The sequence below is a fragment of the Salvelinus alpinus genome, chromosome 13 (genome assembly GCF_045679555.1).
Source record: "Salvelinus alpinus chromosome 13, SLU_Salpinus.1, whole genome shotgun sequence".
NCBI classification, from domain to species: Eukaryota; Metazoa; Chordata; class Actinopteri; order Salmoniformes; family Salmonidae; genus Salvelinus; species Salvelinus alpinus.
The window spans coordinates 53,110,778-53,176,669 of NC_092098.1; the positions used below are offsets into that span (position 1 = coordinate 53,110,778).

General features: G+C 48.3%; 1 protein-coding gene across 2 annotated transcripts; it reads left to right on the top strand.

Annotated features, from left to right (window-relative positions):
- The first annotated feature begins 7,589 nt into the window (after positions 1-7,589).
- Positions 7,590-25,114, top strand: smyd4 (SET and MYND domain containing 4). Of its 2 annotated transcripts, none has more exons than XM_071339811.1 (10): positions 7,590-7,923; positions 8,655-8,799; positions 14,309-14,398; positions 15,161-16,406; positions 17,689-17,967; positions 19,040-19,206; positions 23,359-23,506; positions 23,862-23,978; positions 24,061-24,184; positions 24,407-25,114. In XM_071339811.1, the coding sequence occupies exons 1-10, from the start codon at positions 7,790-7,792 to the stop codon at positions 24,534-24,536; spliced, it is 2,580 nt and encodes an 859-aa protein (XP_071195912.1). In that variant the 5' UTR covers positions 7,590-7,789; the 3' UTR covers positions 24,537-25,114. The 2 variants fall into 2 exon arrangements, with proteins under 2 accessions (XP_071195912.1, XP_071195914.1); XM_071339813.1 differs by having other exon boundaries at positions 7,591-7,923; positions 23,362-23,506.
- Positions 25,115-65,892: the final 40,778 nt, after the last annotated feature.

A 65,892-nucleotide genomic window follows, 5' to 3' on the forward strand; every position in this document is an offset into this window, starting at 1 on the left:
AAACCTGAGTAACCAGACCTGAGTAACCAGACCTGAGTAACCAGACCTGAGTAACCAGACCTGAGTAACCAGACCTGAGTAACCAGACCTGAGTAACGCAGACCTGAGTAACCAGACCTGAGTAACCAGACCTGAGTAACCAGACCTGAGTAACCAGACCTGAGTAACCAGACCTGAGTAACCAAACCTGAGTAAGTTTGTCAAAAAAAAACAGAAGGCTACTCTAGGGCCCGACATCAGCATCATTGTACGAGATGCCCTCATGCAGCCTGTCAGGAAAAGTGCAGTCACTTTGCAAAACACTTCAAAAAAAGTAATGTATATACATGATATAGTAGATGCTCCCGAGTGGCACAGCGGTCAAAGGCACTACATCTCGGTGCCAGAGGCGTCACTACAGACACTGGTTCTGAATCCAGGCTGTATCACAACCGGCCGTGATTGGGAGTCCCATAGGGCGGCGCACAATTGGCCCAGTGTCTGGCTGGGTTTGGCCGGGGTTTGGCCGTCATTGTAAATACGAATTTGTTCTTAACTGACTTGACTAGTTAAATAAAGGTTCAATTAAAAATAAAATAAATAAAAATAGTAACTGTTGCTAGTCGACTTTTTAACACCAGACTAAACGTGTATCTCTTTCTCTACTATTGAGGAGATTTTCCGATAGTTTGTTGTTTGTGATGGTACTCTGGGTCCATCCCGTGCCAACAGTCAATTAATGGTAGATGACCTTCTGACCCCATGCTTGCCTGGGGACCCGGCTGCCATGGCAACAAGCTGCTGGAGTCCATCATCTACATGGTGAGAAACACATTCAGAGCACAGACAGACTCACTGTGTTCACTAACATGCACCTTCACAGACAGACTCACTGTGTTCACTAACATGCACCTTCACAGACAGACTCACTGTGTTCACTAACATTCACATTCACAGACAGACTCACTGTGTTCACTAACATACACCTTCACAGACAGACTCACTATGTTCACTAACATACACCTTCACAGACAGACTCACTGTGTTCACCTTCACCACTCACATTCACAGACAGACTCACTGTGTTCACTAACATGCACATTCACCACTCACCTTCACAGACAGACTCACTGTGTTCACTAACATTCACATTCACAGACAGACTCACTGTGTTCACTAGCATACACCTTCACCACTCACATTCACAGACAGACTCACTGTGTTCACTAACATTCACCTTCACAGACAGACTCACTGTGTTCACTAACATTCACCTTCACAGACAGACTCACTGTGTTCACTAACATTCACCTTCACAGACAGACTCACTGTGTTCACTAACATTCACCTTCACATACAGACTCACTATGTTCACCTTCACCACTCACATTCACAGACAGACTCACTGTGTTCACTAACATGCACATTCACAGACAGACTCACTGTGTTCACTAACATTCACCTTCACAGACAGACTCACTATGTTCACTAACATGCACATTCACAGACAGACTCACTATGTTCACTAACCTACACCTTCACAGACAGACTCACTGTGTTCACTAACATGCACCTTCACAGACAGACTCACTGTGTTCACTAACATGCACATTCACAGACAGACTCACTGTGTTCACTAACATGCACATTCACAGACAGACTCACTATGTTCACTAACATACACCTTCACAGACAGACTCACTATGTCCACCTTCACCACTCACATTCACAGACAGACTCACTATGTTCACTAACATTCACGTTCACCACTCACATTCACAGACAGACTCACTATGTTCACTAACATGCACATTCACAGACAGACTCACTATGTTCACTAACATTCACCTTCACAGACAGACTCACTATGTTCACTAACATTCACCTTCACCACTCACATTCACACACAGACTCACTATGTTCACTAATGTTTACCTTCACCACTCACATTCACAGACAGACTCACTATGTTCACTAACATGCACATTCACAGACAGACTCACTATGTTCACTAACATTCACCTTCACACACAGACTCACTATGTTCACTAACAATCACCTTCACCACTCACATTCACACACAGACTCACTATGTTCACTGATGTTTACCTTCACCACTCACATTCACAGACAGACTCACTATGTTCACTAACATGCACATTCACAGACAGACTCACTATGTTCACTAACATTCACCTTCACAGACAGACTCACTATGTTCACCTTCACCACTCACATTCACAGACAGACTCACTATGTTCACTAACATTCACGTTCACCACTCACATTCACAGACAGACTCACTATGTTCACTAACATGCACATTCACAGACAGACTCACTATGTTCACTAACAATCACCTTCACAGACAGACTCACTATGTTCACTAACAATTCACCTTCACCACTCACATTCACACACAGACTCACTATGTTCACTAATGTTTACCTTCACCACTCACATTCACAGACAGACTCACTATGTTCACTAACATGCACATTCACAGACAGACTCACTATGTTCACTAACATTCACCTTCACAGACAGACTCACTATGTTCACCTTCACCACTCACATTCACAGACAGACTCACTATGTTCACTAACATTCACCTTCACCACTCACATTCACAGACAGGCTCACTATATTCACTAACATTCACATTCACAAACAGACTCACTATGTTCACTAACATTCACCTTCACCACTCACATTCACAGACAGACTCACTATGTTCACTACATTCACATTCACAGACACTCACTATGATCACTAACATTGACCTTCACAGACAGACTCACTATGTTCACTAACATTCACCTTCACCACTCACATTCACAGACAGACTCACTATGTTCACTAACCTGCACATTCACAGACAGACTCACTATGTTCACTAACATGCACATTCACAGACAGACTCACTATGTTCACTAACGTTCACCTTCACCACTCACATTCACAGACAGACTCACTATGTTCACTAACCTGCACATTCACAGACAGACTCACTATGTTCACTAACATTCACAGACAGACTCACTATGTTCACTAACATTCACCTTCACCACTCACATTCACAGACAGACTCATTATGTTCACTAACATTCACATTCACATACAGATTCACTATGTTCACTAACATTCACCTTCACCACTCACATTCACAGACATACTCACTATGTTCACTAACATTCTGGAACATTCTGTTTCAACATTCACATCCATGCACAATGTTGTGTGGTGGTTGAAGGGTTACATTTCAGCATTTTTCTCTGTATTTCTCTGTATTTTCTATGTATTTTCTCTGTATTTCTCTGTATTTTCTCTGTTTTTCTCTGCATTTCTCTGTATATTCTCTGTATTTCTCTGCATTTTCTTTGTATTTTCTCAGTATTTCTCTGTATATTCTCTGTATTTCTCTGTATATTCTCTAAATTATCTCTGTATTTTCTATGTATATTCTCTGTATTTTTCTGTAAAAGAGCCTTCCCGTATCTGGATTTGAACATTGAAAACAATAGTTCCACGACAGAGACTATCATATTGTTCCAATACTGTAAGGAGCCCTTTGAAGTGATAGTTTGACAGTCAGATTAAAACATCATGACTGGATGTGTTTACGCCACAATACAAGTTAAATGATATCTCTTTATGACTCGGCACACAGAAAAGCTTTTGAATTCATATGGACACTAAATATAATTATATAATTAAGCGCCACGTGCGGCACTGCCCATTAGGCAGCCGAGGGCAGTATTATCCCGAGCTACACTGACCAAGACGCACCTCCAACAACACATTACATTATTCTACCCAAAGACAATGATCATTTCTTTCACCCACTGGCATTGATAGCTACTTGGGTGAGCGCTGAAGCCACACCACTACAGATCTGCCATTTCATAATCGGATTACTTATTTTCACTGCAGTATTAAAGCGTAACATTGAGCGTATGAACTATGGGCTATTATGTATATGCTTCTAGTTTACGCTATAGGCTACATCTTGAGCGTCTCTGTCTAATTGTTCTGATGCGCAATTAAGCACTTGGCCTGTTCCGCTGCCACAGCTATTCCTTTTCAAATCTTGTCCAGTCCCAAGAAAAGCCAGACTACAAAAACTTGTTGGACACTTATTTTTGATTTATTTTCTTTAGTCTACTAACAGCTTATTTGCTTGTTGAATGTAAAATAGGTTACAGCATTAACGGGCCGGGAGTTGGAAAAGAGAAACCCATATTTTCCTTTATTAAACATATCTTGTCACTGAGCTGCATCCCGACAAAATAGACCTACACCATATGAGTGTCCAACTCAGTGTTTAATTTGAGCCGAACAGGATCCGGTACCTCTCCGTTTTTGGGACTGTTTTGTTACGGAACCTATTTGACCGGATCCGGTAACTCTCGTGTCATGAAAAAATAATTGTCACTTTTTGCAATGTAAAAATATATATAATTAAAAGCGATCAATGTTTATTCGAGTTGCCTCTTGCCCCAACAAAAAAAAGTAATGTGAAAAAGTTGATTTTCAGCCCGGGCTTAATATTCTAAGAGTTGATACCGGGCCGGCCCGGGGTTATGGTTTGCGCCACATAGTAACCTACTGTATGTGAGACCAATGGGTGGCTGTGGCCGTGGCTGTGGGAAGCGAGCCTGTATTTGTATTTCCAGCAATATTAAGGCAATTACAACATTTGAAAAACATTACAATACATTCACAACAGATTTCACAACACATGAAGTGTGTGACCTCAGGCCCCTACTCTACTACCACATATCTACAACACAAAATCAATTTGTACGTGTGTGTATAGTGCATAGATTATCGTGCGTTTGCATGCATGTGTCTATGCCTATGTTTGTGTTGCTTCACAGTCCCCGCTGTTCCATAATGTATATTTGTATCTGTTTTTTAAAATCTGATTCTACTGCTGCATCAGTTACCTGATGTGGAATAGAGTTCCATGTAGTCATGGCTCTACGTAGTAACTGTGCGCCTCCCATAGTCTGTTCTGGACTTGGGGACTGTGCAGAAACCTCTGGTGGCATGTCTTGTGGGGTATGCATGGGTGTCTGACCTGTCTGACAGTAGTTCAAACAGACAGCTATCTCTCTTACATAACTAGAATGAAATGTACTTCATATGATCTCTCTCTCTCTCCGTCTCTGCTCTGATAGACATCAGCCTGCAACTCTCATCTCTCCAGCGTTGCACTTCATTTATTTCCTTATAGAATCATAGCCGTGCGAAGTGTGATGGAACTGCACCACCATTGATGAATTGAAATACATTTGCCAACGTTATATAATTACTGCTGTCTGTTCAGAAAGAAATTAAATCATCCAAAACAGCCTACTACACCACGAGAAGGCCTATAATTTAGCGACAGAGGATCAATAGCTACTTTTTTTTTGTAAATAGCCTAGCTGTGGATTGTAGCCCAATAACAAGGAACAGCCTTCAGTCGGGAACGCGCGGCAAATCTGTGAGTGAACAAACAGCATGCAGACAAAACAGGCCTTTTTGCAATTGTTTTTTATTTTTCCCCCTCCTCATTCGTTCCGGTACCTCAGAATTCCCTCACCACCTTCTTGTGTTCACTATTTATTGTTATTATTTATTTATTTATTCCCGATTTACACATTTAGTACTGGTCTTACTAATGTACCGTTCTGGACCTTTTAAACTGCCCCCAACACACGCATCCAACATATTACTAATTTACAAAAAACATTATCAAAATGTTTCTCTCTAAACAAGTGGATTATTTATCTTAAGGCTTTCCTACTTGTATATAAAAAAAATATATATATAACCTCCTTGGAATATATCTACAACTTTTTCTTTTTTTTCATAAAATTTGTTAAACTAATCACAAAATGGTTAAATTGAAATATCTCCAAAAGTTGTGATGACAGAGAAAAACAATTGTTCAGCAAGAACAGTGACAGCCAGGGAAAGTGTTGGGGAAATAATCTGGTGACATCTTGTGGTCTTTATGTGAATTACGGGCAGTTACCTCCTACTACCCCCCTACTATATTTTTGAATCTTTTATTATTGTATTCTGCATTGTTGAGGAGGGCCCAGAAATATGCATTTCACTGTTAGCCTACACCTGTTGTTTACGAAGCATGTGACAATTACAATTGGATTTGATTTCATCAATAGTGGAGCTTTGTTTAAATAGCCTGGAGGAAAGCACTAAAGACCTGCCATTTCATAATCTGGTTAGTTATTTTTCTTGCACTTTGACAGGTGAATATTTATCTAATGAATGTCCTAATATCTAGCTAATACTGTATTTATCTAATGAATGTCCTAATATCTAGCAAATACTGTATTTATCTAATGAATGCCCTAATATCTAGCTAATACTGTATTTATCTAATGAATGTCCTAATATCTAGCTAATACTGTATTTATCTAATGAATGTCCTAATATCTAGCAAATACTGTATTTATCTAATGAATGCCCTAATATCTAGCTAATACTGTATTTATCTAATGAATATCCTAATATCTAGCTAACGCTGTATTTATCTAATGAATGTCCTAATATCTAGCACATACAGTATTTATCTTCTTACTTCTGCTTCACATCACTAGTCTCTCTTCCAGCTGTCCCGTTCCCAACAGGCTATAGGGTAAGCAAGCCTCTCAGCAATATTCCTCAAGCCTCTCCCAAATAGGCCATTCCTCTTCTCATAAAAAAAGAATCCCTGGAAAAGCTATAGGCTACAAAATCTATAGCACATTCATTTTGATAATTGGTTTTATACTATGCCCAATGGCCTATTAGGGGGAAATAATCAGTCTTGCTCTTGCTAATTGCAGAATGTAAAACAGGCCTACAGCATAGAGAATTAATGTGTGGTGAAATGAAGACCCAACTGAGCACAGTGAAAAAGAAGATCGAAAGAAATTGACAACCATTAGAAGACATTTTAGCAATGAGGCAATACGTTTAGGCCTAAAAGATGAGCGGGCTAAACAGTGTTAGTTGTTCAATTGTAACATTTAAATAATAGTTACTATAGTATTTTTTAAATAGGCCTAAATGTACATTGAAGTATTATTTGCAGTTGTCACTATGACAATGAACACACCCTGAATCGTCTGAACCAGAATCTGTGTGTTAGAGACGTCAGAATATGAAATCGCGCTTGAGCCAATGTAATGCATAGTTCGGACATGTCGAACATATCTTTAGTGTTCAACATTAAGTCTCCCTCCATGTCAATGAGTAGAGTGGGCAGCAGCTACGCAATTTAAAACAATAACAACACAGATGCGAATCAAATCAAATCAAGTTTATTTTATATAGCCCTTCGTACATCAGCTAATATCTCGAAGTGCTGTACAGAAACCCAGCCTAAAACCCCAAACAGCAAGCAATGCAGGTGTAGAAGAAATCTCCGTATCAATAATCTCAGTTAATTTCTGTTTTATGAGATTTCATTATATAACTTTGTGGCTGTGATAACTAGTGGAAACCGATTCGGATCCGTTAATGTCGCTGATTTCATGGAACTTTTGTTCGTTTTCCAGTATTGCTGTGCGTGGCGCGGCGGCGTGCAGAATCCAGGAGAGGCCTTTCAATTTCGGTGACGTCGTCACATCGCGACTTCCGGATTCTCGTTGACTGGAGTAAAAGAGAAACTGCGCGCTGATTTTGAGCCTCAACTACCAATTTACATTGAGATCTAGGAGTCTATAACCAAAATGGTTACGCAGTTTCTGAAAATACCACCGAAGCGCACATGAGTTTCTCTCCAGCAACAGTGTAACGTTAGTTTCACAGAATGGACCTGCCGTGTGTCGAGTGGCAAAAGCATGTTGAACAGAAGTGGAGCCGACTCACTCTTGATGAGAAGAAATGCTTCTCGTCCCTGTTGGACATAGATGAGGTCTTTGATTTTGGCCTGTCTCAAATAATGTGAGTAGCCTATACATGCACGTCTCTCTAGCATACAGTATGTCATTGGCTAGCACAATAACACTCTAAGCGGCATTCTACTTCCTTCCAGGCCATGGCTTTAGGCATTTAGGCAGCAGGTTAGGGGAATTCATTTAGGCAGCAGGTTAAGGGAATTAATTTAGGCAGCAGGTTAAGGGAATTCATTTAGGCAGCAGGTTAGGGGAATTCATTTAGGCAGCAGGTTAGGGGAATTCATTTAGGCAGCAGGTTAGGGGAATTCATTTAGGCAGCAGGTTAGGGGAATTCATTTAGGTAGCAGGTTAGGAGAACTTGCGCAGCAGGTTAATAGAATTAGGTTAAAGTTAGGAAAGGGTTGACTGCATGGTTTGTTGAATCCCTTCTCGCTATGGCCCTTCTCTCTAAGTGTTCAGCCATTAACATTGCCCAGGACTACCACACGTGAACTACAATCCTGTCGCTGTGTTTTTAGCTTTTAGAAACGTCAATAATCATCGTCACAATGTGGCTTTTGAAACATGTGGCCCTTTAATCAGTGACAAAGAATCCTTCAAATAAAAAAAGTACACTTACTGTAGCAGCACAGGAGGCTGCTGAGGGGAGGATGGTTCATAATAGTGACTGGAATGGAGTGACTGGAATGGAGTGACTGGAATGGAGTGACTGGAATGGTATCAAATACGTGGAAACATGAGGTCAACGACCTCTTTTTCATTTACTGTGTCTTTCAGCCAAGAGGACGTTGACTTTCTGTCGGGCATTTCTAAGGACTATCCTATTCAGAAGGACCTTGAGCGAGCTGCCAGATGCCGGAAGGAGGGCAACTCCAGCTTTAAAGCCAGGGACTACACTGCTGCTGTCCTGCACTACTCACAGGTAACGTGTGTGTATTCTCATCAACAATAGCGAGGCTATATACAGGGGGTACCAGTACAGAGTCAATGTGGAGACTATATACAGGGTGTTACGGTACAGAGTCAATGTGGAGGCTATATACAGGGGATACCGGTACAGAGTCAATGTGGAGACTATATACAGGGTGTTACGGTACAGAGTCAATGTGGAGGCTATATACAGGGGATACCGGTACAGAGTCAATGTGGAGGCTATATACAGGGGGTACCGGTACAGAGTCAATGTGGAGGCTATATACAGGGTGTTACGGTACAGAGTCAATGTGGAGGCTATATACAGGGGGTACCGGTACAGAGTCAATGTGGAGGCTATATACAGGGGGTACCGGTACAGAGTCAATGTGGAGGCTATATACAGGGGGTACCGGTACAGAGTCAATGTGGAGGCTATATACAGGGGGTACCGGTACAGAGTCAATGTGGAGGCTATATACAGGGGGTACCGGTACAGAGTCAATGTGGAGGCTATATACAGGGTGTTACGGTACAGAGTCAATGTGGAGGATATATACAGGGGGTACCGGTACAGAGTCAATGTGGAGGCTATATACAGGGGGTACCGGTACAGAGTCAATGTGGAGGATATATACAGGGGGTACCGGTACAGAGTCAATGTGGAGGTTATATACAGGGGGTACCGGTACAATGTGGAGGATATATACAGGGGGTACCGGTACAGAGTCAATGTGGAGGCTATATACAGGGGGTACCGGTACAGAGTCAATGTGGAGGCTATATACAGGGGGTACCGGTACAGAGTCAATGTGGAGGCTATATACAGGGGGTACCGGTACAGAGTCAATGTGGAGGATATATACAGGGGGGTACCGGTACAGAGTCAATGTGGAGGCTATATACAGGGGGTACCGGTACAGAGTCAATGTGGAGGATATATACAGGGGGTACCGGTACAGAGTCAATGTGGAGGCTATATACAGGGGGTACCGGTACAGAGTCAATGTGGAGGCTATATACAAGGGATGCCGGTACAGAGTCAATGTGGAGGCTATATACAGGGGGTACCAGTACAGAGTCAATGTGGAGGCTATATACAGGGGGTACCAGTACAGAGTCAATGTGGAGGCTATATACAGGGGGGTACCAGTACAGAGTCAATGTGGAGGCTATATACAGGGGGGGTACCAGTACAGAGTCAATGTGGAGGCTATATACAGGGGGTACCAGTACAGAGTCAATGTGGAGGCTATATACAGGGGGGTAGCAGTACAGAGTCAATGTGGAGGCTATATACAGGGGGTACCAGTACAGAGTCAATGTGGAGGCTATATACAGGGGGTACCAGTACAGAGTCAATGTGTAGGCTATATACAGGGGGTACCGGTACAGAGTCAATGTGGAGGCTATATACAGGGGGTTCCAGTACAGAGTCTGTGGAGGCTATATACAGGGGGTATCGGTACAGAGTCAATGTGGAGGCTATATACAGAGGGTACCGGTACAGAGTCAATGTGGAGGCTATATACAGGGGGTACCGGTACAGAGTCAATGTGGAGGCTATATACAGGGTGTTACGGTACAGAGTCAATGTGGAGGCTATATACAGGGTGTTACGGTACAGAGTCAATGTGGAGGCTATATACAGGGGGTACCAGTACAGAGTCAATGTGGAGGCTATATACAGGGGGGTACCAGTACAGAGTCAATGTGGAGGCTATATACAGGGGGGGTACCAGTACAGAGTCAATGTGGAGGCTATATACAGGGGGTACCAGTACAGAGTCAATGTGGAGGCTATATACAGGGGGGTAGCAGTACAGAGTCAATGTGGAGGCTATATACAGGGGGTACCAGTACAGAGTCAATGTGGAGGCTATATACAGGGGGTACCAGTACAGAGTCAATGTGTAGGCTATATACAGGGGGTACCGGTACAGAGTCAATGTGGAGGCTATATACAGGGGGTTCCAGTACAGAGTCTGTGGAGGCTATATACAGGGGGTATCGGTACAGAGTCAATGTGGAGGCTATATACAGAGGGTACCGGTACAGAGTCAATGTGGAGGCTATATACAGGGGGTACCGGTACAGAGTCAATGTGGAGGCTATATACAGGGTGTTACGGTACAGAGTCAATGTGGAGGCTATATACAGGGTGTTACGGTACAGAGTCAATGTGGAGGCTATATACAGGGGGTACCAGTACAGAGTCAATGTGGAGGCTATATACAGGGGGGTACCAGTACAGAGTCAATGTGGAGGCTATATACAGGGGGTACCGGTACAGAGTCAATGTGGAGGCTATATACAGGGGGTACCGGTACAGAGTCAATGTGGAGGCTATATACAGGGGGTTCCAGTACAGAGTCAATGTGGAGGCTATATACAGGGTGTTACGGTACAGAGTCAATGTGGAGGCTATATACAGGGTGTTACAGTACAGAGTCAATGTGGAGGCTATGTACAGGGTGTTACGGTACAGAGTCAATGTGGAGGCTATATACAGGGGATACCGGTACAGAGTCAATGTGGAGGCTATATACAGGGGGTACCAGTACAGATTCAATGTAGAGGCTATATACAGGGGGTACCGGTACAGAGTCAATGTGGAGGCTATATACAGTAGGGTACCGGTACAGAGTCATTGTGTGGGGGCACTGGTTAGTCGAGGTAATTGAGGTAATATGTACATGTATATAGAGTTATTAAAGTGACTATGCATAGATGATAATAACAGAGTAGCAGTGGTGTAAAAGGGGGGACAATGCAAATAGTCTGGTTATCACTACCGTTCAAAAGTTTGGGGTCACTTAGAAATGTTCTTGTTTTTGACACCAGTCTCAACGTCAACAGTGAAGAGGCGACTCCGGAATGATGGCCTTCTAGGCAGAGTTGCAAAGAAAAAGCCGTATCTCAGACTGGCAAATAAAAAGAAAAGATTTAAGATGGGCAAAAGAACACAGACACTGGACAGAGGAAGTCTGCCTAGAAGGCCAGCATCCCGGAGTCACCTCTTCACTGTTGACGTTGAAACTGGTGTTTTGCGGGTACTATTTAATAAAGATACCAGTTGAGGACTTGTGAGGCGTCTGTTTCTCAAACTAGACACTCTAATGTACTTGTCCTCTCGCTCTGTTGTGCACCGGGGCCTCCTACTCTTTCTATTCTGGTTAGAGACAGTTTGCGCTGTTCTGTGAAGGGAGTAGTACACAGCGTTGTACGAGATCTTCAGTTTCTTGGCAATTTCTCAAATGGAATAGCCTTAATTTCTCAGAACAAGAACAGACTGACAAGTTTCAGAAGAAAGTTCTTTGTTTCTGGCCATGTTGAGCCTGTAGTCGAACCCACAAATGCTGATGCTCCAGATACTCAACTAGTCTAAAGGTCAGTTTTATTGCTTCTTTAATCAGAACAACAGTTTCCAGCTGTGCTAACATAATTGCAAAAGGGTTTTCTAATGATCAATTAGCCTTTTAAAATGATAAACTTGGATTAGCTAACACAACGTGCCATTGGAACACAGAAGTGATGGTTGCTGATAATGGGCCTCTGTACGCCTATGTAGATATTCCATAAAAAAACAGCCGTTTCCAGTTTCAATAGTCATATACAACATTAACAATGTCTACACTGTATTTATGATCAATTTGATGTTATTTTAATGAGGGGAAAAAATTGCTTTTCTTTCAAAAACAACTAAATTTCGAGTGACCCCAAACCTTTGAACGGTAGTATATATATACACTGCTCCAAAAAATAAAGGGAACACTAAAATAACACATCCTAGATCTGAATGAATGAAATATTCTTATTAAATACTTTTTTCTTTACATAGTTGAATGTGCTGACAACAAAATCACACAAAAATTATCAATGGAAATCAAATTTATCAACCCATGGAGGTCTGGATTTGGAGTCACACTCAAAATTAAAGTGGAAAACCACACTACAGGCTGATCCAACTTTGATGTAATGTCCTTAAAACAAGTCAAAATGAGGCTCAGTAGTGTGTGTGGCCTCCACTTGCCTGTATGACCTCCCTACAACGCCTGGGCATGCTCCTGATGAGGTGGCGGATGGTCTCCTGAGGGATCTCCTCCCAGACCTGGACTAAAGCATCCGCCAACTCCTGGACAGTCTGTGGTGCAACGTGGCGTTGGTGGATGGAGCGAGACATGATTTCCCAGATGTGCTCAATTGGATTCAGGTCTGGGGAACGGGCGGGCCAGTCCATAGCATCAATGCCTTCCTCTTGCAGGAACTGCTGACACTCCAGCCACATGAGGTCTAGCATTGTCTTGCATTAGGAGGAACCCAGGGCCAACCGCACCAGCATATGGTCTCACAAGGGGTCTGAGGATCTCATCTCGGTACCTAATGGCAGTCAGGCTACCTCTGGCGAGCACATGGAGGGCTGTGCGGCCCCCCAAAGAAATATCACCCCACACCATGACTGACCCACCGCCAAACCGGTCATGCTGGAGGATGTTGCAGGCAGCAGAACGTTCTCCACGGCGTCTCCAGACTGTCACGTCTGTCACATGTGCGTGTGAACCTGCTTTCATCTGTGAAGAGCACAGGGCGCCAGTGGCGAATTTGCCAATCTTGGTGTTCTCTGGCAAATGCCAAACGTCCTGCACGGTGTTGGGCTGTAAGCACAACCCCCACCTGTGGACGTCGGGCCCTCATACCACCCTCATGGAGTCTGTTTCTGGCCGTTTGAGCAGACACATGCACATTTGTGGCCTGCTAGAGGTCATTTTGCAGGGCTCTGGCAGTGCTCCACCTGCTCCTCCTTGCACAAAGGCGGAGGTAGCGGTCCTGCTGCTGGGTTGTTGCCATCCTACGGCCTCCTCCACGTCTCCTGATGTACTGGCCTGTCTCCTGGTAGCGCCTCCATGCTCTGGACACTACGCTGACAGACACAGCAAACCTTCTTGCCACAGCTCGCATTGATGTGCCATCCTGGATGAGCTGCACTACCTGAGCCACTTGTGTGGGTTGTAGACTCCGTCTCATGCTACCACTAGAGTGAAAGCACCGCCAGCATTCAAAAGTGACCAAAACATCAGCCAGGAAGCATAGGAACTGAGAAGTGGTCTGTGGTCACCACCTGCAGAACCACTCCTTTATTGGGGGTGTCTTGCTAATTGCCTATAATTTCCACCTTTTGTCTATTCCATTTGCACAACAGCATGTGAAATTTATTGTCAATCAGTGTTGCTTCCTAAGTGGACAGTTTGATTTCACAGAAGTGTGATTGACTTGGAGTTACATTGTGTTGTTTAAGTGTTCCCTTTATTTTTTTGAGCAGTGTATTTATATATTTATTTATCCCAAAATATTTGGGGGATTGGAAATGATGCAGACAATTACATTAATGGAAGCTACAATCTATCTGCACTATTAAAGCTGATCTAACCCCTAAAATAAAAAAATAAAAAATGCTCTCTCTCCCTTCCTCTCTCCCTGTGTCTCTCTCCTCCTCCCTGTCTCCCCCTTCTCTCCTGCAGGGTGTGTGTCATGCGTCTCTGAGCTCAGAGCAGCTCTCTCTGTGCTATGCCAACCGTTCTGCAGCACTATTCCACCTCCAACACTACAGGGTGAGTGACACATGGTGAACATGACTACTTCTCAGTGTCTTACGTCCTGTCTTCTCAGTAGTGTGTCTTACGTCCTGTCTTCTCAGTAGTTTATGTCTTACGTCCAGTCTTCTCAGTAGTTTTTGTCTTACGTCCAGTCTTCTCAGTAGTTTATGTCTTACGTCCAGTCTTCTCAGTAGTTTTTGTCTTACGTCCAGTCTTCTCAGTAGTTTATGTCTTACGTCCTGTCTTCTCAGTAGTGTTTGTCTTACGTCCAGTCTTCTCAGTAGTTTGTCTTACGTCCAGTCTTCTCAGTAGTTTATGTCTTACGTCCAGTCTTCTCAGTAGTTTATGTCTTACGTCTAGTCTTCTCAGTAGTTTATGTCTTACATCCAGTCTTCTCAGTAGTTTATGTCTTACGTCCAGTCTTCTCAGTAGTTTGTGTCTTACGTCCTGTCTTCTCAGTAGTTTGTCTTACGTCCTGTCTTCTCAGTAGTTTATATCTTACGTCCAGTCTTCTCAGTAGTTTGTCTTACGTCTAGTCTTCTCAGTAGTTTATATCTTACGTCCAGTCTTCTCAGTAGTTTATGTCTTACGTCCAGTCTTCTCAGTAGTTTATGTCTTACGTCCAGTCTTCTCAGTAGTTTGTCATCTTCAGGATTTCACTGCTTACCTTTCCATTTCACATATTGTTTTAAGAGGTGTGCGTGCCCTCGTTCTTGCGTGTGAACGTGTAAATATTGTTTGACTTCAGAGTTTCTCCGATGTATTTCTTCTCCTCAGGAGTGCCTCGAGGACATCGACAGAGCCCTGAACCACGGCTACCCAAGTCACCTGAAGCACAAACTACAGGACAGACAGGCACAGTGCCTCAACCACTTCCCCAACGGGACAGAGGGGTTAAACACCATCAAGCAGGGGGCAGGGCACCAGGCAGAGGGGTTAAACACCACCAAGCACGGGGCAGGGCACCAGGCAGAGGGGTTAAACACCACCAAGCAGGGGGCAGGGCACCAGGCAGAGGGGTTAAACACTGCCAAGCAGGGGGCAGAGCACCAGGCAGAGGGTGTGTGTAGCAGGACCAACTCAACAAAGCCCAACCCAAAGTCCCCAAACTCACAACAGCAGAATGGGATTTCTCCTGTGTCGTGTCTCCCACCTGGTTTGTCCGTGTGCTTCAGCCCTGAAAAAGGGCGACACCTGGTGGCCACCAAGGGAATCGCGGCCGGCGAGGTGATATTGGAGGACAGGGCTTACAGCTGTGTGCTTATACCCGGGATGGTGGGAGAGAGAAGAGAGGAGACGGAGGAAGCAGGAAGAGTGTTTGGGACCGAGGTGAGGCGCTGTCATCAGTGTTTGGGGGAGACGGTGAGCCCTGTGCCATGTGAGGGGTGCAGCTACGCTCGCTACTGCTCAGAGGGGTGTCGGCGGGGCGCGTGGGAGCGGCATCATCGCTGGGAGTGTCCAATCGGAGCCGAGCTGTGTACTGCGGGAGTGATGTCACAGCTGGCGCTGAGGGTGGCGTTAAAGGCGGGGGTGAAGGAGGTACTGAAGGCACGGCAACCAATCAGAGACGCGGATAATGATTCTAAACTAATCGGCGAGAAGATTAGCTCCAAGAATTCCAGTTCTAAGCCAATCACAGAAAAGATCCGCCCAAAGAAGAAGAATTCTGGGTCCAGTGACGCTGAGCCGGAGATCAACGACCCCTCTGATTATTACCATGGTGATTCCTACCTGAGCGTCTACCACCTGCTGCCTCACCTGAATGGCCACGCCCCCAGCCTGCGCTTCTTGTGCTCTGTCACCATAGCAACGCTCTACCTGCGGCTGCGCCAGGCGGGACCTCCACCTGTGTCCTGGGAGAGGGGAGGAGCCTCAGAAAGCAGGAAGTGCAGTAACCAATCGCAGGCCCCCGAGGAGGGAGAGGGCTGGACTCCGGAGCTAAGCCTGCTGGGAAGTGTAGTTCTGAGGCACATGTTGCAGCTGAGATGTAATGCCCAGGCAGTGAGCCTGCTCAGAGACACAGGTGAGTGTGTTAGATCAGTCAGAGAAGATGAGGTGAACTGAGAGGGCTGACTCCACCCCAACATCTGTCCTCACAAGAATAAAGTGTGAAGCTGACCAACTGGAGATATTATGTTTGTATGGAGGTCAATGAGAGGGTGTTGAATTGGGTCAACATAGAATTTAATTGCTAAGTGAGGCTAACACTGTGCCCAAACCGGGTGCGCTATCATGCTCAAATTGATTATGTCCCCCCCCCCACACCAAACGCGATCACGACACGCAGGTTAAAATATCAAAACAAATTCTGAACCAAATTTTGGGACAGGTCGAAAAACATTAAACATTTATGGCAATTTAGCTAGCTAGCTTGCAATTGCTAGCTTTTTTTGCAGTTGCTAGCTAATTTGTCCTGGGATATAAACGTTGTTATTTTACCTTAAATGCACAAGTTCTTCTTCTCCGACAATTAATTCACACATAAAACGGTCAACCGAATCGTTTCTAGTCATCTCTCCTCCTTCCAGGCTTTTTCTTCTTTGTACTTTATATGGCGATTGGCATCTAACTTTCCTAATAACCGACCTCCGTTCATCTTTCAATCACCCACGTGGGTATAACCAATGAGGAGATGGCACGTGGGTACCTGCTTCTATAAACCAATGAGGAGATGGGAGAGGCAGGACTTGCTCAGTGTCACAAATAGAACTGACTTCTATTTTAGCGCTTGGCAACGCAGCGCGAGCAAGTGTGGGTGAAATAATTGAATGACATGTTTATTTTGCAACGCTGGCGCCCGCGACGTGACCGGGTGTGGTCAGTGTTGTTATGTGATCTCATTAATAGAAGTTTGGTCATGTATAGGTTGTTACGAATATACTGATATAAGTGCCATCCCCGTGGCAACTTTGAGAAAAACATGTTTTTCTCAGAGTTGTGCTGCTGTACACATGCGCATCTGCTCTCTCATTGGCTAGAATGTTCCCGCCTGTTCCCGCCTTCTGCCTTTTTCATGGACATTCTATTTCCATTGTTGGAGCACACAGTACAATATCTTGTCAATATAATGGAAAGTCTTTGGATCAGTTTAAAGTCTTTATCGTACTTTAGTTAGGTGGATGTGTTCTACACGGGCCCCTATTCTCTATATCGCACACTTTATTTATTGCAAAGGCCCATGGGACTCAACGTAAGTGCGTTATGTAGGGTTTAGGGTGGCATTTTGGAGGTAGACCTACTCCGTAAACACAGAGAAAGACCATTTCCTGTCTGACCTTAGAATGACCTTCCCATGACCTTTACAGGTGATTTTACTGCGGTGCAGTCCACACAGGAAGTGCGCATTGCCACGGCAATATTCCCCACACTGAGTATCCTGAACCACTCCTGCTGCCCCAACACAAGTCTCAACTTCAGGACCTCTCACCTGGTCTCACCTCAACCAGACCTAGTCTCTACTGATGAACTGGGTTCTACTGGTCCTGAGGCCTGTTCTGCTCCTGTCTCCATATCCGCTGGAGTAGCTGTCTCTATCAGAGCGTCCAGAGACATCTGTCCTGGACAGGAAGTCCTGCACTGTTACGGTGAAGAAGAGACCCGTCTGTCTCCCTCCTATCTGTCTGTCTCCCTCCTATCTGTCGGTCTCTCTCTCTCTGTCTCTCTGTCCCTCTCTCTCTCTTCCGTCTGTCTCCCTCCTATCTGTCGGTCTCTGTCTCTCTGTCCCTCTCTCTCTTCCGTCTGTCTCCCTCCTATCTGTCGGTCTCTGTCTCCCTCCTATCTGTCGGTCTCTCTGTCCCTCTCTCTCTCTTCCGTCTGTCTCCCTCCTATCTGTCGGTCTCTGTCTCCCTCCTATCTGTCGGTCTCTGTCTCTCTGTCCCTCTCTCTCTCTGTCCCTCTCTCTCTCTGTCCCTCTCTCTCTCTGTACATCTCTTCCGTCTGTCTCCCTCCTATCTGTCGGTCTCTGTCCCTCTCTCTCTCTGTCCCTCTCTCTCTCTGTCCCTCTCTCTCTCTGTCCCTCTCTCTCTCTGTCCCTCTCTCTCTCTGTCCCTCTCTCTCTCTGTCCCTCTCTCTCTCTGTCCCTCTCTCTCTCTGTACGTCTCTCTTCCGTCTGTCTCCCTCCTATCTGTCGGTCTCTCTCTCTCTGTCCCTCTCTCTCTGTACGTCTCTCTTCTGTCTGTCTTTCTTTCTGTCTGACAAGTCTTTCGTCATCAGTTTCTTTTCCTCTGTCTGTGTTTCCTGTTTCAGTTTCTGAAACTCATTTTCAATGTTTATACTCCTAAACATTATACACCTTGTGGTTGTACTCCCTCTCCCCCATCTCCCCCCTCTACCCATCACTTCCCTACACCCCCCCATCTCCCCAACCCCCCCCCTCTCCCCATCTCCCTCTCTCCCCCCCATCTCCCTCTCTCCCCCCCCATCTCCCTCTCTCCCCCCCATCTCCCTCTCTCCCCCCCCATCTCCCTCTCTCCCCCCCATCTCCCTCTCTCCCCCCCATCTCCCTCTCTCCCCCCCATCTCCCTCTCTCCCCCCCCCATCTCCCTCTCTCCCCCCCCATCTCCCTCTCTCCCCCCCATCTCCCTCTCTCCCCCCCATCTCCCTCTCTCCCCCCCATCTCCCTCACCCCTTTCCCCTCTCCCCTCCTCCCCCTCTCAGGTCCTCACAGCAGCAGGATGGTGTTGTGTGAGCGTCGGCGCCTCCTACAGGAGCAGTACCACTTCCTGTGTATCTGTCAGGCCTGCAGTCTGGAGCAGGGGGAGGGGCCAGAGGGCAGAGGGCCAGACACACATCAGCAGTGTGGGAAGTGCGAGGGACCTGTAAAGGTGTGTGTTTCTCATCTTTTATAAACATACATTTATCCATCTTCTTCTCAGTAAATGTTTCTATTTTGTCAAACGTTTTAACTGACCTCTTCTGTTTTATTTGGACTAGTAATTCATCCCCTAAATCTAGTCAGAGTAGATGGAACTATCCAACCTCCTCTCCCCCCCATCTCCCCAACCTCTCCCCCACCCACCCCCCCCCCCCATCTCCCCAACCTCTCCCCCCCCATCTCCCCAACCTCTCCCCCCCCCATCTCCCCTACCTCTCCCCCCCATCTCCCCTACCTCTCCCCCCCCCCCATCTCCCCTACCTCTCCCCTACCTCTCCCCCCCCATCTCCCCTACCTCTCCCCCCCATCTCCCCAACCTCTCCCCCCCCCATCTCCCCTACCTCTCCCCCCCATCTCCCCTACCTCTCCCCCCCCCATCTCCCCTACCTCTCCCCCCCCATCTCCCCTACCTCTCCCCCCCATCTCCACTACCTCTCCCCCCCATCTCCCCTACCTCTCCCCCCCCATCTCCCCAACCTCCCCCCCCCATCTCCCCAATCCCCAACCTCTCCCCATCTCCCCAACCTCTCCCCATCCATCTCCCCAACCTCTCCCCCCCATCTCCCCAACCTCTCCCCCCCCATCTCCCCAACCTCTCACCATCTCCCCAACCTCTCCCCCCCCCCCCATCTCCCCAACCTCTCCCCCCCCATCTCCCCTACCTCTCCCCCCCATCTCCCCTACCTCTCCCCCCCCCATCTCCCCTACCTCTCCCCCCCATCTCCCCTACCTCTCCCCCCATCTCCCCTACCTCTCCCCCCATCTCCCCTACCTCCCCCCCCCATCTCCCCTGCCTCTCCCCCCCATCTCCCCTACCTCTCCCCCCCATCTCCCCTACCTCTCCCCCCCATCTCCCCTACCTCTCCCCCCCATCTCCCCTACCTCTCCCCCCCATCTCCCCAACCTCTCCCCCCCCCATCTCCCCTACCTCTCCCCCCCCCATCTCCCCTACCTCTCCCCCCCCCATCTCCCCTACCTCTCCCCCCCATCTCCCCTACCTCTCCCCCCCATCTCCCCTACCTCTCCCCCCCCCCATCTCCCCAACCTCCCCCCCCCATCTCCCCAATCCCCAACCTCTCCCCATCTCCCCAACCTCTCCCCATCTCCCCAACCTCTCCCCCCCATCTCCCCAACCTCTCCCCCCCCATCTCCCCAACCTCTCACTCCCATCTCCCCAACCTCTCTCCCCCCCCATCTCCCCAACCTCCCCCCCCCCCATCTCCCCAACCTCTCACCATCTCCCCAACCCCCCCCCCCCATCTCCCCAACCTCTCTCCATCTCCCCAACCTCTCTCTCTCCCCCCCATCTCCCCTACCTCTCACCATCTCCCCAACCCCCCCCCCCCATCTCCCCAACCTCTCTCCATCTCCCCAACCTCTCTCTCTCCCCCCCATCTCCCCTACCTCTCCCCCCCATCTCCCCTACCTCTCCCCCCCATCTCCCCTACCTCTCCCCCCCCCATCTCCCCAACCTCCCCCCCCATCTCCCCAATCCCCAACCTCTCCCCATCTCCCCAACCTCTCCCCATCCACCTCCCCAACCTCTCACTCCCATCTCCCCAACCTCTCACTCCCATCTCCCCAACCTCTCCCCCCCATCTCCCCTACCTCTCCCCTACCTCTCCCCCCCCCATCTCCCCTACCTCTCCCCCCCATCTCCCCAACCTCTCCCCCCCCATCTCCCCTACCTCTCCCCCCATCTCCCCTACCTCTCCCCCCCCCATCTCCCCTACCTCTCCCCCCCATCTCCCCTACCTCTCCCCCCCATCTCCACTACCTCTCCCCCCCATCTCCCCTACCTCTCCCCCCCCCATCTCCCCAACCTCCCCCCCCCCATCTCCCCAATCCCCAACCTCTCCCCAACCTCTCCCCATCCATCTCCCCAACCTCTCCCCCCCATCTCCCCAACCTCTCCCCCCCATCTCCCCAACCTCTCCCCCCCCATCTCCCCAACCTCTCACTCCCATCTCCCCAACCTCTCTCCCCCCCCCATCTCCCCAACCTCCCCCCCCCCCATCTCCCCAACCTCTCTCCATCTCCCCAACCCCCCCCCCATCTCCCCAACCCCCCCCCCCATCTCCCCAACCTCTCACCATCTCCCCAACCTCTCTCCCCCCCCCCATCTCCCCAACCTCTCCCCCCCCCATCTCCCCTACCTCTCCCCCCCATCTCCCCTACCTCTCCCCCCCCCATCTCCCCTACCTCTCCCCCCCATCTCCCCTACCTCTCCCCCCATCTCCCCTACCTCTCCCCCTATCTCCCCTACCTCTCCCCCCATCTCCCCTACCTCCCCCCCCCCATCTCCCCTGCCTCTCCCCCCCATCTCCCCTACCTCTCCCCCCCATCTCCCCTACCTCTCCCCCCCATCTCCCCAACCTCTCCCCCCCCCATCTCCCCTACCTCTCCCCCCCATCTCCCCTACCTCTCCCCCCCCCATCTCCCCTACCTCTCCCCCCCATCTCCCCTACCTCTCCCCCCCCCCATCTCCCCTACCTCTCCCCCCCCATCTCCCCAACCTCCCCCCCCCATCTCCCCAATCCCCAACCTCTCCCCATCTCCCCAACCTCTCCCCATCCATCTCCCCAACCTCTCCCCCCCATCTCCCCAACCTCTCCCCCCCCATCTCCCCAACCTCTCACTCCCATCTCCCCAACCTCTCTCCCCCCCCATCTCCCCAACCTCCCCCCCCCCCATCTCCCCAACCTCTCACCATCTCCCCAACCCCCCCCCCCATCTCCCCAACCTCTCTCCATCTCCCCAACCTCTCTCTCTCCCCCCCATCTCCCCTACCTCTCCCCCTCATCTCCCCTACCTCTCCCCCCCATCTCCCCTACCTCTCCCCCCCCCATCTCCCCAACCTCCCCCCCCATCTCCCCAATCCCCAACCTCTCCCCATCTCCCCAACCTCTCCCCATCCACCTCCCCAACCTCTCACTCCCATCTCCCCAACCTCTCACTCCCATCTCCCCAACCTCTCCCCCCCATCTCCCCAACCTCTCCCCCCCATCTCCCCAACCTCTCCCCCCCATCTCCCCAACCTCTCCCCCCCCCATCTCCCCAACCTCTCCCCCCCCATCTCCCCAACCTCTCCCCCCCCATCTCCCCAACCTCCCCCCCCATCTCCCCAACCTCTCACCATCTCCCCAACCTCTCTCCCCCCCCCATCTCCCCAACCCCTCTCCCCCCCCATCTCCCCAACCTCTCACCATCTCCCCAACCCCCCCCCCCCCCCCATCTCCCCAACCTCTCTCCATCACCCCAACCTCTCTCTCCCCCCCCCATCTCCCCAACCCCCCCCCCCATCTCCCCAACCTCCCCCCCCATCTCCCCAACCTCTCTCTCCCTCTCCCCAACCTCTCTCTCCCTCTCCCCAACCTCTCACCATCTCCCCAACCTCTCTCCCCCCCCACCTCCCAACCTCTCTCCCCCCCACCTCCCAACCTCTCACCATCTCCCCAACCTCTCTCCCCCCCCCATCTCCCCAACCTCTCCCCCCCCCCATCTCCCCAACCTCTCACCATCTCCCCAACCTCTCTCCCCCCCCCCCCCCATCTCCCCAACCCTTCCCCCCCCCCATCTCCCCAACCCTCCCCCCATCTCCCCAACCTCTCTCCCCCCCCTCCCATCTCCCCAACCTCTCACTATCTCCCCATCTCTCCCCCCCCATCTCCCCAACCTCTCACCATCTCCCCATCACTTCCAGAGTAGATGAAACTATCCAAACCAAACTATCCCATTCATCATCAATCATTCAACACTGTGTCTGTGTCTCTCTCTGTGTGTCTGTCTGTCTGTGTGTCTGTCTCTCTCTCTGTCTGTCTGTGTGTCTCTCTCTCTCTGTGTGTCTGTCTGTGTGTGTGTGTCTCTCTCTGTGTGTCTGTCTGTCTGTGTGTCTCTCTCTCTCTCTGTCTGTCTGTGTGTCTCTCTCTCTCTGTGTGTCTGTCTGTGTGTGTGTGTCTCTCTCTGTGTGTCTGTCTGTCTGTGTGTCTCTCTCTCTCTCTCTCTCTCTGTGTGTGTGTCTCTCTCTCTCTGTGTCTGTCTCTCTGTCTCTCTGTTTCTCTGTCTCTCTGTCTCTGTCTGTCTGTCTGTCTGTCTGTCTCAGCAGTGCAGCGTGGACGGTGCAGGGGGGTTCGTGTGTGTGCGGTCGTCTTGCGGTCATCGTGTGTCACGCTCTGAACTGGACCTCAGACTGCAGGAGGTCAGGGTTCAGCTGGAGCAGGCAGTGGACCTCCTGGAGACAGACAGACCAGGTGTGTGTACCTGTGGTATGATATGAAATATGACTGGCTGTGATTGGAGATGATGGTCATGTCATTTTCTGTGTGAAATGTGTTATGTTCTCCCCATGAGATCAATGTTGTTTCTGTGAGGAACAAGGTGGGAAACTCTTACTGCCCTCCTAACCTCACCTTCTCTCTCTCTCCCACCCTCCCTCTCCCCCCACCCTCCCTCCTCACCTCACCTCTCTCTCCCTTCTATCACTCCCTCCCTCCCCTTCTCTGTCCCCCCCCACCTTTCCCTCCTTCTCCCCCCCACCCTCCCTCCTTCTCCATCCCACCCTCCCTCCCTCCTTCTCCCTCCTCCCCTCCTCCTCACTCGCTCTAGACCAGTCTGTCAGGTTGTTACAGAGAGCAGTGTCTCAGGCTTGTGTCTTCCTGAAAGAGACTCATCCTCTACAGGGACAACTGGCTGATGCCATGGCCCGAGCATATTCCACTATGGGTGAGGAGGACAGTGGTGTGTGTGTGTGTGTACCTGCGCTCTCGTCATTCTTGTAGTGACTGTGTTCTGTGTCTCTGTGTAGGTGAGTGGCGAGGGGCAGCGTCTCAGTTGGAGCGTAGTGTTGTAGCCATCCGTTCCCAGTATGGAGAGGACAGTATAGAACTGGGACATCAGCTCTTTAAACTGGCACAGCTGCACTTCAATGGGTGAGAACAACTCCCACTGAGGACCGAGGCAGGAGAGAGCCAATCATATACAGCTATATGTCTCTGGCTCCGCCTCACCATCTCTCTTCCCCCTTATTGCTCTTCTCTTCCCCCCCTCCACCATCTCTCTCTGCCCTTTTCCCCTCTTTCCACCTCTCCATCCCCACTCTAACCTCTTCCTCTGTCTACCTCTCTACCCTCCTCTCCCTCTCCCTCTCTCAGGGGTTTCCCAGGTCCAGCGCTCTCTGTGATCTCCAGGGCCAGAAGACTCCTGTCCCTCCACTGTGGACCCCACTGTCCTGAGGTACAGGAACTGCAGGGCATGGAGGACTGTCTACAGGGGGTGTTGTAAGACAGACATGCAGGGAGAGCTGTGTGTGTGAGAGAAACACGAGACTGTAGCAGTGTTGTAGTACTCGAGACCGGTCTCTTTGAGCGTCTCAGTCTTGTCTCTGTTACAGGATACATTTGTCCTCTGTCTTGACTCGGTGTCAGACAGAGAGGACTCTTCATTTCTTCCTGAGACCAGCCAAGACCAGCGGAGTAAATTTTTTTTTTATCAGCTTCCATTTAATAAGTGCATAAAACCGCCAAATATATCCACTCCTTTCTTGAAACATTTAATATGTGAAACGCCTTTAAATCTGTTCTAGACACAGTGGTGCACCTGTTGAACCTGAGCCTTCAACCCTTTGCTGCAGTCCATGATCAAAACGTGCCCTCTTTGGCCTCTTGGGTGGAATGTTATTAATATTATTCCTAATTAATTAAGTTTATAAAAAAATTTACAAAATTCCGGTGTTTTGTCTGGGGGGTTTCTGTGATTGTATATAAGGTTGAATATCGGGATGCAATTTTTATTTCTGCTCTTTTGTTTTCAACAATTGTTATTTCAACTTTATATCTGACATGGTAGAGGTATCGTTTAAATTTTTTTTTTAAATATACGCCACTAAGCATGTGTGTGTGAGGTGTATACTTTTGTTTCAAAGTAGATTTGTTTAAGACTACCAATCAATACTCTGTGATCCTGATTTAGCCCACTGCAGTAAAACGGTTAACTTCCTGTTGAAAGTTATTCTTAAAGAGGGAGAAGCTAACAAATTAGCAACAACATCCTCTTTCGATAACACCTGCTGCTGCAAACTAGCCTACAACAAAAGATCGCTAGCTAGTCCTTCGGGAAAACGACTGCTCGCTATTGCAGTGACCTGTTGACCTTTTGAGAAGGTAGAAGTTTACATACGTTTTTTTTTTGTAAAAACATTACACGTCAAAATGTGATTGGTTGAGTCCACTGTCACTCTAAAATGTTGCCCCTAATACAGTTGATTGGCAGATGCCTTCTATCAAGCTTCTAATTGACTCGGTCTAAGCCCCCCCCCCCGGTTTTGACTGGGTCTAAGTCCCCCCCTCCCCCGGTTTTGACTGGGTCTAAGCCCCCCCCCCCCCCTCCGGTCTTGACTCGGTCTAGGACCCCCCCTCCGGTCTTGACTCGGTCTAAGCCCCCCCCCCTCCGGTCTTGACTCGGTCTAAGCCCCCCCCCCCCCCCCCCTCCGGTCTTGACTCGGTCTAAGCCCCCCCCCCTCCGGTCTTGACTCGGTCTAGGACCCCCCCTCCGGTCTTGACTCGGTCTAAGCCCCCCCCCTCCGGTCTTGACTCGGTCTAAGCCCCCCCCCTCCGGTCTTGACTCGGTCTAAGCCCCCCCCCCCCACTCCGGTCTTGACTCGGTCTAAGCCCCCCCCCCCCGGTTTTGACTGGGTCTAAGCCCCCCCCTCCCCCGGTTTTGACTGGGTCTAAGCCCCCCCCCCCACCCCCTCCGGTCTTGACTCGGTCTAAGCCCCCCCCCCCCCCCCCTCCGGTCTTGACTCGGTCTAAGCCCCCCCCCCCCCCCTCCGGTCTTGACTCGGTCTAGGACCCCCCCCCGGTTTTGACTGGGTCTAAGCCCCCCCCTCCCCCGGTTTTGACTGGGTCTAAGCCCCCCTCCCCCCCACCCCCTCCGGTCTTGACTCGGTCTAAGCCCCCCCCCCCCCCTCCGGTCTTGACTCGGTCTAAGCCCCCCCCCCCCGGTTTTGACTGGGTCTAAGCCCCCCCCTCCCCCGGTTTTGACTGGGTCTAAGCCCCCCCCCCACCCCCTCCGGTCTTGACTCGGTCTAAGCCCCCCCCCCCCCCCCCTCCGGTCTTGACTCGGTCTAAGCCCCCCCCCCCCCCTCCGGTCTTGACTCGGTCTAGGACCCCCCCCCCCGGTTTTGACTGGGTCTAAGCCCCCCCCTCCCCCGGTTTTGACTGGGTCTAAGCCCCCCACCCCCCCCCACCCCCTCCGGTCTTGACTCGGTCTAAGCCCCCCCCCCCCCCTCCGGTCTTGACTCGGTCTAAGCCCCCCCCCCCCCCCCTCCGGTCTTGACTCGGTCTAAGCCCCCCCCCCCCCACTCCGGTCTTGACTCGGTCTAAGCCCCCCCCCCGGTTTTGACTGGGTCTAAGCCCCCCCCTCCCCCGGTTTTGACTGGGTCTAAGCCCCCCCCCCCCCCCCCCTCCGGTCTTGACTCGGTCTAAGCCCCCCCGCCCCCCTCCGGTCTTGACTCGGTCTAAGCCCCCCCCTCCGGTCTTGACTCGGTCTAAGCCCCCCCCCCCCCCTCCGGTCTTGACTCGGTCTAAGCCCCCCCCCCTCCGGTCTTGACTCGGTCTAAGCCCCCCCCCCCCCCACTCCGGTCTTGACTCGGTCTAAGCCCCCCCCCCCCCACTCCGGTCTTGACTCGGTCTAAGCCCCCCCCCCCCCCCCCTCCGGTCTTGACTCGGTCTAAGCCCCCCCCTCCGGTCTTGACTCGGTCTAAGGCCCCCCCCCCCCCTCCGGTCTTGACTCGGTCTAAGCTCCCCCCCCCCCCCCCCCTCCGGTCTTGACTCGGTCTAAGCTCCCCCCCCCCCCCCCCCTCCGGTCTTGACTCGGTCTAAGGCCCCCCCCCCCCCCTCCGGTCTTGACTCGGTCTAAGGCCCCCCCCCCCCCCCCCCCCTCCGGTCTTGACTCGGTCTAAGCCCCCCCCCCCTCCGGTCTTGACTCGGTCTAAGCCTCCCCCCTCCGGTCTTGACTCGGTCTAAGCCCCCCCCCTCCTCCGGTCTTGACTCGGTCTAAGCCCCCCCCCCTCCGGTCTTGACTCGGTCTAAGCCCCCCCCCCCCTCCGGTCTTGACTCGGTCTAAGCCCCCCCCCCCTCCTCCGGTCTTGACTCGGTCTAAGCCACCCCCCTCCTCCGGTCTTGACTCGGTCTAAGCCCCCCCCCCCTCCTCCGGTCTTGACTCGGTCTAAGCCCCCCCCCTCCGGTCTTGACTCGGTCTAAGCCCCCCCCCCCTCCTCCGGTCTTGACTCGGTCTAAGCCCCCCCCCCCCTCCTCCGGTCTTGACTCGGTCTAAGCCCCCCCCCCCTCCTCCGGTCTTGACTCGGTCTAAGCCACCCCCCTCCTCCGGTCTTGACTCGGTCTAAGCCCCCCCCCCCCCCTCCTCCGGTCTTGACTCGGTCTAAGCCCCCCCCCTCCGGTCTTGACTCGGTCTAAGCCCCCCCCCCCCTCCTCCGGTCTTGACTCGGTCTAAGCCCCCCCCCCCCTCCTCCGGTCTTGACTCGGTCTAAGCCCCCCCCCTCCGGTCTTGACTCGGTCTAAGCCCCCCCCCCCCCCTCCGGTCTTGACTCGGTCTAAGCCCCCCCCCCCTCCTCCGGTCTTGACTCGGTCTAAGCCCCCCCCCCCCCTCCTCCGGTCTTGACTCGGTCTAAGCCCCCCCCCTCCGGTCTTGACTCGGTCTAAGCCCCCCCCCCCTCCTCCGGTCTTGACTCGGTCTAAGCCCCCCCCCCCCCCCTCCGGTCTTGACTCGGTCTAAGCCCCCCCCCTCCGGTCTTGACTCGGTCTAAGCCCCCCCCCCTCCTCCGGTCTTGACTCGGTCTAAGCCCCCCCCCCCCTCCTCCGGTCTTGACTCGGTCTAAGCCCCCCCCCCCTCCTCCGGTCTTGACTCGGTCTAAGCCCCCCCCCCCCTCCTCCGGTCTTGACTCGGTCTAAGCCCCCCCCCCCCCTCCTCCGGTCTTGGCCACACCCTATATAGGCCACCCCAGATCAGACCCTGGCCACACCCTATATAGGCCACCCCAGATCAGACCCTGGCCACACCCTATATAGGTCACCCCAGATCAGACCCTGGCCACACCCTATATAGGTCACCCCAGATCAGACCCTATATAGGCCACCCCAGATCAGACCCTGGCCACACCCTATATAGGTCACCCCAGATCAGACCCTGGCCACACCCTATATAGGTCACACCAGATCAGACCCTGGCCACACCCTATATAGGTCACACCAGATCAGACCCTGGCCACACCCTATATAGGTCACCCCAGATCAGACCCTGGCCACACCCTATATAGGTCACCCCAGATCAGACCTATGCCACTTTCGGGCCACTGCAGCAAGGACCTCAACATGACAGCCACACATGCCCAGGCCGTGAGCAGAGCAACAGCCCCAACCCCCACTAATACACTGCCCCGAGCCCCATCCCGTAAACTAAGAGGTATGTATCAGATGCTCAACATGGTCACCAGGATGTTCTGCACATGTTGATTCACTACTTTACACAGTCTCTGCTCTACTTGTAGAGAACAGGCTACTGTGACGAATGGTGCTTGTTTAATAACGTTACACGTTAACGTTAGATCAAAGCTGAATCAATGGAAGATCACATAATGATAATAGTGTACATGACAGAACCAAATCTAATAGCATTTTCTAATGTTACTGTAAGACAAAAAATAAACACCTCTGCATTTCTCTCCGTGACCAAAAGTCAACAGTTGCCACTAGGCAAAATACACAGGAAGGCTACGCTAGGTTTACTGACACCATCTGCTCTAATATTAGTTCATTCCATCATCACTTTGAAACAAACACTGTATAACTAAGATGTAAATGCGTATCCTCATTAAACTGATTTAAAATCAATGGTTCGTATCCAGATGCTGCATGGACGTTTCAACGGTTAAAAAAAACAACGTTATCATTCACGATTAACGGAGGAAGGATGTGTGTGTGTAAAGTAGAGGTAAATAATCACATGCGCAGAACGTGATCCAAAACAAGCTTCGGGGACTTTAGTGCTCAGGAAGAAAGGTCCAGAAAAGTCCGTAGGCTAATTTATAAGTAAACAAAAAAAATAAGATTCTAGCTTTAAACACGACAATTCTACCTACAGTGGCAATTCACCTGACACGTACTCTTTATATACATACAATTTTCGTTTCCAATTCACGTAATGCATTAATTCCAACGTGTCTTAATAAAGTATGGTCATATCATGAGGGGGAAATAAAATAATAAATTGTCCATGTTTTAATTTAGTCACTAAATCATGCCAATTGTGATTTAGTTGTATAGCCCAATCCTATATATATATATGTTTTAATCAAATTCATTTGTAGTCGTAATTTATTTCAAATGGCACAGATGACCTTATGTTGCCTCTTAAGGTGAAACAGTATGAAATATAGACCTAACATGCGTGCGTTGGGGAATGAGAGCAATTTGTTCTGATCCAATCGTTGCAGCAGGCGCAACCCGATACGCCGCCCTCGTTTCTTTACAGACAGAAGAACCAGCCAATAGCTGTTCAGAGCACACAGCGCTTCACACCGTTTGAGTGAAAGAGACGAGTGCTGGCAGCTGAAAATAACTTATTTTTTTCCCGATCACGGATCATTTAAAAAAAATGACTTGTCCCCACATCCGTTACGTTACTTGTCTTGTCCGAGTAATAGCACACACCCTACCGATGTCCCCGGACAAACACACACTGTTGAACACAATGAGTAGCTATGTTTCCGTTAACTTGTCAGGGATTGATTTTTTAAATCAACATTTAGAAAGTTTGCATTGGAAATAGATGCCGACCATTTAATTGCCAGTTTGGGTGCGTTTCCATTTAACTATCTTGTGTGGATAGAAACAGCGGGACTTAATGACGTCACAAACAAAATATATATATATATACTTTGTATTGGTTGAAGCGTTTTCCAGGATCCGTTTAGGCAAATTGCGCATAAAGATATTGGCGACAGCCTGTATGCCCAGTGTTGCCAACTCCTCAGTAAGGAAAGTAGCTATTGGCTGTCCTAAAAGTCGCTAGAAGTCGCTAAATGACGTCATCGCCCACTTTGCATAATTGTCCATGTGCATGTAATTGTGATGGACGCTGTAGGAGAGAGGAATAACGTCGTGGGAGAGACAAAGTGAGTTTAAAAAAAAAACACCCTAAATATGTTTAGAACTACAAATGAGCGAGCTGCAGAGAGTGGCACACAGCGAATAAGAACCAGATATTTTAGGCCATACTCCTCCTTCACAACTTTATGGACCCCATTGTTAATCCCCGTCATAACAGAGGCATTGTCAGTCCCTATCCCCGGGAGTTTCTCTTTTTTTAAGACAACACTTCTCGAGGAAAGCCACAACAGCACAGGGCTATAGATTTGGCATCTCCTCCCTCCCAACTCGACAAGCACCAGAAATGTTGATACAAATTGTCTGCTTGGTGTCACTAAAGTACCTTATCACAACCCCCGGGTACTTGGAAACACTTTACATCCGTGGACTCATCGAGGAGGAGGCTGAAACGCTGGTCACCCACATCTGCGACCAACTTTTTCAGAAAGTATGGTGCTAGAACACCATGAATCATTCCTGTGCTCTTTGTCCTGTGCATTTTGAAGTGGGTAGCAGCAGTGGAGTCTGAGAAAGCAGCTCTACATGCTTCTCCAATGTGATCACATGCCAGCATGGAACAGTGTTCAGCGATAGCTAATGCCACGGTGGCCTCAGCCTTTTATGCAGAGTCAATTTTTTAAAACCATAAATAGCAGCTTGTTTTGGGTGGAACTGTTATAAGGCTTTGCCTTTTTGAGTATGTTTTTGAGTTGTCATGTGTTTTTTTTACATCACTAAGTTTGGCGTAGAAATCAGCCTTTACAATACAGGCAGTATGCTCGTGTATCGTCTCCAATAAACGGCTTCAACCAGCCTTTGAATTCAGGGGTTTGATTCCCACTCCTTTCTGTATTTTTGAGTGTACAGTTTAGACTGAGACATGATGAGCTAGCCAGCTAGATGTTTAGCTTATGTCACAGAGAGGACAAAATGATTAAGTGACTGAGGCTGTGAGAGTCAAATGCGCTGATTTATTTTAGACAGAGAACATTTTAGCCAGCGACGGCTTCCCGCGATTAATTTGCAGTCTTGACGCGGAGGGGTGAACATCTCCTGCTCTGACTGCAGCTGGGAGGGACTGCCGCGTGACGACTGGAAGAGTAAGAACGATACGTGCTTTCACCAGTCTCCAATAACACCAGAAAAAGTTGCTATATTTGTCGCTAGTCGCTTTTTTGAAAATGTTTTCTGTTACATTGGTACATTTTGACAGGAAAATGGTTGAATCCACACACTTATCAAGAGAACATCCCTGGTCATCCCTTCTGCCTCTGATCTGGAGGACTCACTAAACAGAGAACATCCCTGGTCATCCCTACTGCCTCTGATCTGGAGGACTCACTAAACAGAGAACACCCCTAGTCATCCCTACTGCCTCTGATCTGGAGGACTCACTAAACAGAGAACACCCCTAGTCATCCCTACTGCCTCTGATCTGGAGGACTCATTAAACAGAGAACATCCCTGGTCATCCCTACTGCCTCTGATCTGGAGGACTCACTAAACAGAGAACATCCCTGGTCATCCCTACTGCCTCTGATCTGGAGGACTCACTAAACAGAGAACATCCCTGGTCATCTCTACTGCCTCTGATCTGGAGGACTCATTAAACAGAGAACATCCCTGGTCATCCCTACTGCCTCTGATCTGGAGGACTCACTAAACAGAGAACATCCCTGGTCATCCCTACTGCCTCTGATCTGGAGGACTCACTAAACAGAGAACATCCCTGGTCATCCCTACTGCCTCTGATCTGGAGGACTCACTAAACAGAGAACATCCCTGGTCATCCCTACTGCCTCTGATCTGGAGGACTCACTAAACACAAATGCTTTTGTTGATCAATTATGTCTGACTGTTGGAGTGTACCCCTGGATATCCGTCAATGGTTTGTTTAATATAATAATAATAAATGTATTAATAATAATATACAATCTCTCACATGTATTACAATGGTGTATTAAAGTGTAAACTATTATAAGAATGTCTTCCCTTGGCTTTATGACCTCAACAGCTTTCTCTTTTATGAAGTCATTTCTGTCTGAGGTACGTTTCTGTCTGAGGTACGTTTCTGTCTGAGGTACGTTTCTGTCTGAGGTACGTTTCTGTCTGAAATACATTTGTCTGAGGTACATTTCAGTCTGAGGTACATTTCAGTCTGAGGTACGTGGTTCTGCTGACAACGTCTGTGTTTCAGTCTGTCATCACAACTGTCAGAGGAAGAGTGATCAACGGGGCTGATTCACTGAGGTGAGGAAGACAACCTGACAATCATTAAAAAAAAGGGCATGGTTTCCTGGGACACCTGTCAATCAGAGATGAGAGGATGGAGAGCTGCCAATCAGAGGGCTGGGGAGGTCGGAGAGGAAAATGAGTAAAATCAGCTGGTGAGAAGGACACCAGCCAGGCGGGAGAGGGAATAGGGGGGACTGAGAGGGAGGGAATGTGGAGAGAGAGAGGGAAGGAAGGAATGGGGGAGGGAGGGAATGAGGGGAGAATGGGAGAGAGAGGGAGGGAATAAGAGTGAAGGATAGAGGGAGGGAATGGTAGAGACTCAGAGGGTAAAAAGCGATGGAGATGAATTCTCACACATACTGTGTAAATATGTGTGTGTCTAACAGAAATGTCCAACCAAGTGGAAAAAGCCAGTCCATGTGTGGGAGTGACAGAAACATGGAGATCTGTAGTGTGAAAGAGAGGGAGACAGGGAGTGGGAGGGAGACAGGAAGAGAGGGAGTGGGAGGGAGGGAGGGATGGAAAGAATGGGAGAGAATGGGAGGGAGGGATGGACAGGGAGAGAATGGGAGGGAGGAAATAGGAGAGGGAGGGATAGACAGGGAGAGAGGGAGAGATTGGGGGAGAGGTGGGCTGGGAGGGAGGAAGAAAATGGGAGAGAGGGATGGAGGAAGGGAATGGGAGAGAGGGAGGGAAGGAATGGGAGAGAGGGATGGAGGGAAAGAATGGGGGGAAGGAGGGAAAGAATGGGGGAGGGAAAGGGAGGGAGTGAAAGAGGGAAAGGGAGTGAGGGAGGGGAGGAAAATCAAGGGTGAGGGAGGGAGGGAACACAATAATGGGAGGGAAAGAGAGGGAGTGAAAGGGAGTGATGGACGGAATTGGAGAGAGGGGGGCAATTGTAGATGGGGAGGGAGGTCAAGGGAGAGAAAGAATGGGAGGGAGGGAGGTAAAGAATAAAAGGGGGGGAATGGGAGAGGGAGAGAGAGGGATTGGGAGGGAGGGAGGTAAAGAATAGGAGGGGGGGAATGGGAGAGGGGAGGAAGAGAGAGGGATGAAATGGGGGATGGAGGGACTGGGAGGGAATGGGATATAGGGAGGGAGGGAATGGGAGGGAATGGGAGAGAGGGTGGGAGGGAATGGGAGAGAGGGTGGGAGGGAATGGGATAGAGGGAGTGAGGGAGGGGAGGAAAATCAAGGGTGAGGGAGGGAGGGAACACAATAATGGGAGGGAAAGGGAGGGAGTGAAAGGGAGTGATGGACGGAATTGGAGAGAGGGGGGCAATTGTAGATGGGGAGGGAGGTCAAGGGAGAGAAAGAATGGGAGGGAGGGAGGTAAAGAATAAAAGGGGGAGAATGGGAGAGTGGGGGGGGAATGGGAGAGTGAGAGAGAGGGATTGGGAGGGAGGGAGGTAAAGAATAGGAGGGGGGAATGGGAGAGGGGAGAAAGAGAGAGGGATGAAATGGGGGATGGAGGGACTGGGAGGGAATGGGATATAGGGAGGGAGGGAATGGGAGAGAGGGAGGGAGGGAATGGGAGAGAGGGAGGGAGGGAATGGGAGAGAGGGTGGGAGGGAATGGGATAGAGGGAGGGAGGGGAGGAAGAGAGAGGGGGGGAATGTGGGAGGGAATGGGAGAGTGAGGGAGTGAATGGGTGACGGAGGGGAGGGAGAGAATGGGAGAGAGGGAGCAAGGGAATGGGAGAGAGAGAGGAATGGGAGAGGGAGGGGAGGAAGAGAGAGGGACTGGAAGGGAATGGGAAAGAGGGAGGGAGGGAGAGAATGGGAGAGAGGGAGCAAGGGAATAGGAGAAAGGGAGGGAATTGGAGAGAGAGGGAGGGAATGGGAGAGAGGAGGGAGTGAATGAGGGAGGGGAGGGAGAGAAGGAGGGGAGGAATGGGAGAGGGAGGGGAGGAAGAGAGAGGGACTGGAAGGGAATGGGAAAGAGGGAGGGAGGGAATGGTAGAGACTCAGAGGGTAAAAGGCGATGGAGATGAATTCTCACACATACTGTAAATATGTGTGTGTCTAACAGAAATGTCCAACCAAGTGGAAAAAGCCAGTCCATGTGTGGGAGTGACAGAAACCTGGAGATCTGCAGTGTGAAAGAGAGGGAGACAGGGAGTGGGAGGGAGACAGGAAGAGAGGGAGTGGGAGGGAGACAGGAAGAGAGGGAGTGGTAGGGAGACGGGAAGAGAGGGAGGGAGACGGGAAGAGAGGGGGTTGGGATTGGGGGAGACAGGAAGAGAGGGAGACAGGAACAGAGGGTGTGGGAGGGAGGGAGACAGGAACAGAGGGTGAGGGAGTGGGGGAGACAGGAACAGAGGGTGTGGGAGGGAGGGAGACAGGAACAGAGGGTGAGGGAGTGGGGGAGACAGGAACAGAGGTTGTGGGGGGGAGACAGGAACAGAGGTTGAGGGAGGGAGGGAGACAGGAACAGAGGTTGAGGGAGGGAGGGAGACAGGAACAGAGGTTGAGGGAGGGAGGGAGACAGGAACAGAGGGTGAGGGAGGGAGGGAGACAGGAACAGAGGGTGTGGGAGGGAGGGAGACAGGAACAGAGGGTGAGGGAGGGAGGGAGACAGGAACAGAGGGTGAGGCAGGGAGACAGGAACAGAGGGTGAGGGAGGGAGACAGGAACAGAGGGTGAGGGAGGGAGACAGGAACAAAGGGGTGGGGCGAAGGTAGAGTGAGAAGAGTGTGAGTTGGGAGAAGAAGAAGAGTCAATATGTCTGTACGTGAATGTGCGTGTGTTTGTGCACATCAGGTGTGAGACAGAGAACCAGCAGAGATTTGACCTGTACTCTACCTTTTACCCAGGTATATATCTGACTGTCTAGTACTAAGCTAGGTCACTCTCAGTGCTACTGACCTGTACAGTACCTTTACCCAGGTATATAGTATGTGTGGCTGCTAGCCAAATATTGTTGCATGTCTGTTGTCATCTGATGAAAACAAAGCCATTTTCTGCTGAATGTTTTGCATTTTGTGGCAGGTAACCTAGTGGGTTAGGGTTAAGGTTTAAAATCAGATTGTATGACTTTGTGGCTGTGCCAGCTAGTGACCACTCTGCAGAGCTATCTCCAGGGCAAGATTCATTACAATAAATGTTAATTAGCGAGAAAAAAGAATTCTCGATGGTCTGCGTTTTTGAAAAAGCTAACGTGACCCCCCGTTGCATACTGTACATAATGAATAAAGTTACCAGATCAATAACACCTGTGTATTCTATAACCACACGTGCGTCACCGTCGGCAACGTAGACAGGTATGGTTACTAACGACCGGTGACAATCCCGACTCAGACCTCCACCTGTCAATCACCTGGGCCAAAATGTCACGGTAACAGTCCCTACGACACCATGCATTATAGATACGTGGACTCGTCGCCACAGCAACGAACTTTGACCCTTCTAAGGTTGGGCACAGATTTCACCTGGAGAGGTGAATCTCCTGGTCTGTGTCCCTATTCCTATTCCTGCACTACATAGGGAGTAGGGTGCCATATGAGACCTGTTCAAAACTAGTGCACTACATAGGGAGTAGGGTGCCATATGGGCCCTGTACAAAACTAGTGCACTACATAGGGAGTAGGGTGCTATATGAGCCCTGTTCAAAACTAGTGCACTACATAGGGAGTAGGGTGCCATATGAGCCCTGTTCAAAACTAGTGCACTACATAGGGAGTAGGGTGCAATATGAGCCCTGTTCAAAACTAGTGCACTACATAGGGAGTAGTGTGCCATATGAGCCCTGTTCAAAACTAGTGCACTACATAGGGAGTAGGGTGCCATATGAGCCCTGTTCAAAACTAGTGCACTACATAGGGAGTAGTGTGCCATATGGGATGCTCACTTGAATGACAGAGATCAATGATGAGTTATTTGTACGAAATCCTGTCTTGTCCTACTTATCCGAAAGGTTGTGATGGTCCTGGGCTCTGGTCTTTAGGGCTTTAGTCTCTATAGGTCCTGGGCTCTGGTCTTTAGGGCTGTAGTCTCTATAGGTTCTGGGCTCTGGTCTTTAGGGCTGTAGTCTCTATAGGTTCTGGGCTCTGGTCTTTAAAGGCTGTAGTCTCTATAGGTTCTGGGCTCTGGTCTCTATAGGTTCTGGGCTCTGGTCTTTAGGGCTGTAGTCTCTATAGGTCCTGGGCTCTGGTCTTTAGGGCTGTAGTCTCTATAGGTCCTGGGCTCTGGTCTTTAGGGCTGTAGTTTCTATAGGTTCTGGGCTCTGGTCTTTAAAGGCTGTAGTCTCTATAGGACCTGGGCTCTGGTCTTTAGGGCTGTAGTCTCTATAGGTTCTGGGCTCTGGTCTTTAGGGCTGTAGTCTCTATTGGTCCTGGGCTCTGGTCTTTAGGGCTGTAGTCTCTATTGGTCCTGGGCTCTTGTCTTTAGGGCTGTAGTCTCTATAGGTCCTGGGCTCTGGTCTTTAGGGCTGTAGTCTCTATAGGTCCTCCGCTTTGGTCTCTATAGGTTCTGGGCTCTGGTCTTTAGGGCTGTAGTCTCTATAGGTCCTGGGCTCTGGTCTTTAGGGCTGTAGTCTCTATAGGTCCTGGGCTCTGGTCTTTAGGGCTGTAGTCTCTATAGGTCCTGGGCTCTGGTCTTTAGGGCTGTAGTCTCTATAGGTCCTGGGCTCTGGTCTTTAAGGCTGTAGTCTCTATAGGTCCTGGGCTCTGGTCTTTAGGGCTGTAGTCTCTATAGGACCTGGGCTCTGGTCTTTAGGGCTGTAGTCTCTATAGGACCTGGGCTCTGGTCTTTAGGGCTGTAGTCTCTATAGGTCCTGGGCTCTGGTCTTTAGGGCTGTAGTCTCTATAGGTCCTGGGCTCTGGTCTTTAGGGCTGTAGTCTCTATAGGTCATGGGCTCTGGTCTTTAGGGCTGTAGTCTCTATAGGTCCTGGGCTCTGGTCTTTAGGGCTGTAGTCTCAATAGGTCCTGGGCTCTGGCCTTTAGGGCTGTAGTCTCTATAGGTCCTGGGCTCTGGTCTTTAGGGCTGTAGTCTCTATAGGACCTGGGCTCTGGTCTTTAGGGCTGTAGTCTCTATAGGTCCTGGGCTCTGGTCTTTAGGGCTGTAGTCTCTATAGGTCCTGGGCTCTGGTCTTTAGGGCTGTAGTCTCTATAGGGCTAACCTGGGCTCTGAGTTAGGTAGACTATAGTCTCTATAGGGCTAACCTGGGCTCTGAGTTAGGTAGACTATAGTCTCTATAGGGCTAACCTGGGCTCTGAGTTAGGTAGACTATAGTCTCTATAGGGCTAACCTGGGCTCTGAGTTAGGTAGACTATAGTCTCTAGGGGCTAACCTGGGCTCTGAGTTAGGTAGACTATAGTCTCTATAGGGCTAACCTGGGCTCTGAGTTAGGTAGACTATAGTCTCTATAGGGCTAACCTGGACTCTGAGTTAGGTAGACTATAGTCTCTATAGGGCTAACCTGGACTCTGAGTTAGGTAGACTATAGTGTCTATAGGGCTAACCTGGACTCTGAGTTAGATAGACTATAGTCTCTAGAGGGCTAACCTGGACTCTGAGTTAGATAGACTATAGTCTCTAGGGGCTAACCTGGACTCTGAGGTAGATAGACTATAGTCTCTAGGGGCTAACCTGGGCTCTGAGTTAGATAGACTATAGTCTCTATAGGGCTAACCTGGGCTCTGAGTTAGATAGACTATATTCTCTATAGGGCTAACCTGGACTCTGAGTTAGGTAGACTATAGTCTCTATAGGGCTAACCTGGGTTCTGAGTTAGGTAGACTATATTCTCTAGGGGCTAACCTGGGCTCTGAGTTAGGTAGACTATAGTCTCTAGGGGCTAACCTGGGCTCTGAGTTAGGTAGACTATAGTCTCTATAGGGCTATCCTGGGCTCTGAGTTAGGTAGACTATAGTCTCTATAGGGCTAACCTGGGCTCTGAGTTAGGTAGACTATAGTCTCTATAGGGCTATCCTGGGCTCTGAGTTAGGTAGACTATAGTCTCTATAGGGCTAACCTGGACTCTGAGTTAGATAGACTATAGTCTCTATAGGGCTAACCTGGGCTCTGAGTTAGGTAGACTATAGTCTCTATAGGGCTATCCTGGGCTCTGAGTTAGGTAGACTATAGTCTCTATAGGGCTAACCTGGACTCTGAGTTAGGTAGACTATAGTCTCTATAGGGCTAACCTGGGCTCTGAGTTAGGTAGACTATAGTCTCTATAGGGCTAACCTGGGCTCTGAGTTAGGTAGACTATAGTCTCTATAGGGCTAACCTGGGCTCTGAGTTAGATAGACTATAGTCTCTATAGGGCTAACCTGGGCTCTGAGTTAGGTAGACTATAGTCTCTAGGGGCTATCCTGGGCTCTGAGTTAGATAGACTATAGTCTCTATAGGGCTAACCTGGACTCTGAGTTAGATAGACTATAGTCTCTATAGGGCTAACCTGGGCTCTGAGTTAGATAGACTATAGTCTCTAGGGGCTAACCTGGGCTCTGAGTTAGATAGACTATAGTCTCTATAGGGCTAACCTGGGCTCTGAGTTAGATAGACTATAGTCTCTATAGGGCTAACCTGGGCTCTGAGTTAGGTAGACTATAGTCTCTAGGGGCTAACCTGGGCTCTGAGTTAGATAGACTATAGTCTCTATAGGGCTAACCTGGGCTCTGAGTTAGATAGACTATAGTCTCTATAGGGCTAACCTGGGCTCTGAGTTAGATAGACTATAGTCTCTATAGGGCTAACCTGGACTCTGAGTTAGGTAGACTATAGTCTCTATAGGGCTAACCTGGGCTCTGAGTTAGGTAGACTATAGTCTCTATAGGGCTAACCTGGACTCTGAGTTAGGTAGACTATAGTCTCTATAGGGCTAACCTGGACTCTGAGTTAGGTAGACTATAGTCTCTATAGGGCTAACCTGGGCTCTGAGTTAGGTAGACTATAGTCTCTATAGGGCTAACCTGGGCTCTGAGTTAGGTAGACTATAGTCTCTATAGGGCTAACCTGGGCTCTGAGTTAGATAGACTATAGTCTCTAGGGGCTAACCTGGGCTCTGAGTTAGATAGACTATAGTCTCTATAGGGCTAACCTGGGCTCTGAGTTAGATAGACTATAGTCTCTAGGGGCTAACCTGGGCTCTGAGTTAGATAGACTATAGTCTCTATAGGGCTAACCTGGACTCTGAGTTAGATAGACTATAGTCTCTAGGGGCTAACCTGGGCTCTGAGTTAGATAGACTATAGTCTCTAGGGGCTAACCTGGACTCTGAGTTAGGTAGACTATAGTCTCTATAGGGCTAACCTGGGCTCTGAGTTAGGTAGACTATAGTCTCTAGGGGCTAACCTGGGCTCTGAGTTAGATAGACTATAGTCTCTATAGGGCTAACCTGGGCTCTGAGTTAGGTAGACTATAGTCTCTATAGGGCTAACCTGGGCTCTGAGTTAGATAGACTATAGTCTCTAGGGGCTAACCTGGACTCTGAGTTAGATAGACTATAGTCTCTATAGGGCTAACCTGGACTCTGAGTTAGATAGACTATAGTCTCTATAGGGCTAACCTGGACTCTGAGTTAGATAGACTATAGTCTCTAGGGGCTAACCTGGGCTCTGAGTTAGATAGACTATAGTCTCTATAGGGCTAACCTGGGCTCTGAGTTAGATAGACTATAGTCTCTATAGGGCTATCCTGGCCTCTGAGTTAGATAGACTATAGTCTCTATAGGGCTAACCTGGACTCTGAGTTAGATAGACTATAGTCTCTATAGGGCTAACCTGGGCTCTGAGTTAGATAGACTATAGTCTCTATAGGGCTAACCTGGGCTCTGAGTTAGATAGACTATAGTCTCTATAGGGCTAACCTGGGCTCTGAGTTAGGTAGACTATAGTCTCTAGGGGCTAACCTGGGCTCTGAGTTAGATAGACTATAGTCTCTATAGGGCTAACCTGGGCTCTGAGTTAGATAGACTATAGTCTCTATAGGGCTAACCTGGGCTCTGAGTTAGATAGACTATAGTCTCTATCTGGCTAACCTGGGCTCTGAGTTAGGTAGACTATAGTCTCTAGGGGCTAACCTGGGCTCTGAGTTAGATAGACTATAGTCTCTATAGGGCTAACCTGGGCTCTGAGTTAGATAGACTATAGTCTCTATAGGGCTAACCTGGACTCTGAGTTAGGTAGACTATAGTCTCTATAGGGCTAACCTGGGCTCTGAGTTAGGTAGACTATAGTCTCTATAGGGCTAACCTGGGCTCTGAGTTAGGTAGACTATAGTCTCTATAGGGCTATCCTGGGCTCTGAGTTAGGTAGACTATAGTCTCTATAGGGCTAACCTGGACTCTGAGTTAGATAGACTATAGTCTCTATAGGGCTAACCTGGGCTCTGAGTTAGGTAGACTATAGTCTCTATAGGGCTATCCTGGGCTCTGAGTTAGGTAGACTATAGTCTCTATAGGGCTAACCTGGACTCTGAGTTAGGTAGACTATAGTCTCTATAGGGCTAACCTGGGCTCTGAGTTAGGTAGACTATAGTCTCTATAGGGCTAACCTGGGCTCTGAGTTAGGTAGACTATAGTCTCTATAGGGCTAACCTGGGCTCTGAGTTAGATAGACTATAGTCTCTATAGGGCTAACCTGGGCTCTGAGTTAGGTAGACTATAGTCTCTAGGGGCTATCCTGGGCTCTGAGTTAGATAGACTATAGTCTCTATAGGGCTAACCTGGACTCTGAGTTAGATAGACTATAGTCTCTATAGGGCTAACCTGGGCTCTGAGTTAGATAGACTATAGTCTCTAGGGGCTAACCTGGGCTCTGAGTTAGATAGACTATAGTCTCTATAGGGCTAACCTGGGCTCTGAGTTAGATAGACTATAGTCTCTATAGGGCTAACCTGGGCTCTGAGTTAGGTAGACTATAGTCTCTAGGGGCTAACCTGGGCTCTGAGTTAGATAGACTATAGTCTCTATAGGGCTAACCTGGGCTCTGAGTTAGATAGACTATAGTCTCTATAGGGCTAACCTGGGCTCTGAGTTAGATAGACTATAGTCTCTATAGGGCTAACCTGGACTCTGAGTTAGGTAGACTATAGTCTCTATAGGGCTAACCTGGGCTCTGAGTTAGGTAGACTATAGTCTCTATAGGGCTAACCTGGACTCTGAGTTAGGTAGACTATAGTCTCTATAGGGCTAACCTGGACTCTGAGTTAGGTAGACTATAGTCTCTATAGGGCTAACCTGGGCTCTGAGTTAGGTAGACTATAGTCTCTATAGGGCTAACCTGGGCTCTGAGTTAGGTAGACTATAGTCTCTATAGGGCTAACCTGGGCTCTGAGTTAGATAGACTATAGTCTCTAGGGGCTAACCTGGGCTCTGAGTTAGATAGACTATAGTCTCTATAGGGCTAACCTGGGCTCTGAGTTAGATAGACTATAGTCTCTAGGGGCTAACCTGGGCTCTGAGTTAGATAGACTATAGTCTCTATAGGGCTAACCTGGACTCTGAGTTAGATAGACTATAGTCTCTAGGGGCTAACCTGGGCTCTGAGTTAGATAGACTATAGTCTCTAGGGGCTAACCTGGACTCTGAGTTAGGTAGACTATAGTCTCTATAGGGCTAACCTGGGCTCTGAGTTAGGTAGACTATAGTCTCTAGGGGCTAACCTGGGCTCTGAGTTAGATAGACTATAGTCTCTATAGGGCTAACCTGGGCTCTGAGTTAGGTAGACTATAGTCTCTATAGGGCTAACCTGGGCTCTGAGTTAGGTAGACTATAGTCTCTAGGGGCTAACCTGGACTCTGAGTTAGATAGACTATAGTCTCTATAGGGCTAACCTGGACTCTGAGTTAGATAGACTATAGTCTCTATAGGGCTAACCTGGACTCTGAGTTAGATAGACTATAGTCTCTAGGGGCTAACCTGGGCTCTGAGTTAGATAGACTATAGTCTCTATAGGGCTAACCTGGGCTCTGAGTTAGATAGACTATAGTCTCTATAGGGCTATCCTGGCCTCTGAGTTAGATAGACTATAGTCTCTATAGGGCTAACCTGGACTCTGAGTTAGATAGACTATAGTCTCTATAGGGCTAACCTGGGCTCTGAGTTAGGTAGACTATAGTCTCTAGGGGCTAACCTGGGCTCTGAGTTAGATAGACTATAGTCTCTATAGGGCTAACCTGGGCTCTGAGTTAGATAGACTATAGTCTCTATAGGGCTAACCTGGGCTCTGAGTTAGGTAGACTATAGTCTCTAGGGGCTAACCTGGGCTCTGAGTTAGATAGACTATAGTCTCTATAGGGCTAACCTGGGCTCTGAGTTAGATAGACTATAGTCTCTATAGGGCTAACCTGGGCTCTGAGTTAGATAGACTATAGTCTCTATCTGGCTAACCTGGGCTCTGAGTTAGGTAGACTATAGTCTCTAGGGGCTAACCTGGGCTCTGAGTTAGATAGACTATAGTCTCTATAGGGCTAACCTGGGCTCTGAGTTAGATAGACTATAGTCTCTATAGGGCTAACCTGGACTCTGAGTTAGGTAGACTATAGTCTCTATAGGGCTAACCTGGGCTCTGAGTTAGGTAGACTATAGTCTCTATAGGGCTAACCTGGGCTCTGAGTTAGATAGACTATAGTCTCTATAGGGCTAACCTGGGCTCTGAGTTAGGTAGACTATAGTTTCTAGGGGCTAACCTGGGCTCTGAGTTAGATAGACTATAGTCTCTATAGGGCTAACCTGGACTCTGAGTTAGATAGACTATAGTCTCTAGGGGCTAACCTGGGCTCTGAGTTAGATAGACTATAGTCTCTATAGGGCTAACATGGGCTCTGAGTTAGATAGACTATAGTCTCTAGGGGCTAACCTGGGCTCTGAGTTAGATAGACTATAGTCTCTATAGGGCTAACCTGGACTCTGAGTTAGATAGACTATAGTCTCTAGGGGCTAACCTGGGCTCTGAGTTAGATAGACTATAGTCTCTAGGGGCTAACCTGGACTCTGAGTTAGGTAGACTATAGTCTCTATAGGGCTAACCTGGGCTCTGAGTTAGGTAGACTATAGTCTCTATAGGGCTAACCTGGGCTCTGAGTTAGGTAGACTATAGTCTCTATAGGGCTAACCTGGGCTCTGAGTTAGGTAGACTATAGTCTCTAGGGGCTAACCTGGGCTCTGAGTTAGATAGACTATAGTCTCTATAGGGCTAACCTGGACTCTGAGTTAGATAGACTATAGTCTCTAGGGGCTAACCTGGGCTCTGAGTTAGATATACTATAGTCTCTATAGGGCATACCTGGGCTCTGAGTTAGGTAGACTATAGTCTCTAGGGGCTAACCTGGGCTCTGAGTTAGGTAGACTATAGTCTCTAGGGGCTAACCTGGGCTCTGAGTTAGATAGACTATAGTCTCTAGGGGCTAACCTGGACTCTGAGTTAGATAGACTATAGTCTCTATAGGGCTAACCTGGGCTCTGAGTTAGGTAGACTATAGTCTCTATAGGGCTAACCTGGACTCTGAGTTAGATAGACTATAGTCTCTAGGGGCTAACCTGGGCTCTGAGTTAGATATACTATAGTCTCTATAGGGCATACCTGGGCTCTGAGTTAGATAGACTATAGTCTCTAGGGGCTAACCTGGGCTCTGAGTTAGATAGACTATAGTCTCTATAGGGCTAACCTGGACTCTGAGTTAGATAGACTATAGTCTCTAGGGGCTAACCTGGGCTCTGAGTTAGATAGACTATAGTCTCTATAGGGCTAACCTGGGCTCTGAGTTAGATAGACTATAGTCTATAGGGCTAACCTGGGCTCTGAGTTAGGTAGACTATAGTCTCTAGGGGCTAACCTGGGCTCTGAGTTAGATAGACTATAGTCTCTAGGGGCTAACCTGGACTCTGAGTTAGATAGACTATAGTCTCTATAGGGCTAACCTGGGCTCTGAGTTAGATAGACTATAGTCTCTAGGGGCTAACCTGGACTCTGAGTTAGATAGACTATAGTCTCTATAGGGCTAACCTGGGCTCTGAGTTAGATAGACTATAGTCTCTAGGGGCTAACCTGGACTCTGAGTTAGGTAGACTATAGTCTCTATAGGGCTAACCTGGGCTCTGAGTTAGGTAGACTATAGTCTCTATAGGGCTAACCTGGGCTCTGAGTTAGGTAGACTATAGTCTCTATAGGGCTAACCTGGGCTCTGAGTTAGATAGACTATAGTCTCTATAGGGCTAACCTGGGCTCTGAGTTAGGTAGACTATAGTTTCTAGGGGCTAACCTGGGCTCTGAGTTAGATAGACTATAGTCTCTATAGGGCTAACCTGGACTCTGAGTTAGATAGACTATAGTCTCTAGGGGCTAACCTGGGCTCTGAGTTAGATAGACTATAGTCTCTATAGGGCTAACATGGGCTCTGAGTTAGATAGACTATAGTCTCTAGGGGCTAACCTGGGCTCTGAGTTAGATAGACTATAGTCTCTAGGGGCTAACCTGGACTCTGAGTTAGGTAGACTATAGTCTCTATAGGGCTAACCTGGGCTCTGAGTTAGGTAGACTATAGTCTCTATAGGGCTAACCTGGGCTCTGAGTTAGGTAGACTATAGTCTCTATAGGGCTAACCTGGGCTCTGAGTTAGGTAGACTATAGTCTCTAGGGGCTAACCTGGGCTCTGAGTTAGATAGACTATAGTCTCTATAGGGCTAACCTGGACTCTGAGTTAGATAGACTATAGTCTCTAGGGGCTAAACTGGGCTCTGAGTTAGATATACTATAGTCTCTATAGGGCATACCTGGGCTCTGAGTTAGGTAGACTATAGTCTCTAGGGGCTAACCTGGGCTCTGAGTTAGGTAGACTATAGTCTCTAGGGGCTAACCTGGGCTCTGAGTTAGATAGACTATAGTCTCTAGGGGCTAACCTGGACTCTGAGTTAGATAGACTATAGTCTCTATAGGGCTAACCTGGGCTCTGAGTTAGGTAGACTATAGTCTCTATAGGGCTAACCTGGACTCTGAGTTAGATAGACTATAGTCTCTAGGGGCTAACCTGGGCTCTGAGTTAGATATACTATAGTCTCTATAGGGCATACCTGGGCTCTGAGTTAGATAGACTATAGTCTCTAGGGGCTAACCTGGGCTCTGAGTTAGATAGACTATAGTCTCTATAGGGCTAACCTGGGCTCTGAGTTAGATAGACTATAGTCTATAGGGCTAACCTGGGCTCTGAGTTAGGTAGACTATAGTCTCTAGGGGCTAACCTGGGCTCTGAGTTAGATAGACTATAGTCTCTAGGGGCTAACCTGGACTCTGAGTTAGATAGACTATAGTCTCTATAGGGCTAACCTGGGCTCTGAGTTAGATAGACTATAGTCTCTAGGGGCTAACCTGGACTCTGAGTTAGATAGACTATAGTCTCTATAGGGCTAACCTGGGCTCTGAGTTAGATAGACTATAGTCTCTAGGGGCTAACCTGGACTCTGAGTTAGGTAGACTATAGTCTCTATAGGGCTAACCTGGGCTCTGAGTTAGGTAGACTATAGTCTCTATAGGGCTAACCTGGGTTCTGAGTTAGGTAGACTATAGTCTCTATAGGGCTAACCTGGGCTCTGAGTTAGATAGACTATAGTCTCTAGGGGCTAACCTGGACTCTGAGTTAGATAGACTATAGTCTCTATAGGGCTAACCTGGGCTCTGAGTTAGATAGACTATAGTCTCTAGGGGCTAACCTGGACTCTGAGTTAGATAGACTATAGTCTCTATAGGGCTAACCTGGGCTCTGAGTTAGGTAGACTATATTCTCTATAGGGCTAACCTGGGCTCTGAGTTAGGTAGACTATAGTCTATATAGGGCTAACCTGGGCTCTGAGTTAGGTAGACTATTGTCTCTATAGGGCTAACCTGGGCTCTGAGTTAGGTAGACTATAGTCTCTAGGGGCTAACCTGGGCTCTGAGTTAGGTAGACTATAGTCTCTATAGGGCTAACCTGGGCTCTGAGTTAGGTAGACTATAGTCTCTATAGGGCTAACCTGGGCTCTGAGTTAGGTAGACTATAGTCTCTAGGGGCTAACCTGGGCTCTGAGTTAGGTAGACTATAGTCTCTGTAGGGCTAACCTGGGCTCTGAGTTAGGTAGACTATAGTCTCTGTAGGGCTAACCTGGGCTCTGAGTTAGGTAGACTATAGTCTCTATAGGGCTAACCTGGGCTCTGAGTTAGGTAGACTATAGTCTCTAGGGGCTAACCTGGGCTCTGAGTTAGGTAGACTATAGTCTCTAGGGGCTAACCTGGGCTCTGAGTTAGATAGACTATAGTCTCTATAGGGCTAACCTGGGCTCTGAGTTAGGTAGACTATAGTCTCTATAGGGCTAACCTGGGCTCTGAGTTAGGTAGACTATATTCTATATAGGGCTAACCTGGGCTCTGAGTTAGGTAGACTATAGTCTCTAGGGGCTAACCTGGGCTCTGAGTTAGGTAGACTATAGTCTCTATATGGCTAACCTGGGCTCTGAGTTAGGTAGACTATAGTCTCTATAGGGCTAACCTGGACTCTGAGTTAGGTAGACTATAGTCTCTATAGGGCTAACCTGGACTCTGAGTTAGGTAGACTATAGTCTCTATATGGCTAACCTGGGCTCTGAGTTAGATAGACTATAGTCTCTATAGGGCTAACCTGGGCTCTGAGTTAGATAGACTATAGTCTCTATATGGCTAACCTGGGCTCTGAGTTAGATAGACTATAGTCTCTATAGGGCTATCCTGGGCTCTGAGTTAGATAGACTATAGTCTCTATAGGGCTAACCTGGGCTCTGAGTTAGGTAGACTATAGTCTCTATATGGCTAACCTGGGCTCTGAGTTAGGTAGACTATAGTCTCTATAGGGCTAACCTGGGCTCTGAGTTAGGTAGACTATATTCTCTATAGGGCTAACCTGGGCTCTGAGTTAGGTAGACTATAGTCTCTATATGGCTAACCTGGGCTCTGAGTTAGATAGACTATAGTCTCTATAGGGCTAACCTGGGCTCTGAGTTAGATAGACTATAGTCTCTATATGGCTAACCTGGGCTCTGAGTTAGATAGACTATAGTCTCTATAGGGCTATCCTGGGCTCTGAGTTAGATAGACTATAGTCTCTATAGGGCTAACCTGGGCTCTGAGTTAGGTAGACTATAGTCTCTATATGGCTAACCTGGGCTCTGAGTTAGATAGACTATAGTCTCTATAGGGCTAACCTGGGCTCTGAGTTAGGTAGACTATAGTCTCTATAGGGCTAACCTGGGCTCTGAGTTAGATAGACTATAGTCTCTATAGGGCTAACCTGGGCTCTGAGTTAGGTAGACTATAGTCTCTATATGGCTAACCTGGGCTCTGAGTTAGATAGACTATAGTCTCTATAGGGCTAACCTGGACTCTGAGTTAGATAGACTATAGTCTCTAGGGGCTAACCTGGGCTCTGAGTTAGATAGACTATAGTCTCTAGGGGCTAACCTGGGCTCTGAGTTAGGTAGACTATAGTCTCTATATGGCTAACCTGGGCTCTGAGTTAGATAGACTATAGTCTATAGGGCTAACCTGGGCTCTGAGTTAGATAGACTATAGTCTCTATAGGGCTAACCTGGGCTCTGAGTTAGATAGACTATAGTCTCTAGGGGCTAACCTGGGCTCTGAGTTAGATAGACTATAGTCTCTATAGGGCTAACCTGGACTCTGAGTTAGATAGACTATAGTCTCTAGGGGCTAACCTGGGCTCTGAGTTAGATAGACTATAGTCTCTATAGGGCTAACCTGGGCTCTGAGTTAGATAGACTATAGTCTATAGGGCTAACCTGGGCTCTGAGTTAGGTAGACTATAGTCTCTAGGGGCTAACCTGGGCTCTGAGTTAGATAGACTATAGTCTCTAGGGGCTAACCTGGACTCTGAGTTAGATAGACTATAGTCTCTATAGGGCTAACCTGGGCTCTGAGTTAGATAGACTATAGTCTCTAGGGGCTAACCTGGACTCTGAGTTAGATAGACTATAGTCTCTATAGGGCTAACCTGGGCTCTGAGTTAGATAGACTATAGTCTCTAGGGGCTAACCTGGACTCTGAGTTAGGTAGACTATAGTCTCTATAGGGCTAACCTGGGCTCTGAGTTAGGTAGACTATAGTCTCTATAGGGCTAACCTGGGTTCTGAGTTAGGTAGACTATAGTCTCTATAGGGCTAACCTGGGCTCTGAGTTAGATAGACTATAGTCTCTAGGGGCTAACCTGGACTCTGAGTTAGATAGACTATAGTCTCTATAGGGCTAACCTGGGCTCTGAGTTAGATAGACTATAGTCTCTAGGGGCTAACCTGGGCTCTGAGTTAGATCGACTATAGTCTCTATAGGGCTAACCTGGGCTCTGAGTTAGGTAGACTATATTCTCTATAGGGCTAACCTGGGCTCTGAGTTAGGTAGACTATAGTCTATATAGGGCTAACCTGGGCTCTGAGTTAGGTAGACTATTGTCTCTATAGGGCTAACCTGGGCTCTGAGTTAGGTAGACTATAGTCTCTAGGGGCTAACCTGGGCTCTGAGTTAGGTAGACTATAGTCTCTATAGGGCTAACCTGGGCTCTGAGTTAGGTAGACTATAGTCTCTATAGCGCTAACCTGGGCTCTGAGTTAGGTAGACTATAGTCTCTAGGGGCTAACCTGGGCTCTGAGTTAGGTAGACTATAGTCTCTGTAGGGCTAACCTGGGCTCTGAGTTAGGTAGACTATAGTCTCTGTAGGGCTAACCTGGGCTCTGAGTTAGGTAGACTATAGTCTCTATAGGGCTAACCTGGGCTCTGAGTTAGGTAGACTATAGTCTCTAGGGGCTAACCTGGGCTCTGAGTTAGGTAGACTATAGTCTCTAGGGGCTAACCTGGGCTCTGAGTTAGATAGACTATAGTCTCTATAGGGCTAACCTGGGCTCTGAGTTAGGTAGACTATAGTCTCTATAGGGCTAACCTGGGCTCTGAGTTAGGTAGACTATATTCTATATAGGGCTAACCTGGGCTCTGAGTTAGGTAGACTATAGTCTCTAGGGGCTAACCTGGGCTCTGAGTTAGGTAGACTATAGTCTCTATATGGCTAACCTGGGCTCTGAGTTAGGTAGACTATAGTCTCTATAGGGCTAACCTGGACTCTGAGTTAGGTAGACTATAGTCTCTATAGGGCTAACCTGGACTCTGAGTTAGGTAGACTATAGTCTCTATATGGCTAACCTGGGCTCTGAGTTAGATAGACTATAGTCTCTATAGGGCTAACCTGGGCTCTGAGTTAGATAGACTATAGTCTCTATATGGCTAACCTGGGCTCTGAGTTAGATAGACTATAGTCTCTATAGGGCTATCCTGGGCTCTGAGTTAGATAGACTATAGTCTCTATAGGGCTAACCTGGGCTCTGAGTTAGGTAGACTATAGTCTCTATATGGCTAACCTGGGCTCTGAGTTAGGTAGACTATAGTCTCTATAGGGCTAACCTGGGCTCTGAGTTAGGTAGACTATATTCTCTATAGGGCTAACCTGGGCTCTGAGTTAGGTAGACTATAGTCTCTATATGGCTAACCTGGGCTCTGAGTTAGATAGACTATAGTCTCTATAGGGCTAACCTGGGCTCTGAGTTAGATAGACTATAGTCTCTATATGGCTAACCTGGGCTCTGAGTTAGATAGACTATAGTCTCTATAGGGCTATCCTGGGCTCTGAGTTAGATAGACTATAGTCTCTATAGGGCTAACCTGGGCTCTGAGTTAGGTAGACTATAGTCTCTATATGGCTAACCTGGGCTCTGAGTTAGATAGACTATAGTCTCTATAGGGCTAACCTGGGCTCTGAGTTAGGTAGACTATAGTCTCTATAGGGCTAACCTGGGCTCTGAGTTAGATAGACTATAGTCTCTATAGGGCTAACCTGGGCTCTGAGTTAGGTAGACTATAGTCTCTATATGGCTAACCTGGGCTCTGAGTTAGATAGACTATAGTCTCTATAGGGCTAACCTGGACTCTGAGTTAGATAGACTATAGTCTCTAGGGGCTAACCTGGGCTCTGAGTTAGATAGACTATAGTCTCTAGGGGCTAACCTGGGCTCTGAGTTAGGTAGACTATAGTCTCTATATGGCTAACCTGGGCTCTGAGTTAGATAGACTATAGTCTATAGGGCTAACCTGGGCTCTGAGTTAGATAGACTATAGTCTCTATAGGGCTAACCTGGGCTCTGAGTTAGATAGACTATAGTCTCTAGGGGCTAACCTGGGCTCTGAGTTAGATAGACTATATTCTCTATAGGGCTAACCTGGGCTCTGAGCTAGATAGACTATAGTCTCTATAGGGCTAACCTGTACTCTGAGTTAGGTAGACTATAGTCTATAGGGCTAACCTGGGCTCTGAGTTAGGTAGACTATAGTCTCTAGGGGCTAACCTGGGCTCTGAGTTAGATAGACTATAGTCTCTATAGGGCTAACCTGGGCTCTGAGTTAGATAGACTATAGTCTCTAGGGGCTAACCTGGGCTCTGAGTTAGATAGACTATATTCTCTATAGGGCTAACCTGGGCTCTGAGCTAGATAGACTATAGTCTCTATAGGGCTAACCTGGACTCTGAGTTAGGTAGACTATAGTCTATAGGGCTAACCTGGGCTCTGAGTTAGGTAGACTATAGTCTCTATAGGGCTAACCTGGGCTCTGAGTTAGATAGACTATAGTCTCTATAGGGCTAACCTGGACTCTGAGTTAGGTAGACTATAGTCTATAGGGCTAACCTGGGCTCTGAGTTAGATAGACTATATTCTCTATAGGGCTAACCTGGGCTCTGAGTTAGATAGACTATAGTCTCTATAGGGCTAACCTGGACTCTGAGTTAGGTAGACTATAGTCTATAGGGCTAACCTGGACTCTGAGTTAGGTAGACTATAGTCTCTAACCTGGGCTCTGAGTTAGATAGACTATAGTCTCTATAGGGCTAACCTGGACTCTGAGTTAGATAGACTATAGTCTCTAGGGGCTAACCTGGGCTCTGAGTTAGATAGACTATAGTCTATAGGGCTAACCTGGACTCTGAGTTAGATAGACTATATTCTCTATATGGCTAACCTGGGCTCTGAGTTAGATAGACTATAGTCTCTAGGGGCTAACCTGGACTCTGAGTTAGGTAGACTATAGTCTCTAGGGGCTAACCTGGACTCTGAGTTAGATAGACTATATTCTCTATAGGGCTAACCTGGGCTCTGAGTTAGATAGACTATAGTCTCTATAGTTCTAACCTGGGCTCTGAGTTAGGTAGACTATAGTCTATAGGGCTAACCTGGACTCTGAGTTAGATAGACTATAGTCTCTGGGGCTAACCTGGGCTACTGAGTTAGATAGACTATAGTCTCTATAGGGCTAACCTGGACTCTGAGTTAGGTAGACTATAGTCTCTATAGGGCTAACCTGGGCTAATGAGTTAGATAGACTATAGTCTCTATAGGGCTAACCTGGACTCTGAGTTAGATAGACTATAGTCTCTATAGGGCTAACCTGGACTCTGAGTTAGATAGACTATAGTCTCTATGGGGCTAACCTGGACTCTGAGTTAGATAGACTATAGTCTCTAGGGGCTAACCTGGACTCTGAGTTAGATAGACTATAGTCTCTATAGGGCTAACCTGGGCTCTGAGTTAGATAGACTATAGTCTCTAGGGGCTAACCTGGGCTCTGAGTTAGGTAGACTATAGTCTCTATAGGGCTAACCTGGGCTCTGAGTTAGATAGACTATAGTCTCTATAGGGCTAACCTGGGTTCTGAGTTAGATAGACTATAGTCTCTAGGGGCTAACCTGGACTCTGAGTTAGATAGACTATAGTCTCTAGGGGCTAACCTGGGCTCTGAGTTAGATAGACTATAGTCTCTAGGGGCTAACCTGGGCTCTGAGTTAGGTAGACTATAGTCTCTATAGGGCTAACCTGGACTCTGAGTTAGATAGACTATAGTCTCTATGGGGCTAACCTGGACTCTGAGTTAGATAGACTATAGTCTCTAGGGGCTAACCTGGACTCTGAGTTAGATAGACTATAGTCTCTATAGGGCTAACCTGGGCTCTGAGTTAGATAGACTATAGTCTCTAGGGGCTAACCTGGGCTCTGAGTTAGGTAGACTATAGTCTCTATAGGGCTAACCTGGGCTCTGAGTTAGATAGACTATAGTCTCTATAGGGCTAACCTGGGTTCTGAGTTAGATAGACTATAGTCTCTAGGGGCTAACCTGGACTCTGAGTTAGATAGACTATAGTCTCTAGGGGCTAACCTGGGCTCTGAGTTAGATAGACTATAGTCTCTAGGGGCTAACCTGGGCTCTGAGTTAGGTAGACTATAGTCTCTATATGGCTAACCTGGGCTCTGAGTTAGATAGACTATAGTCTATAGGGCTAACCTGGGCTCTGAGTTAGGTAGACTATAGTCTCTATATGGCTAACCTGGGCTCTGAGTTAGATAGACTATAGTCTATAGGGCTAACCTGGGCTCTGAGTTAGATAGACTATAGTCTCTATAGGGCTAACCTGGGCTCTGAGTTAGATAGACTATAGTCTCTAGGGGCTAACCTGGGCTCTGAGTTAGATAGACTATATTCTCTATAGGGCTAACCTGGGCTCTGAGCTAGATAGACTATAGTCTCTATAGGGCTAACCTGGACTCTGAGTTAGGTAGACTATAGTCTATAGGGCTAACCTGGGCTCTGAGTTAGGTAGACTATAGTCTCTATAGGGCTAACCTGGGCTCTGAGTTAGATAGACTATAGTCTCTATAGGGCTAACCTGGGCTCTGAGTTAGATAGACTATAGTCTCTAGGGGCTAACCTGGGCTCTGAGTTAGATAGACTATATTCTCTATAGGGCTAACCTGGGCTCTGAGCTAGATAGACTATAGTCTCTATAGGGCTAACCTGGACTCTGAGTTAGGTAGACTATAGTCTATAGGGCTAACCTGGGCTCTGAGTTAGGTAGACTATAGTCTCTATAGGGCTAACCTGGGCTCTGAGTTAGATAGACTATAGTCTCTATAGGGCTAACCTGGACTCTGAGTTAGGTAGACTATAGTCTATAGGGCTAACCTGGGCTCTGAGTTAGATAGACTATATTCTCTATAGGGCTAACCTGGGCTCTGAGTTAGATAGACTATAGTCTCTATAGGGCTAACCTGGACTCTGAGTTAGGTAGACTATAGTCTATAGGGCTAACCTGGACTCTGAGTTAGGTAGACTATAGTCTCTAACCTGGGCTCTGAGTTAGATAGACTATAGTCTCTATAGGGCTAACCTGGACTCTGAGTTAGATAGACTATAGTCTCTAGGGGCTAACCTGGGCTCTGAGTTAGATAGACTATAGTCTATAGGGCTAACCTGGACTCTGAGTTAGATAGACTATATTCTCTATATGGCTAACCTGGGCTCTGAGTTAGATAGACTATAGTCTCTAGGGGCTAACCTGGACTCTGAGTTAGGTAGACTATAGTCTCTAGGGGCTAACCTGGACTCTGAGTTAGATAGACTATATTCTCTATAGGGCTAACCTGGGCTCTGAGTTAGATAGACTATAGTCTCTATAGGGCTAACCTGGGCTCTGAGTTAGGTAGACTATAGTCTATAGGGCTAACCTGGACTCTGAGTTAGATAGACTATAGTCTCTGGGGCTAACCTGGGCTACTGAGTTAGATAGACTATAGTCTCTATAGGGCTAACCTGGACTCTGAGTTAGGTAGACTATAGTCTCTATAGGGCTAACCTGGGCTACTGAGTTAGATAGACTATAGTCTCTATAGGGCTAACCTGGACTCTGAGTTAGATAGACTATAGTCTCTATAGGGCTAACCTGGACTCTGAGTTAGATAGACTATAGTCTCTATGGGGCTAACCTGGACTCTGAGTTAGATAGACTATAGTCTCTAGGGGCTAACCTGGACTCTGAGTTAGATAGACTATAGTCTCTATAGGGCTAACCTGGGCTCTGAGTTAGATAGACTATAGTCTCTAGGGGCTAACTTGGGCTCTGATTTAGGTAGACTATAGTCTCTATAGGGCTAACCTGGGCTCTGAGTTAGATAGACTATAGTCTCTATAGGGCTAACCTGGACTCTGAGTTAGATAGACTATAGTCTCTAGGGGCTAACCTGGGCTCTGAGTTAGATAGACTATAGTCTCTATAGGGCTAACCTGGGCTCTGAGTTAGATAGACTATAGTCTCTAGGGGCTAACCTGGACTCTGAGTTAGATAGACTATAGTCTCTAGGGGCTAACCTGGGCTCTGAGTTAGGTAGACTATAGTCTCTATATGGCTAACCTGGGCTCTGAGTTAGGTAGACTATAGTCTCTATAGGGCTAACCTGGACTCTGAGTTAGATAGACTATATTCTCTATAGGGATAACCTGGACTCTGAGTTAGGTAGACTATAGTCTATATAGGGCTAACCTGGACTCTGAGTTAGATATACTATAGTCTATAGGGGCTAACCTGGGCTCTGAGTTAGATAGACTATAGTCTCTAGGGGCTAACATGGGCTCTGAGTTAGATAGACTATAGTCCTTTATCTGGGTGTTGTGGTTCTTGGGGTCAGAACATACCCTCCTCCTTCTTTCCTGTCGTACCCTCTAATGGTGGCTTAGTGTCCATCCTTCTGGGAGGATACCATTGCTTGAGAAGGACTTGGTAAACCCCCCACGGATCATTTTAATAGCCCCTCTGCCCTTTAAAAAAACCTCCCTCTGATACACACCCCCACGGATCATTTTAATAGCCCCTCTGCCCTTTAAAAAAAAACTCCCTCTGATACACACTTCCTCTGAAACACACACACACACACACACACACACACACACACACACACACACACACACACACACACACACACACACACACACACACACACACACACACACACACACACACACACACACACACACACACACACACACACACACACACACACACACACACACACACACACACACACACACACACACCCCACGCCGCACACACACACACACACACACACACACACACACACACACACACACACACACACACACACACACACACACACACACACACACACACACACACACCCCACGCCGCACACACACACACACACACACACACCCCACGCCGCACACACACTCCAATTTATTCGGGGGTTCAGAGGTGTTGAAACACACAACGGGACAGTTTCGGCAGGAGAGCGTCCAGAAGAAGAGAAGTCAGATGCTGCTGAAAATATTATTCTACTTTCCTGCCGTTTCGTTGAAGATATTTATTAAAATAGTCTGAGTTTCATGTTTCTCGCCAGACATGAGGTTTGTCGCATGAAACTAAAAAATGTGAATTTACTGTAGTCAAATTAAATCAAACTTTATTTGTCACGTGCGCCGAATACAACAAGTGTAGACTTTTCCGACTTAACTCTTCTTGAAAGGCACTGTTGGTTAAGAAAATATTGACTAAATAAACTAAAGTAAAAAATTCTAAAAAGTAACACAATAACTAGGTTATATACAGGGGGTACCGGTACCGAGTGCAGGGGTACAGGTTAGAGGTAATTTGTACATGTAGGTAGGGGTAAAGTGACTATGCATAGATAATAAACAGCGAGTAGCAGCAGTGTAAAAAACAAATGGAGGGGGGTCAATGTTGGTATTACAGTTGTTTAGCGCATGCTTGGAGTACACGTCCTGGTAATCCGTCTGGCCCTGCGGCATTGTGAATGTTGACCTGTTTAAAGGTTTTACTCACATCGGCTACGGAGAGCGTGATCACACAGTCATCCGGAACAGCTGATGCTCTCATGCATGTTTCAGTGTTACTTGCTTCGAAGCGAGCATAAAGGTAATTTAGCTCGTCTGGTAGGCTCATTTCACTGGGCAGCTCGCATCTGGGTTTCCTTTTGTAGTCCGTAATAGTTTTCAAGCCCTGCCACATCTGACGTCAGAGCCGGTGTAGTAAGATTCAATCTTAATCCAGTATTGACGCTTTGCTTGTTTGATGGTTCGTCTGAGGGCATAGCGGGATTTCTTATAGGCGTCCGGATTAGTGTCCCGCTCCTTGAAAGCGGCAGCTCCACCCTTTAGCTCGATGCGGATGTTGCCTGTAATCCATGGCTTCTGGTTGGGATATGTACGTACGGTTACTGTGGGGACGGCGTCATCGATTTATTTATTGATGAAGCCGGTGACAGAGGTGGTGTACTCCTCAATGCCATTGGATGAATCCCGGAACATATTCCAGTCTGTGCTAGCAAAACAGTCCTGTATGGGGAGGGGAGACTCTCACGAACACGATGGGTGTCCTCCCTGTTTTGCACTACAACTCCCACAAGTGTCAGAAGACTCGTCTGAAGTCGATAATGTTGATGTGCCAACTTTCTGTTTGGCAGCAGCGTCCAAACCGTTTGGGCTACAGACTCTTTAAAAGACAAATAATGTATGAATAGGTTGACCATACTAAAACAACAGTTTAGTCCATATAACAGGGTTGACCTTTAAAATGAGGGACAAGTTGTTGTGGTTTTGTGGGGTCCATGTGGTTTTATATTAAAGGGCATTTCATTTCATATAACAGGATTTTAATATAACAGGATTTATAATCAATTTCAATTTCTACTTACAATACATTAGTGAAGCAAGGTGAGCCCCCCGCCGGCTATCATTCACCTAGCCCTGACACTACACCACACACCACTACACACTACACCACACATCACACACCACACACCATTACACACTACACACCACACACCACACACCACACACCACACACCACACACCACACACCACACACCACACCACACACTACACCACACATCACACACCACACACCACACACTACACCACACATCACACACCACACACCACACACCACACCACACACTACACCACACACTACACCACACACCACACCACACACCACACACCACACACCACACACCACACACTACACACTACACACCAAACACCACACACCACACACCACACACTACACACTACACACCACACACTACACACCACACCACACATCACACACTACACCACACACACTACACCACACACACTACACCACACACCACACACCACACACTACACCACACACTACACCACACACCACACACCACACACTACACCACACACTACACACCACACACCACACACCACACACCACACACCACACACTACACCACACACCACACACCACACCACACACTACACCACACACCACACCACACACTACACCACACACCACACACCACACACCACACACCACACACTACACACTACACACCACACACCACACACACACACACCACCACACACTACACACCACACACTACACACCACACACTACACACCACACCACACACCACACACTACACCACACACACTACACCACACACACTACACCACACACACTACACCACACACCACACACCACACACTACACCACACACCACACACCACACACTACACCACACACTACACCACACACCACACCACACACTACACCACACACTACACCACACACTACACCACACACACTACACCACACACACTACACCACACACCACACACTACACCACACACCACACACCACACACTACACCACACACCACACTACACTACACCACACACCACACACTACACCACACACCACACACCACACACTACACCACACACCACACCACACACCACACACTACACACTACACCACACACCACACATCACACATCACACATCACACACCACACACCACACACCACACACCACACACTACACACTACACACCACACACCACACACACACACACTACACACTACACACCACACACTACACACCACACACTACACACCACACCACACACCACACACTACACCACACACACTACACCACACACACTACACCACACACACTACACCACACACCACACACCACACACCACACACTACACCACACACTACACCACACACCACACCACACACCACACACTACACACTACACCACACACTACACACTACACCACACACCACACACTACACCACACACCACACACTACACACCACACCACACACCACACATCACACATCACTGTCATGACGTTGGCCTGGGGGTAGGTTTATGACAGTCATAAATACCTCTCCCCCCCCCCCCCCCCCCGTTCCTCTCCCTACTCTACTGATGTGACATTAGAAAGCCCCTTTGGTTAACATAGAGATTCTGGGAACATCAGAAGTTGGGGGGAAATGAACTATATTCTGGTAATCCGACCAACTGAAAATATGCGGTGGTACTTAAGGTATATTATGTCAGTTCGGTTGCCCTCTGACACATTCTCATCAATGATAGAATGACATAAACTCTACTGTGGAAAGTCTGCACATCAGAGGTATCGGATTCACATGGAATTGCTGTTTAATTCAAATGTTTGAATATGAAATTATTTGTGAAGAGATGAAATGTAATTTTAGCTTCCAAATGAGAGATCTGTGCTTTCATAAGTTTTCCTCTGCTCAACCAGGGGCCCGCCCCTGTGAAGAGACATGGGTTATAAACTTTTCAGACACACCCCTCTTCCTCCACTATATAAGCCATTGACAAAAATATAACCTTCTGTTCCGGGTACATTAGGATGACGATCCGATGTCAGAATGGTTCAGATAATAACTACAGAACTAAGCCAACATCAGCATGAGCTTTTGTTGTGAATGGTATGAACGTTGAACTCGTATTCACTACAGAAGTGATACCTCCTAGCCGTTGAGTTAGCAACAGCTGCTGCAAACGCAGGCTAGGAAGGACATACAGAGTATCCCGTCTACTACACAACGACGTTACTACAACGTATCCAATTTACCAGCAGAGACATTCTTCAAAGGACTCTGTTGGGCAACACGGCCTTCCATCTACCACCAACCTATTGAAGCGCAGCTCAGAGTAAATATTGATTGCATTTTCCTTTTCCAAATGGGCGGTAATTTAGAATGCATAAGATATTGTATTTACGATAGCACAGCTTCGCCCTTTGTCCCTCAGTCTTCCCGCTCTTTCACTCAAACTCAGCCCCTTTTCTTTTGTGTAACAAGCTGTCATATCTGTTCCGCCCGCTAGGGACGTTTTCCTTTATGACGGCAATTTGTAATCAAGTTATGATTTATTCCGTGTATATGTAATTCTGTGTGATTTAGTTAGGTATTTAGTAAATAAATAATTAAACCCAATTTTGTATTGCTGATTCAACTTGTTAGCCAGGATTCGTGAAGATAACCAAGAATTTACAACTTTCAGATGAGACTAAATTAAGGTGACGATTAATATTGACTGCTATTGAAGTAAAATATTATTAGGTCTTTAAGAGTTTATTCGGAAGATAACAGCTCTATAAATATTATTTCGTGGTGCCCCTCCTCTCTAGTTAATTACATTTACATGATGAGCTCAATCAGGTAATATTAATTACAGAGAAAGGATTTTATAGAATAGCATGTCATAACACTTAATCCGGCATAGCCAAAGACACGACACCACACACCACACACCACACACCTCACATCACACACCACACACCACACACCACACACCTCACATCACACATCACACACCACACACCACACACCTCACATCACACACCACACACCACACACCACACACCACACACCTCACACCTCACATCACACACCACACACCACACATCACACACCACACACCACACACCACACACCACACACCTCACACCACACACCACACACCTCACACCACACACCTCACACCTCACACCACACACCACACACCACACACCTCACACCACACACCACACACCTCACACACCACACACCACACACCTCACACCTCACATCACACACCTCACATCACACACCACACACCTCACATCACACACCACACACCTCACATCACACACCACACACCACACACCACACATCACACACCACACACCTCACATCACACACCACACACCACACACCACACACCACACACCTCACACCTCACATCACACACCACACACCACACATCACACACCACACACCCCACACCACACACCACACATCACACACCACACACCTCACATCACACACCACACACCACACACCACACATCACACACCACACACCTCACATCACACACCACACACCACACACCACACACCACACACCTCACACCTCACATCACACACCACACACCACACATCACACACCACACACCCCACACCACACACCACACACCACACACCACACACCCCACACCACACACCACACACCACACACCACACACCACACACCACACACCACACACAGCTCAGACCTCAAACTACAATGACTTTTCCCTTGAGAGCTTGATATATAACACAATATATTTCCTTTGAGAGAAAGGAATCGTGATATTAGAGATTGTTAGACGTGGGTAAAGCTACAGTGAGGGAGTCAGAGGCAGATCGTCTCTTCATGACAACCGGAAACACAACGGGTTATGTGAGTGTTGATCTTTGCAGCTAGAAAACCTGCGTCGATGGGAATCCTACGCGTGACCTTTTTGATGACGTGCCATGTTATGTCGTACAGCTTGTGATGACATTCCAGTGTACAGATGACATGTGTGTCTGTCCCTCTTTATGCCTTGAAAAATAATTTGATAGAAAATATTTGAAATGAGAGATTATTGTTTGGTGAAGGTAACAATCAGATACACAGGCAGCAAGACCACTTGAGAGTATCCCATTATTCAGTACCCTGACAGTATTCCATTATTCAGTACCTTGACAGTAACCCGTTATTCAGTACCCTGACAGTATCCCATTATTCAGTACCCTGACAGTATCCCATTATTCAGTACCCTGAGAGTATCCCATTATTCAGTACCCTGAGAGTATCCCATTATTCAGTACCCTGAAGGTATCCCATTATTCAGTACCCTGAGAGTATCCCATTATTCAGTACCCTGACAGTATCCCATTATTCAGTATCCTGACAGTATCCCATTATTCAATACCCTGACAGTATCCCATTATTCAATACCCTGGGGGTATCCCATTATTCAATACCCTGAGAGTATCCCATTATTCAGTACCCTGACAGTATTCCATTATTCAGTACCCTGACAGTATCCCATTATTCAGTACCCTGACAGTATCCCATTATTCAGTACCCTGACAGTATCCCATTATTCAGTACCCTGAGAGTATCCCATTATTCAGTACCCTGACAGTATCCCATTATTCAGTATCCTGACAGTATCCCATTATTCAATACCCTGACAGTATCCCATTATTCAATACCCTGGGGGTATCCCATTATTCAATACCCTGAGAGTATCCCATTATTCAGTACCCTGACAGTATCCCATTATTCAGTATCCTGACAGTATCCCATTATTCAGTACCCTGACAGTATCCCATTATTCAGTACCCTGACAGTATCCCATTATTCAGTACCCTGACAGTATCCCATTATTCAGTATCCTGACAGTATCCCATTATTCAGTACCCTGACAGTATCCCATTATTCAATACCCTGACAGTATCCCATTATTCAATACCCTGGGGGTATCCCATTATTCAATACCCTGAGAGTATCCCATTATTCAGTACCCTGACAGTATCCCATTATTCAGTACCCTGACAGTATCCCATTATTCAGTACCCTGACAGTATCCCATTATTCAATACCCTGACAGTATCCCATTATTCAATACCCTGGGGGTATCCCATTATTCAATACCCTGAGAGTATCCCATTATTCAGTACCCTGACAGTATCCCATTATTCAACACCCTGAGAGTATCCCATTATTCAGTACCCTGACAGTATCCCATTATTCAACACCCTGAGAGTATCCCATTATTCAGTACCTTGACAGTATCCCATTATTCAGTACCCTGAGAGTATCCCATTATTCAGTACCCTGACAGTATCCCATTATTCAATACCCTGAGAGTATCCCATTATTCAGTACCCTGACAGTATCCCATTATTCAGTACCCTGACAGTATCCCATTATTCAGTACCTTGACAGTATCCCATTATTCAGTATCCTGACAGTATCCCATTATTCAATACCCTGACAGTATCCCGTTATTCAGTACCCTGACAGTATCCCATTATTCAGTACCCTGTACCTCTCTCTCTCTCCATCAACCCATCTCCTCCTCTCGCTCTCTCTCTCTCTCTCTGTCCATCAACCCATCTCCCCCTCTCTCTCTCTCTCTCTCTCTCCATCAACCCATCTCCCCCCTCTCTCTCTCTCTCTCTGTCCATCAACCCATCTCCCCCCCTCTCTCTCTCTCTCTGTCCATCAACCCATCTCCCCCTCTCTCTCTCTCTCTCTCTCTCTCTCTCCATCAACCCATCTCCCCCTCTCTCTCTCTCTCTGTCCATCAACCCATCTCCCCCTCTCTCTCTCTCTCTCTCTCTCCCTCCATCAACCCATCTCCCCCTCTCTCTCTCTCTCTGTCCATCAACCCATCTCCCCCCTCTCTCTCTCTCTGTCCATCAACCCATCTCCCCCTCTCTCTCTCTCTCTCTCCATCAACCCATCTCCCCTCTCTCTCTCTCTCTCTCCATCAACCCATCAACCCATCTCCCCCTCTCTCTCTCTCTCTCTCTCTCTCTCTGTCCATCAACCCATCTCCCCCCTCTCTCTCTCTCTCTCTCTCTCTCTCTCTCTCTCTCTCTCTCTCTGTCCATCAACCCATCTCCCCCCTCTCTCTCTCTCTGTCCATCAACCCATCTCCCCCTCTCTCTCTCTGTGTCCATCAACCCATCTCTCCCCCTCTCTCTCTCTCTCTCTGTCCATCAACCCATCTCCCCCTCTCTCTCTCTCTCTGTCCATCAACCCATCTCCCCTCTCTCTCTCTCTCTCTCTCTCTCTCTCTCTCTCTCTCTCTCTGTCCATCAACCCATCTCCCCCTCTTTCTCTCTGTCCATCAACCCATCTCCCCCTCTCTCTCTCTCTCTCTCTCTCGCTCTCTCTCTCTCTCTCTGTCCATCAACCCATCTCCCCCTCTCTCTCTCTCTGTCCATCAACCCATCTCCCCCTCTCTCTCTCTCTCTGTCCATCAACCCATCTCCCCCTCTCTCTCTCTCTCTCTCTCTCTCTCCATCAACCCATCTCCCCCTCTCTCTCTCTCTCTCTCTCTGTCATCAACCCATATCCCCCCTCTCTCTCTCTCTCTCTCTGTCCATCAACCCATCTCCCCCTCTCTCTCTCTCTCTCTCTCTCTCTCTCTGTCCATCAACCCATCTCCCCCTCTTTCTCTCTGTCCATCAACCCATCTCCCCCTCTCTCTCTCTCTCTCTCTGTCCATCAACCCATCTCCCCCGTCTCTCTCTCTCTGTCCATCAACCCATCTCCCCCTCTCTCTCTCTGTGTCCATCAACCCATCTCTCCCCCTCTCTCTCTCTCTCTCTCTGTCCATCAACCCATCTCCCCCTCTCTCTCTCTCTCTCACTGTCCATCAATCCATCTCCCCCTCTCTCTCTCTCTCTCTCTCTGTGTCCATCAATCCACCCCCCCTCTCTCTCTCTCTGTCCATCTCTCTCTCTCTCCCTCTCTCTCTCTCTCTCTCTGTGTCCATCAATCCACCCCCCCTCTCTCTCTCTCTCTCTCTCTGTGTCCATCAACCCATCTCTCCCCCCTCTCTCTCTCTCTCTCTCACTGTCCATCAATCCATCTCCCCCTCTCTCTCTCTCCCTCTCTCTCTCTGTCCATCAACCCATCTCCCCTCCCCCAGTTTCTTTACTATGGTGACACCTTTTACCAGACTGTACAGTCAACTTCCTGCCAGTTCTTTACTATGCTGACACCATTTACCAGACTGTACAGTCAACTTCCTGCCTGTTCTTTACTATAGTGACACCATTTAACAGACTGTACAGTCAACTTCCTGCCAGTTCTTTACTATAGTGACACCATTTAACAGACTGTACAGTCAACTTCCTGCCAGTTCTTTACTATGATGACACCATTTACCAGACTGTACAGTCAACTTCCTGCCAGTTCTTTACTATGATGACACCACCTATGGATGCTGTCTAGTATAGTGCCATTTGTTTTATCACTGGTGACAGAGATAAATACATTTAACAAATTGTCTAGCCATCTCTTACCCCTCTTTCTCCATCAATCTAGCCATCTCTTCCCCCCTCTCTCTGTCTATCTAGCCATCTCTTACCCCTCTTTCTCCATCAATCTAGCCATCTCTTCCCCCCCTCTCTCTGTCTATCTAGCCATCTCTTCCCCCCTCTCTCTGTCTATCTAGCCATCTCTTCCCCCTCTCTCTCCATCAATCTAGCCATCTCTTCCCCCTCTCTCTCTGTCTATCTAGCCATCTCTTCCCCCTCTCTCTCTGTCTATCTAGCCATCTCTTCCCCCTCTCTCTCCATCAATCTAGCCATCTCTTCCTCCTCTCTCTCTGTCTATCTAGCCATCTCTTCCCCCTCTCTCTCTGTCTATCTTGCCATCTCTTCCCCCTCTCTCTCCATCAATCTAGCCATCTCTTCCCCCTCTCTCTCCATCAATCTAGCCATCTCTTCCTCATCTCTCTGTCTATCTAGCCATCTCTTCCCCCTCTCTCTCTGTCTATCTAGCCATCTCTTCCCCCTCTCTCTCCGTCAATCTAGCCATCTCTTCCCCCTCTCTCTCCATCAATCTAGCCATCTCTTCCCCCTCTCTCTCTGTCTATCTAGCCATCTCTTCCCCCTCTCTCTCCATCAATCTAGCCATCTCTTCCCCCTCTCTCTCCATCAATCTAGCCATCTCTTCCTCCTTTCTCTCCATCTATCTAGCCATCTCTTCCTCCTCTCTCTCTGTCTATCTAGCCATCTTTTCCCCCTCTCTCTCTGTCTATCTAGCCATCTCTTCCCCCTCTCTCTCCATCAATCTAGCCATCTCTTCCTCCTCTCTCTGTCTATCTAGCCATCTCTTCCCCCTCTCTCTCTGTCTATCTAGCCATCTCTTCCCCCTCTCTCTCCATCAATCTAGCCATCTCTTCCTCCTCTCTCTGTCTATCTAGCCATCTCTTCCCCCTCTCTCTCTGTCTATCTAGCCATCTCTTCCCCCTCTCTCTCCATCAATCTAGCCATCTCTTCCCCCTCTCTCTCCATCAATCTAGCCATCTCTTCCTCCTTTCTCTCCATCTATCTTGCCATCTCTTCCTCCTCTCTCTCCATCAATCTAGCCATCTCTTCCTCCTTTCTCTCCGTCTTTCCATCCAACTGTAATGCAGAGTATATTTGTTGGTAGATTGATAGAGGACAGGGATGGCTATCCCCTGGTAAAAATATTATCTCTC

Coding starts and splice junctions, on each gene's coding strand:
- smyd4 (XM_071339811.1), top strand. CDS start 7,790: ATGGACCTGCCGTGTGTCGAGTGGCAAAAGCATGTTGAACAGAAGTGG. Junction 14,399..15,160: donor TCCACCTCCAACACTACAGG/GTGAGTGACACA, acceptor TCTTCTCCTCAG/GAGTGCCTCGAGGACATCGA. Junction 23,979..24,060: donor CCGAGCATATTCCACTATGG/GTGAGGAGGACA, acceptor GTCTCTGTGTAG/GTGAGTGGCGAGGGGCAGCG.